The sequence below is a fragment of the Rhinopithecus roxellana genome, chromosome 19 (assembly GCF_007565055.1).
Source record: "Rhinopithecus roxellana isolate Shanxi Qingling chromosome 19, ASM756505v1, whole genome shotgun sequence".
Classification (NCBI taxonomy): Eukaryota; Metazoa; Chordata; class Mammalia; order Primates; family Cercopithecidae; genus Rhinopithecus; species Rhinopithecus roxellana.
In genome coordinates, this window is record NC_044567.1 from 31,932,940 (window position 1) to 31,994,004 (window position 61,065).

The 61,065-nt window shown below is 53.3% G+C and overlaps 1 protein-coding gene and 1 pseudogene across 1 annotated transcript; both read right to left on the reverse strand.

The window, feature by feature from the left end:
- Positions 1-25,841: 25,841 nt before the first annotated feature.
- Positions 25,842-37,150, reverse strand: ENPP7 (ectonucleotide pyrophosphatase/phosphodiesterase 7). The gene is made up of 6 exons (XM_010373806.2): positions 36,679-37,150; positions 34,125-34,270; positions 32,226-32,852; positions 30,640-30,859; positions 29,854-29,976; positions 25,842-26,262 (listed from the first exon to the last, which is right to left on the reverse strand). Exons 1-5 carry the CDS (start codon positions 37,148-37,150, stop codon positions 29,870-29,872), a joined length of 1,572 nt encoding a protein of 523 aa, XP_010372108.1. The 3' UTR covers positions 25,842-26,262; positions 29,854-29,869.
- Positions 37,151-52,437: 15,287 nt separating this feature from the next.
- Positions 52,438-52,533, reverse strand: LOC115895075 (annotated as a pseudogene).
- Positions 52,534-61,065: the final 8,532 nt, after the last annotated feature.

Below are 61,065 nucleotides of genomic sequence, written 5' to 3' on the forward strand. Positions count from 1 at the left end.
GAGACTCACATAAAAAAAGAAAGGGGCGGGGAGAATCAAGAAACAATCTAAACAGACACATCACAAAAGGAGACATACAATGTCCAGAATGCACCTCAAAAGGTGCTCAACAATACTGCTCATTAGGGAAATGGAAATGTAGATTAAAACACATCCACAAGAAGAGATGAAATTGGAAAGACTGACAATGCCAAATGCTGGTGAGGATGGGGGATGCCGGAACTCTCATACTCTGCTGGTGGGAGTGCAAAAATGGTTTCGGGAGTTTGGCAGGTACCAGATGGCCCAGAAATCTCCCTTGGTGTTCACCAAGAGAATTGGGAAGATGTTCATGCAAAGACTTGCACACGAAGCTCATCGCAGCTTCAGTCATACCATAGCTAAAACATGGATGCAGTCGGCTGGGTATGGTGGCTCTCGCCTGTGGTCCCAGCACTTTGGGAGGCTGAGGCGGATGGATCATGGGGTCGGGAGATTGAGACCATCCTGGCCAACATGGTGAAACCCCATCTCTACTAAAATTACAAAAATTAGCTGGGCGTGGTGGCGGGCGCCTGTAGTCCCAGCTACTCGGGAGGCTGAGGCAGGAGAATCGCTTGAACCCGAGAGGCAGAGGTTGCAGTGAGCCAAGATCAAGCCACTGTACTCCAGCCTGGCAACAGAGTGAGACTCTGTCTCAAAAAACAACAAAGCAAAAACAAAAACAAAAACAAAAGCCATGGACACAGTCCAAATGTCCATCGTCTGGGAAACAGAGAAACAGGCTGTGGCACGTTCATATCTGGACTACCACTCTGCAACAAAAAGGAAGTGATCAACATGGAACAATTGCAAAGCAGTGTTCAGAGTGGGAGACACAGACACAAAGGGCCACTATGGTGTGCTTCCATTTCCATGAAGTTTCGGGCAGGAGCTCCCAAGACAGCGTCGGGGGATGTAGACCTAGAATCTGCCTTCACCATTCTGGGGATTATCTTTGCTGCTCTCCTGGGATATCCATAAACAGAATACCTCATTGCTATAAAAAACACTGTAGGCTGGGTGCAGTGGCTCATGCCTGTAATCCCAGCACTCTGGCAGGCCGAGGTGGGAACATCACTTCAGGCCAGGAGTTCAAGACCAGCTTGGGTAACATAGCAAGACCCTATTTCTACAAAAAAGTAAAAAAATTAACCAGGCGCATGGCGCACACCTGTAGTCCCAGCTACTCAGGAGGCTGAGGTGAGAGGATTGCTAGAGCCTGGGAGTTTGAGGCTGTTGTGAGCGATGGTCCCGCTACTGCACTCTAACCTGGGTGACTGAGCAAGACCCTGTCTCTTTTTTTTTGTTTTGTTTTTTGAGACGGAGTATCGGCGTGATCTCGGCTCACTGCAAGCTCCGCCTCCCAGGTTCATGCCACTCTCCTGCCTCCTGCGCCCACCACCATGCCCGACTAATTTTTTTGTATTTTTGGTAGAGATGGGGTTTCACTGTGGTAGCCAGGATGGTCTCGATCTCCTGACCTCGTGATCCACCTACCTCAGCCTCCTAAAGTGCTGGGATTACAGGCGTGAGCCACTGCGCCCAGCTGACCCTGTCTCTTAACAAAAAAAAGAAAAAAAGTAAAACATTCCATAGATAATACATGAAAATTTAGATAGAATAAAGATCACCCAGAAAGAAGCAATATTAGTGTTTTATATAATTGTTCTTTTTGCTTTTTTACATAGGTGATACATGCATATCATCTTTATAATTTCTTCCATCGGCATCCGCACACTAGGAGCATTTCCCATATAAATACACTTCCTTGTAAACATAATTTTTCCTGCTTGTACAATTTTCACTGGATACTCATCATGATTGAGCATTTATGTGCCAAGGACTGGGACAGCCACTTTACAAAGATGATATCATTTAATCTTTGCCTTCCATTAGTAAGCAGGTACAATTATTATTATTATTATTTGAGATGGAGTTTTGCTCTTGTTGCCCAGGTTGGAGTGCAATGGCCTGATCTCAGCTCACCACAATCTCAACTTCCTGGGTTCAAGCAATTCTCCTGCCTCAGCCTCCCAAGTAGCTGGGATTACAGGCATGCGCCACTATGCCCAGCTAAATTTGTTTTATATTTTTAGTAGAGACAGGGTTTCTCCATGTTGGTCAGGATGGTCTCGAACTTCTGACCTCAGGTGATCTGCACCCCTCGGCCTCCCAAAGTGCTGGGATTACAGACGTGAGCCACTGTGCCCGGCCGCAGGTACAATTATTAAAAAATAATTTTAGAAATGAAGTCCTCCTGTTTTTGAGACAGAGTCTGGCTCTGTCACCCAGACTGGAGTGCAGTAGCGCAATCTTGGCTCACTGCAACCTCTTTCCCCCAAGGCCTAAGCAATCCTCCCACCTCAGCCTTCCTAGTAGCTGGGACTACAGTCGTGTGCCACCATGCCCAGCTAATTTTTTGTATTTTTTTGTATTTTTTTAATAGAGACAGGGTTTCTCAATGTTTCCCAGGCTGGTCTCAAACTCCTGGGCTCAAGCAGTCCTCCCGCGTTGGCCTCCCAAAGTATTGGGATCCTGGGCAGGAGCCCCTGCGCCTGGCCTAGCAATAAAGTCTTAAAGAGATTAAATCACCTGCTGTATTAGTTTCCTGTTGCTGCTGGAACAAATGACCATAAAGTTAGTGACTTAAGACAAAGCCGGGCTCGGTGGCTCACACCTGTAATCCCAGTACTTTGGGAGGCTGAGGCGGGCGGATCACGAGGTCAGGAGTTCAAGACCAACCTGACCAACATGGTGAAACTCTGTCTCCACTAAAAATACAAAAACTAGCCGGGCATGGTGGTGCGCACCTGTAGTCCCAGCTACTCAGGAAGCTGAGGCAGGAGAATCGCTTGAACCGGGGAGGTGGAGGTTACAGTGAGCCGAGGTCTCTCCCCTGCACTCCAGCCTGGGTGACAGAGCAAGACTCCATCTCAAAAAAAAAAAAAAAAAAGCAAGACAAATGTATTCTCTGACACTTTTTGAGGTCAGAAGTCTGACCCAGGTCTCATGAGGATGAAGCTGAGATGCTGACCAAGTTGGTTCTTTCTGGAGGCTCCAGAGGGAATCCGTTTCCCTGCCTTTTCCAGTTCTTTAAGGAATTCCACATTTCTTTGCTCGTGGCGGCCCCTTCTTTCACCTTCAGAGCCAGCAGTCATGTTCTGTTGATCTCTCCTCTGACTCTGACGCTCCTGCCTCCCTGGGATAAGGCCTCTGTGGTTCCATGGGGCCCAGTGTTGTAGGTGCCACCTTGCTTTCCGCAGAGGCTGGCTACTGCCATCACCAGCAGCAGTGGGTGTCGGTGGCACAGTATTCATTGGGGAATTCTACTGCACATTTTTGTCTTAGAGAGGGAACAAGAAAAAAGTGATTCCAGCCCACAGTGAGACTGAGTACCGGGGGTGGGCGCTCAGGCTTAGGGTTCAGGGGGAGCTGTGCTGCCCTCTGGTGCAATCTAGCCCATAGATATCCTTGGTTCTGCTTGCACTGTCTGTTTGGAATATGATTTACTAACATACAACTCACCATTGTACAGTGTAAAATTCAATCGTTTTTAGTATCTTCATAAGCTTGTGCAACCATCATCACAATCCATTTTAGAACACTTCCATCATCCCCCAAAGAAAATCCCATACTTTCTCTCCCTTCCCGCTGTTCCTGGCAACCCTCAGTCTGCTTTCTGTCTCGGCAGATTCGCCTGTTCTGGACATTTCATATAAATGGAATCTCAAAGTATGTGGCCTTTTAAAAACTTTTTGTTTTTATTTTTATTTTATGTAGAGTTGAGGTCTTCCTATGTTGTCCATGCTGGTCTCAAATTCCTGAGCTCAAGAGATTTTCCCGCCTTGGCCTCCTAAAGTGCTGGGATTCTGGGCCCTGAGCTACTGTGGCCAGCCAGTATGTGGCCTTTGGTGACTGGCTTTTTGCACTGAGCACGATGTTTTCCAGGTGCACATGTGCAGTGGCCTCCATCGATACTTCAGCTTTTTTATGGCTGAATAAAAAATCCACCCACCTCAGCCTCCCAAAGTTTGGGATTGCAGACGTGAGCCACGGCGCCTGTATGGCATGTGGACACGTCGCGTGTATCCATTCATCTTCCAGTGGACAACTGAGCTGCTTTCCACTTTTGAGCTCTTATGAATAATGCTGCCAGGAGCATTTGTGTGTGAGGTTTTGTTGGTGTACACCCAGGAGTGGGATTGCTGGTGCCTATGGGAAATCTGTGCTTAACTTTTTAGGAACTCCCAAACCGTCTCCACCATTTTCTCTTGTCACCAGCAATGCACGAGGGGCCCAGTTTCTCCACATCCTTGACAATGTTTGTGATTTTCTGCTTTTTTGGTTCTAGCCACCCTAGTGGGTGTGAAGCAGTATCTCATGGTGATTTTGATTTGCATTTCCCTAATCTTCACATGTGCTTTCTCATTGGAACTGAAATGTAAGAAATGGGATATTTTACCTAAAAAGTTCAGATTTCTGTCATCTCTTGAAAAACGTGAATGTTCAGACTGATCTCCCCGCATGGGCACTGGCCTGCTTCCTTGTTTTCCTACTTCTGTCTCTCATTCTAAATGTTGGCGCCCACCTGGCCCTGGCCTCCCAGCGGGTGCCCCACGTTCAATGGGATGGGGTTGGCCAGGCACTGCCTGCTGTTGCGAACTCGGTCCCTTTGGGAGCCATGCACTGCCGTCTGCGCCAATGGTTTCTCTCTTATGGGTCCCTGGGGGTGGGGACGTGAGTCCAAGAGTAACTGCGAGTCTCGTCTGCAAAAACCTGCCCAGAGCCAGGGCTTTTCTGCTGGGCATCCTCGAAGCCTCTGGGGAGAGGCCAGGCCAGCGGCTGGCAGCAAGCAATGGAAATGGGGTGAACAAGCGCTTGGGGGCTGGGATGAAGCCAGAGCCTCCAGAGGCTGGCACTCTGGGTTTAGATTCAAAATTTGCCATTGAGTTGGGAGGGGTTGGAGTAGAAAATTCCACGTGGGAAGACCATCAGGACAAAGACAACTCTGGAGGGAGTGGAACCTGGCAGGGACCTGTGTTTGGTTGGCAGCTGTGTGACAATGTTACTACATTGTTATGGTATCAAAGGACTTGTTGCCTTGTAGACATACATTAAGATTTTTTTTTTTTTTTTTTTTTTTTTTTTTTTGAGACAGAGTCTTGCTCTGTCACCCAGGATGGAGTGCAGTGGCATGATCTCAGCTCACTGCAACCTCCGCCTCCCAGGTTCAAGCAATTCTCCTGCTTCAGCCTCCCAAGTAGCTGGGATTACAGGCGTGTGCCACCATGCCTGGCTAATTTTTGTATTTTTAGTAGAGACGGGGTTTCACTGTGTTCCCCAGGCTGGTCTTGAATTCCTGAGCTTAGGCAATCCACTCACCTCAGCCTCCCAAAGTGGTAGGATTACAGGTGTAAGCCACTGTGCCCAGCCAATATATTTTTTTAAGAGATGGAGTCTCGTTCTGTTACCCAGGTTGCAGTGCAGTGGTGATCATAGTTCACTGCAACCTCAAAGTCTTGGGCTCGAGCGATCTTCCTGCCTCAGCTTCCTTAATAGCTGGGACTACAGGCTTTTTGTCTGTTTTTGTTTTGTTTTGTTTTGTTTTTGAGACAGGATCTTGCCCTGTCACCCAGGCTGGAGTGCAGTGGTGCAATCTCAGTGTACTGCAACCTCCGCCTACAGGGTTCAAGCGATTGATTCTCCTGCCTCAGCCTCATGAGTAGGGATTACAGGCACATACCACCACGCTTGGCTAACTTTTGTGTTTTTTTTTTTTTTTTTAGTAGAGAGAGAGTTTCACCATGTTGGCCAGGCTGGTCTCAAACTCTTGACCTCAAGTAATCTGCTTGCCTTGGCCTCCCAAAGTGCTGGGATTATAGGCGTGAGCCACCATGCCTGGCCTACAGGCTAATTATTATTATTTTTGGTAGAGACAGGGTGTCACTATGTTGCCCAGGCCTGTCTTGAACCCTCAGCCTGGAGCCATCCTCCCACCTGGGCCTCCCAAGTGGTTGGGATTACAGGCATGAGCCACTGTGCCTGGCCAATGAGCACGTAATTTTTCTATAACACTGTCACCCCTCTCCTGTCCTGTCTGTTCCTCTGGTGTCCGGGTTTCCGTAGAGCTTGGGGGCTCTGTCTGGGTTGGTCATGGATGTTTGGAGAGTGAGAATGGAGAGAGGGTCTCTCAGCCTTCTCAGCCGCCTCGGGTGGGGACAAGCCTGCCCACATCTCGGCTTCCCCTTTTCTGAAAAGAGGAGATGCTCCTGGCCTGGCCCTCCAAGGGTTACATCGACGGGCTGGCCTCCAGCTGAAAGATGCGACGGGGTAACAAAGTGCCAGGTGGTCCTCACCTTTCTGGTGCTTGTTCTCAAGTCTGGAGACACGGATGGGTTTCACTTAGGGAATAGAAACCACCACATCCACGGGCTCCAGCAGGGGCCCAGGAGCGCCCTGGGAAGAGTGGGACCGGCCTGGAGGAGGTCGCCCGCTGGTGTGAGCATCTCTCCTGCTTCCCTGTTTCTCCCTGGATCAAAGCAGCGGAGCCACGACGATCTGACCAACAAGACCCAAAGTCCACCCAAACAAAGGCACATGCCAGCACTTTACCCACCACATCCAGGCCACATGGGTTATCCACACTGCTGCCCGGGGGGCTGAGGTGTCCGCCCAGGAGCACAGCTGTGGACGCCCTGTTATCTCCAGCCTCTTGGGCACTGACTTAGCAGTTATGAAGTCAACAGCTGGAAAGACGGTGTGCGTTTTGTGCTGACGCAGCTGGGCCTCTGCGAGGCTTGCCTGGACTTGCCCTCCCCACTGTGGTCGTGGCAGGGAACCTCCCCTGACTACTGGAAGCTGCCCAGGGCTCCCCAGAGCCCCTTTCTCCCGTCTTTGTCAATGCAAAGTTGTGTGACCCCAGACGCAGTTACAGCCAGGACAAGGCCTGCTCCTGGATGAGGCCTTCAGCCAGGCAAGCAGGAGTTCCTTTTGATCTCACCATTTCTCCAATTCAAGCATTTAGAAATGTCTCCAGCCCTGGCCGGGTGTGGTGGCTCACGCCTGTAATCCCAGCACTCTGGGAGGCTGAGGTGGGTGGATCACCTGAGGTCAGGAGTTCAGGACCAGCCTGGCCAATATGGTGAAACCCCGTCTCTACTAAAAATACAAAAAATTAGCCGGGCGTGATTGCAAATGACTGTAATCCCAGCTACTCGGGAGGCTGAGTCAGGAGAATTGTTTGAACCCGGGAGGCAGAGGTTGCAGTGAGCTGAGATTACATCATTGCACTCCAGCCTGAGCAACAAGAGGGAGGCTCCATCTCAAAAAAAAAAAAAAAAAAAAAAAAAAAGAAGAAAGATCTCTAGCCCTGAAGCTGGTGGCCAAGTGCCAGGAAGGGGGCGGTGAGACTGAGAGGTACGGGCTGGGGAGGGGTGTGGAGTCCTCCTCAGGCCCAAGTGAGAGGGACCAGTTTGCTAGCGGGGAGGAGATTCACCATTCCTGGGTCTAGTCTTGTGTCTTCCTTCTATACTGTGTTTTACATGTGTATAAAAGTAATATATGCTCTTGGTAAAGTATTCATATTTTATGATGTAAACATTTATATATATATATATATATTTTATGTATTGTTTTTATATATAAGATATACAGGCTTATGATAAAAAATATAGCCTGTCTTTTTAATTTTTAAAAATATATTGTGTTTTCCCTATATATAAAAGTGACATATGCTCATGATAAAAAAAAAGTTTACAAAGTTGAGATGTAACTTACGTATAGTAAAGAGTACAGCTCTTAAGGAAATAGCTCAATATATTTTTTCCTCCCTCCCTCCCTCCCTTCCTTCCTGCCTTCTTTCCTTCCCTCCATCCCTTCCTTCCTTCCTTCCTTCCTTCCTTCCTTCCTTCCTTCCTTCCTTCCTTCCTTCCTTCCTTCCTTCCTTTCTTTCTTTCTTTCTTTCTTTCTTTCTTTCTTTCTTTCTTTCTTTCTTTCTCTTTCCTTCCTTCCTTCCTTCCTTCCTTCCTTCCTTCCTTCCTTCCTTCCTTTCTTTTTTCTTTTCTTTTCTTTTTCTTTTTCTTTTCTTTCTTTTCTTTCTTTTCTTTCTCAGAGTTTTGCTTTGTTGCCCAGGCTTTGCAGTGGTGCAGTCATACCTCACTGCAGCCTCCACCTCCTAGGTTCAAGCGATTCTTTGACCTCAGCCTCCTGTGTAGCTGGAACTACAGGTGTGCACCACCACATCTAATTGTTTCTTTTCTTTTTCATTTTTGTAGAGATGGGCTTCACTTTGTTGCCCAGGCTCGTCTCCAACTCTTGGCCTCCAGCGATCCTCCCGCCTTGGCCTCCCAAAGTGCTGGGATGACAGGCATGAGCCCTCACACCTGCCCTAACATTTTGATGGATGAAACCACATTGCCCTTCCAGAAGCTTCTGCCCGTGCCGAGGCACATTGACATGAGGTGAGAGGCCTGTTGTTTCCATTTCTTATCAGTAGCTTTTATCAAGCTTTAAAGATGCCACAAGATGAAAACCACAACTCCATATGATTTATCTTCTTTCATTATGATTGAGGCTAACATCTTGGCCATTTGTATACTTCTTTTGAGAGTTGTCTGAATATATTATCTAAATCATTTATCCATTGTATTAGGTTACTCATCTTTTTCTGTTATATTTGTAAGCACTTGTTGTATATTAAAGACGCTAAGACCATGTATTTGGAAGGCATGAGAAGGAAATAATTTTTTTGCTTTTTGAGACAGAGTCTCACTCTGTTGCCCAGGCTGTAATGCAGTGGCATGATCATGACTCAGTTTAAGCGCTCCTCCCACTTGTAGTTTGAGTCTCTGGGACTACAGATGTGTGCCACCACACCTGGCTAATTTTTGTACTTTTGTAGAGATGGAGTCTTGCTATGTTGCCTAGGCTGATCTGAAACTCTTGGGCTCAAACAATTCACCTGCCTTGGCCTCCCAAAGTGTTGGAATTGCAAGTGTGAGCCACTGCGCCCAGCTGGAAATCATTTTTTTTTTTTTTTTTTTTGAGATGGAGTCTCCCCCCTGTCACCCAGGCTGGAGTGCAGTGGCTTGATCTTGACTCATTGCAACGTCTGCTTCCTGGGCTCAAGTGTTCCTCCCACCTCAGCCTCCCCAGTAGCTGAGACTGCAGGTGGGCGCCACCATACCTGGCTGATTTTTGTATTTTTTTAGTAGAGACAGGGTTTCACTATGTTGGCCAGGCTAGTCTCAAACTCCTGACCTCAAGTTATGTCCCTGTCTCAGCCTCCCAAAGTGCTGGGATTACAGGCATGAGCCACCTTGCCTAGCCTGGAAATCATTTTATACCTACAGCAAAACATTGGTGATTCTACTGTCCATGTGAAAACTCAAATATCAACCAAGCTTTTCTTTTGCTCCTATATCTCAGTCATGCAATAACCAACTTAGATGTTCAAATTTAGTTTTAGTAAATGCTTTAGAAAAAAGTAAACCTGGAATGGGAAGGCGCCATCATTTCTCTACCTTGTGCCTGTGACCTCCTTCACTTTACCACCCCTCTTTAGGCTTTCAAATCCCGCCTGAGCTCCATGAAGTCCACAGTGACTTGAGTTGGCGTGAGTGGAAACCTCTGCCTCCACAGCGCAATGTCACTGACTACTGGAAATTTGGCGAATGCATTAGTGCACAGCAGAGGTGGCACGGGGAGTGGTCAATGTATGTCAGAGTCTCCCCTGGCGAATGGTGGTGAGCTGAGATGAGGTTGTGTCTGCATTTGGGAGGTGGGGGAGAGCTTGGCCGATGAGGAGGTGTGGGGGTGGCACGGTATGGGAACTTGGTTGAGGAGAAGGAATAGGCGAGGGGGAGGTGGATCAGGAGGATTCCTGATACAATGTAAAGACCCAGCTACTGGAGCAGGGTGCATTTGCTGACTCTGCTAATGTTGGTTCCTACCCATGTTTGTTGGCTCCAAAGTTTATTTGATGACAGTATCGGGGCCTGCTGAGAACTAAAGAGAAAGGTCGTTGGTGACGGGGCTCCCAGGATGGGGCCTGGGGGATGATGGGAAACAGCTTCTATCCTTTCCTTCTCCAGTGTGTTTGATGTCCTTATTCTAGGCTGGGCTGGCCTGATCTTGGGCGTCAGTTGCAGCTTTTTGAGCACTTTGTTTGGGGCTGAGGCTCTCGAGAACATTTTCTTTGGGCACTTTGGCTGTCCTTTCTCCTGCATGGAGAGGCTTCCCCCATCTGCTTCCAGGTGGCTTTGCAATTGAAACTCAAGGATGGTGAAGCCCTTCTTCCCCACAGCCGTGCTGCGGCCGCTTCATTGCCTTTCCACATCCTTGCAATTAAGCCTTTGGCTTTGTTTGTGCCTCAACATCCTCTTTCTCATTCCACTGTGAAATGTTATAAGATACTCTGAGGGAAGTATTTTCACTTCAAGATCACCACAGGTGGCAACCTGAACCTCTGGGCTCCTTGGTGTGGCTGAGCAGATGGGACGAAGTACCCTGGGCACACCCAGCCTGCTCACCCCTTGGCGAACCTGGTGAAACCCCCATCTCTACTAAAAATACAAAAATTAGCCGGGTGTGGTGGCATGTGCCTGTAATCCCAGCTACTCAGGAGGCTGAGGCAGGAGAATCACTTGAACCCGGGAGATGGAGGTTGCAGTGAGCTGAGATGGTATCACTGCACTCCAGCCTGGGCGACAAGGGCAAAACTCCGTCTCAAAAAACAAAAAACACACAAACAAAACAAAACAAACAAACAAACAAAAAAAACAGGGTGTTCAGGCCACCCTGGGCTGGTCGACACAGGATAGGCGGCTTCCTCACCAGCCTCTCATTCCTGCCACAGATCCCGGCACTCCCTCGCGTCACTCAGCGCTGAGACCAGAGGTTGACCACTGTTTGTTACTGTGTTGATGCTGTTGCTTTTCTTTTTTTTTTTTTTTTTTTTTTGAGACGGAGTCTCGCTCTGTCGCCCAGGCTGGAGTGCAGTGGCCGGCTCTCAGCTCACTGCAAGCCCCGCCTCCCGGGTTTACACCATTCTCCTGCCTCAGCCTCCCGAGTAGCTGGGACTACAGGCGCTCGCCACCTCGCCCGGCTCGTTTTTTTTTTTTTTTTTTGTATTTTTTAGTAGAGACGGGGTTTCACCGTGTTAGCCAGGATGGTCTCGATCTCCTGACCTCGTGATCCGCCCGTCTCGGCCTCCCAAAGTGCTGGGATTACAGGCGTGAGCCACCGCGCCCGGCCGCTGTTGCTTTTCTTATAGTTAAGAAGAAAACAAAGTATTTCCACTGCCTGTGTCTCTATCAAAAGTGAGAAATAAAAAGAGGTGGAGGGTCTCTGGGTTTCAGGGAAGGGGCTTTCCTGCATACTGAGCATGCACACAGGAAGGCGTGGGCCAAAATCACTGGTGTCCCGGCCGGGCGCGGTGGCTCACGCCTGTCATCCCAGCACTTTGGGAGGCCGAGATGGGTGAATCACCTGAGGTCAGGAGTTCGAGACCAGCCTGGCCAACATGGTGGAACCCCATCTCTACTAAAAATACAAAAATTAGTCAGGTGTGGTGGCAGGCACCTGTAATACCAGATACTCAGGAGGCTGAGGCAGAAGAATCGCTTGAACCCAGGAGGCAGAGGTTGCAGTGAGCCGAGATGGCACCATTGCACTCTAGCCTGTGCCCCAAGCGTGAAACTCTGTCTCAAAAAAACAAAAATAAAAACACAAAACAAAATCAATGGCGTCCACAGCGGCTGGGAGAGGTGAGGACGGGTCCTCCGCGGAGCCTGCGGAGACAGCACGGCCTCTCTGGATTGGACTTCTGGCCTCCACACCTGCAAGGGAACACAGCTGGGTTGCTCAATGGCCCCAGTCTGTGGTGCTTTCTCAAAGCAGCTGCAGGAGACCAATCCAGCGGGTTGCCTGATCATCAATGTGGATGAGCAGGAAGCAAGGACCCGTCGCCTTGGCACACTGTCGACACTTACTGTGGTTTGAATGTGTCTCTCCAAAATTCAGGTTGAAACTTGGTCCTCAATGCAACAGTACTGGGAGGTGAGGAGGCCGTAATGGCTCTGCCCTCCGGGGTGGGATTAGAGCCTTATGTATTATTTTATTTTGAGATAAGATTTTTTATTTCTTTTTTTTTTTTTTTTTTTTTTTTTTTTTGAGACGGAGTCTCGCTGTGTCACCCAGGCTGGAGTGCAGTGGCCGGATCTCAGCTCACTGCAAGCTCTGCCTCCCAGGTTCCCGCCATTCTCCCGCCTCAGCCTCCCGAGTAGCTGGGACTACAGGCGCCCGCCAGGTCGCCCGGCTAGTTTTTTGTATTTTTAGTAGAGACGGGGTTTCACCATGTTAGCCAGGATGGTCTCGATCTCCTGACCTCGTGATCCGCCCGTCTCGGCCTCCCAAAGTGCTGGGATTACAGGCTTGAGCCACCGCGCCCGGCCGAGATGAGATTTTTAATTAATTAATTTTTTTGAGACAGAGTCTCACTCTGTCACCCAGGCTGGAGGGCAGTGGCGCGATCTCAGCTCACTGCAACCTCCACCTGCCATGTTCAAGCAATTCTCCTGCCTCAGCTTCTCAAGTAGCTGGGATTACAGGTGCCCACCACCACACCCAGCTAATTTTTTTGTACTTTTAGTAGAGACGGAGGTTTCACCATGTTGGCTAGACTGGTCTCAAACTCCTGACCTCAAGTGATCTGCCCACCTTGGCCTCCCAAAGTGCTGGGAGGTGTGAGCCACCACACATGGCCTTAAGATGGGATTTTGCTGTGTTTCCCAGGCTGGAGTTAAATGGCTCACTGCAACCTCCGCCTCCTGGGTTCAAGTGATCCTCCCTCCTCAGCCTCCCGAGTAGCTGGGACCACAGGTGTGCGCCACCACACCTGGCTAATTTTTAAATTTTTTTGTAGAGACAGGGTTTAGCCATGTTGCCCAGGCTAGTGTTGAATTCCTGCGTTCAAGCGATGTGTCTGCCTCAGCCTCCCAAAGTGCTGGGATTACAGGCGTGAGCCCCTGCGCCTGGCAGGATTAGAGTCCTACTATAAACGGGCTTCCCTTCCTCCATGTGAGGACACAGCACTTTTCTCCTCCGGAGGATGCGGCAACGAGGTGCCACGTGGGAAGCGGAGATTCTTGATCTTGGACTTCCCAGCTTCAGAACTTCGAGAAATAAATCTCTATGACTTATAAATCTCACAGTCTGCAGTGTTTTGTGATAGCAGCAGGAACAGATGAAAAATACAGAACGCTTTTCTCTTGTGTTCACCATTGCCTTTAGGTCACTGTAGCAGGATGGGGCCCCACTCAGCCGACGGAATAGCAGAGGTCCTCGCCCGCCCTACAGTGCGAACACCACGTGGAGCTCCTCACCTGAACAAAGAGGAAACTGGGCACGGAGGGAGTGAATGATTTGCCCCAGGTCTCGTGTACAATCAATGGCAAAGCTGGATGTGAAAACCAATAACTAAAAAGAAAGAGTCAGCGCTGGGTGACGATGATTAATGGGTCTCATTCTGGGTGGGCGGTGGCAGGGCCCCAGCCTCAAGTATTGTCTTCAAAAACAATCATTGGATCCAAATAGCATCTGATTGTTGTTGGAACTTTTGGTTCTTTTCCTATACTTACTGGCCGTTGGAATTTCTTTGCAGAATTGGCTCTTTCAGTTTCATATGAGAGGAGCAAACCTCTTTTGAAAATGATATAAATGGAAAACATTAATTTTTTTTTATCCATTATTATTTTTTGAGACAGGCTGGAGTGCAGTGGTGCCATCATGGCTCACAGCAGCCTTGAACTCCCAGGCTCAAGCAGTTCTCCTACTTCAGCCTCCCAAGTAGCTGGGACCACAGGTGCCCACCATCACGCCTGGCTAATTAAAAAAATTTTTTTTGTAGAGATGGGGTTTCTCTACATTGTCTAGGCTGGTCTTGAACTCCTGGACTCAAGTGATGCTCCCTGCTTGGCCTCCCAAAGTGCTGGGATTACAGGTGTGAGCCACTGCACTCAGCCAAAACCATTTCCGTTAATTTTTTTTTTTTTTTTTTTTTTTTTTTGAGACAAAGTCTCCCTCTGTCACCCAGGCTGGAGTGCAGTGGCATGATCTCACCTCACTGCAACCTCCACCTTCTAGGTTCAAACGTTTCTCGTGCCTCAGCGTCCTGAGTAACTGGAATTGCAGCCATCCGCCACCATGCTCGACTACTTTTTATGTATTTTTAGTAGAGATGGGGTTTTGCCATGTTGGTCAGGTTGGTCTCAAACTCCTGGACTCAAGCGATCCTCCCTCCTCAGCCTCCCAAAGTTCTAGGATATAGGTGTGCGCCACTGCACCCAGCCAAAACCATTCATTCTTTAATAAAGTCGTAAGAACAACCGTGTTAAGAACTGAATGAACAAGAGGCAACCTTGTGACAGCTGCAGCATTTTGGGGGTGGGCTCTCCTGTGGGCAGGTGCAGCCTGAAAGACATGACCCGTCCTGGACGGACACACCCAGGTTAAACAGTTACACATTTCAGGGAGCTGCCCCTAAGCCGTGCGTGTAGCTAACATTTTCTTTTTTCGTGTAGCTAACATTTTCTTTTTTCTTTTCTTGTCTTATTTTTTTTTTGAGATGGGCTCTCGCTCTGTCGCCCAGGCTGGAGTGCAGTGGCGCAATCTCGGCTCATTGCAACCTCTGCCTCCCGGGTTCAAGCGATTCTCCTGCCTCAGCCTCCCCAGTAGCTGGGACTACAGGTGCCTGCCACCACGCCCGGCTAATTTTTGTATTTTTAGTAGAGACAGGGTTTCGCCGTATTGGCCAGGCTGGTCTCGAACTCCTGAACTCAGATGATCCACCCACCTCGGCCTCCTAAAATGTTGGGATTATAGGCATGAGCCACCGCGCCCAGCCTGGTAACGTTTTCATTGACGACACTGGACTCGCAGAGGGGTTTCAGAGGGGTTTCTCTGCAGGATGGTTTGTTGAAAAGGTTAGTTCTTGCCTTTTGCTCTCTAGAATGTTTCTCCCGAGAGCTGGTGATTAAAAAACCCACTTCCCTGATTCATTCCAGACGTTGGAAATACATTCAACCTGTGTGTTTTATTAAAAGGGACAGCTGGGGAGGTGTTTGTTAAGATGTGCTCTGCTTCCGACACCAAAAGCAATCTGATGACGTTTGAATCGGATGACGGAGAAAGAGTCATTTTCCATGTCGAGTCACCAGCGTTGATTCACAAAGTTTGCTTGACGGCCCACAGCTGGGGCCGAGAAACCCGAAGGGAAGTTTGCTGGGTCTCTCTGTGGTACCCTTGGCCACCTTGCCTGTGCTTCTCCGACCGAGGAGTCCGGACTCCTGCTGGCCTCCGGTGGGAGCTGATGGATGTCAGGTGAGGACAGGCCAGGTCCCCCTGCGGCTCGCTTCACCCAGCCCTTCCCTCTGAGTCTCCCAACAGAAGCTTTTATTAACCACCCCGAGGATGGGACAGCTGTGTGGAAGCCACTGCGCAAACCCTGTCTGAAACATGGCCATTGTCTGCCTTCTGCTTTTTTTTTTTTTAAGATGTGGCCCCAGAATCTGTTTTCTTTTAGTTGTGGTAAGACACACATAACAAGGCCGGGCACAGTGGCTCCTGCCTGTAATCCCAGCACTTTGGGAGGCCGAGACTGGTGGATCACCTGAGGTCAGGAGTTTGAGACCAGACTAGCCAACATGGTGAAACCCCGTCTCTACTAAAAATACAAATATTAGCTGCGCCTGGTGGTGCGAGCCTGTAATCCCAGCTACTCGAGAGGCTGAGGCAGGAGAATCATTTGAACCCAGGAGGTGAAGGTTGCAGTGAGCTGAGACTACCCCATTGCACTGCAGCCTGGGTGAGAGAGCGAGGCTCTGTCTCAAAAAAAAAAAATGCACATAACATTTACTATTTTAGCCATTTAACAGTGGCACTTAGTACATTTACAGTGTTATGCAACCATCACCACTATCTAGCTCCAAAGCATCTTTATTATACCAAAGAGAAATCCATTAGGCAGTCACTTCCCACCCTCCCTCCCTCAGCCCCTGGCAACCTCCCATCTCCTTTTTGTCTATGGAGCTACCTATTCTGGATATTTCCTATAAGTGGAATCGTGTAATATGTGGCCTTTTATGTCTGAATTATTTCACTGAGCATAATGTTTTTCATGGTCCATTCATATTAGAGTATCAGTACTTCATTCCTTTTTTTATTGAGACAGTGTGTCACTCTGCCACCCAGGTGTGAGTGCAGTGGTGCAATCATAGTTTACTGCAGCCTTGACCTCCTGGGCTCAAGAGATCCTCACACCTCAGCCTCCCAAGTAGCTGGAACTATAGGTGTGCAACACCACGCCTGGCTAATTGTTTTTTCTTTTTGTAGAAACAGGGTCTTGCTATGCTGCCCAGGCTGGTCTCGAGCTCCTGGGCTCAAGCAGTCATCCCACCTGCGCCTTTCAAAGTGCTGGGATTACAGGAATAAGCCACCATGCCCAGCTAAGTAGTTTGTTCCTTTTCATGGCCAAATAATATTCCATTATATAGATAGACCACATTGTGTTTGCCCATTCATCTTTGATGGACATTTGTTTTATTTCTACACTTTGGTGAGTGTGAATGATGCTGCTTGTTACCTCTGTATACAAGTTTTTGTTTGAACACCTGCTTTCAGTTATTTTGGGTGTATACCCATGAGTGGAATTGCTGAATCATATGTGTACACAGGAAATTTTAAATTTAAATTATGATTCAAATATGGATATTTCCAGATATGGTTTAATTCTAAAAGAGTTTACTTGATGAGCATTTTACAAGACATCAGTTACTATTTTTAAGAGTTTGAAGCTGGGCACAGTAGCACACGCCTGTCATCCCTGCACTTTGGGAGGCCAAGGTAGGTGGATCATCTGAGGTCAGGAGTTCAAGACCAGCCTGATCAACATAGTGAAACACCATGTGTACTAAAAATACAAAAATTAGCCAGGCATGATGGTGTGTACCTGTAGTTCCAGCTACTCGGGAGGCTGAGGCAGGAGGATCACTTGAACCTGGGAGGTGGAGGTTGCAGTGAGCCAAGATCGTGCCACTGCACTCCAGCCTGGGCAACAAGAGTGAAACTCCGTCTCAAAAAAAAAAAGTTTGAATAAATTTTTCAAATAATTTCAATAATTCGATAAATTATTCCATGTGTAACTTACTGAGGAATTGTCAGAATTCCCACAGCAGCTGCATCGTTTTACACTCCTGCCTGCCATCTCTGAAGGCTGCAACATTTCCGCCTCCTCACCAACACTTATTATTATTATTATTATTTTTAAATAAAAAGTTCTAGCCATCTGAGGGGGTGTGCAGTGGCATCTCGCTGTGGTATTAGTTTACTTTTCTCTAATGACGGGTGGTGGGGGTGTCATCTTTCCTGGGCTGTTGGGTGTTTGCACCACCTCCCTTGCTTGTGATCAGCTGTGGACAGTGGACAGGTCACTCTACTCCCCTAAACCTTAGTTTCTTCTTCTGTCCAAAAAGGAACTGGCCTAGGGTCATGGCCTCCAAGTGTCTTCACCCACATGGCCTGGAAAAGAATTTTAAAAAATAATGGCTCCTGACACCTTTTAAGATTGACAGCTACCATTTTTTCACCATGAAGTTTACATGGTTGCAAAGTATGTGATTTCCAGCATACTGTAAATTTTGGCATTCAAAAAAATAAAACTGCTGTTCACTCTATAGAAGCCAAAGCTGACATTTTATCCCACTTCCAGTATCACTGAAGAAGTCACAGTTCCTCAGCTGAAACCAAGAATCAGTCCCCAAATTATAAAACCTTAACTACTTCCTGTGCACCTGGACTCTACAGTAACAAGAATTTTAGCTCTGACCTTTGCTTTTCCCAGCCAGTGTCCTAGCTTTTAGGATTGGTGTAATCACGTGAGGAAGCTGCCGCTGACCACCAGAGGCAGAGTAGTGTAAATTTACTGACCTTGATTCTCTTGGGATTTTTTTTTCCCCTCTATATACTTGTTGGATTTTTATATTTGGTGAGCCAGTCCTTCTGAAGTCTGACTCCTTTGAAAGAAAGCTTTTTTTTTTTCTAAGTGCAATCTGCCTCCAGTTTTCCTTAGGCAATCCTTTTAAGTATATCCAAGGAACTAGAAATAAGGTAGCAATGTGACCCAATAAAAGGGGAGGTTCTTTTTGATTCTTTTCTCCTTTACCTCTGGGTTCTGTTTCATTTCTTCTACAAAACTTTATTTTAATAAAAAATATTTTTATGTTTGAAAGTAATTCACTGATCACCCAAGCGTATGTCTGCAACAAGAACAGGCACATCAATTATTCAAACTTTAAAAAATATTAACCTATGTCTTAAAAATGCTCATCAAGTAAATTCTTTTTTTTTTTTTTTTTTTTTTTTTTTTTTTTTTTTTGAGACGGAATCTCCCTCTGTCACCCGGGCTGGAGTGCAGTGGCCGGATCTCAGCTCACTGCAAGCTCCGCCTTCCGGGTTTACGCCATTCTCCTGCCTCAGCCTCTCGAGTAGCTGGGACTACAGGCGCCCGCCACCTCGCCCGGCTAGTTTTTTTTTTTTTTTTTTTTTTTTAGTAGAGACGGGGTTTCACCTTGTTAGCCAGGATGGTCTCGATCTCCTGACCTCGTGATCCGCCCATCTTGGCCTCCCAAAGTGCTGGGATTACAGGCTTGAGCCACCGCGCCCGGCCATCAAGTAAATTCTTTTGGAATTAGACCAGGTCTAGAAATAACAATATTTGAACCATAATTTAGATTTAAAATATTTTGTTTCCTGTGACTCTAAGGCTGTCAGTATTTTAAAAATTTATTCTGCATTGAATATTGAATTATTAAATTGATCAAACCAGCATAAATATGCTAAAATTGCAGTATATGTTTATTATATACATAAAAGTTAAATTTTTGTTGGACTACATCTCTTAGTGAGATGGATGGGACTGTATTTTTTCCCAGTGGTTCAGGTGTCACTGGGTAAATATTATTTATTGTCTGGGACAGAGCCCAGAATCAATTCCAAACCTGTTTTTATTTTTATGGGCTTGGGCCGTGAGAAAACTCATTTATGTAAAATGATCCGTGGTGATGGACAGTTCTCTTAGGGTTATGTCTCTCCACTGTTTGAACCTCTTCAGACTTTGAAGCCAAAAGTCACACAGTGATGTCACCAAAACCGAAGCCGAAAACATAGCCTGATTGGGTTCTCCAGTAGCGGGGAGAGACAGGGGCCTTCGGGGGTTGCTTTCCCGGCTCCGCGGGTGCGCGAGTGGCTCGGGTCCCTGCCCCGCCCCAGGGGTGCCCCATCCCTCCTGCAGCCCCGCGGGATGGCAGGGCGACCTCTTCCAGGGCGCGGTCCGGGCTAGGGGCGGAGCCATCCCGGGGGTGGGGGTCCCGAGGCTCAGTGCCTCGCGCGCCCTTGCGGGACCGCACCCCCGGCGGCCCAGGCGCGGGCACCCCTGACCTGGGCGGGTTGCGCGTTGGCTGCGCCGCGCCCTGGGGTACTGTACCCAGTCGCTCCCTGAGGCGGGGGGCGCGCAAGGCCGGGCGAGGGGCGGAGGGCCCGGGGGTCTGCGCTGACCGTTCCGTCGCAGGGTGCGGGGCCGGAGCCCACGGCGCTCCCAGAGGTCGTCGGGCCCCCAGGGTGCCCCGCAGGGCCCGGCCGCAGAGAGGGCAAAGATGTGGCGGCTGGCGAGGGGGAGGGGGCGGCACTAGCCTGCTGCGCGTGCGCCGACCCGGGTGCGACCCCCGCCGCCCGCCCTACCCGCTACGGCCCACCCCGAAGGCCTGTTCCCATCGCTTGTCCGCCCGCGTCGGGGTCCCGAGTGGGTGTGTGGGGTGCATGCGTCATGTAGCGTGTACAGGGCTGCAGCGTGTGCGGTGTGGGTGAAGGGTGTTGTTCGGGCGCGTGTGGGGGTGTGGCTGGTTGTGGCATGAGGTGGTGCACACGGTGCCAGGTGTGTGCAGTGTGTGCGTGTGTGTTTTGTGTCTATGGGTGGGGGGATGGGGTGGCAAGCGCGTGAGTGTGCCTGTGTGTCGGTGTGTAGCGTGCGTGGATGCCCGTCGCAGCTGTGTAGTGTGTGTGGAGCGTGTGCGGGGTGTCCGTGTCCCGGTCCCGCCTGAGCCCCAGCTCTCGGCTTCTTGGACTGTGGTGGTGGCGGCTGTGGCGCGGGATCCGAGGATCGCAGCGCCGCGCGTCACCATGGCAACAGATGCTCCTGCAGCCCCCGCGCCGCTGCGGTGGGGAGGGGCCCTGCGCACCTCGGACGGCGGCCGTGGGGGAGGGGAGGCTGCTCGTCCCAAAGAAGCCCGCGGAGGAACTGGGCTGCCCCGGCAAGCACCCCGGGGAATCCTCCCTGGCCTTGACAGCTCTCCTGGTGGGGCGCCGGGGCAGGGGTCGGGACGCGGTACCTGCTGCTTGCCTGGGGAGCCCGGGGACCTCACTCAGGTCCTCTGCAGGCCTGGAGCTGGGGACAGAGTAATTCCTGCTGTTTCTTTCCCTTGAGAGGCCCCGCGCCAGGTGTTTGCAGCTCCTAGGTCGGAAGCTCCAGGCGTGGTTATTCGCCGTTAGGATCGGCTTGTGGGAGATGAACGCGCCCCTTCCAAAGATGGGGAGCCCAGGCCTTAAGGAGTCCAGGACGGCATCGCGAGTAGACTTGTCGGTTACGTGAACCTACAGATGCTCCTGTTCCGACCCGGGACACAAGGAAAGGCTGATAGTGAACCAAGGAAGTCCCTGCCTTTGACAGGCTGGACGTCAGCGCAGAGGAGAGAATCTGGGCCGGTGCTCCCTGCACTCTGGAAAGAAAGAGCTTGTTTGCATAAGCAAGCAGCCCCTCTCTGGGAAGGGGATGCCAGGCCCCATTGGGATGGAGCCTGGAGGCGCCTGTGCTCCCCTACCTCCTCTGCCCAGTGCCTGGCCCAGGAGTGGTGCTGCCTTTTCATCTGTTTAACCTGAGGAGGATGGGCGAGACCAGCTTTCACTCCCTCACGCATTCATTTATCCATAACCTTTATCAGGTGCAGCGATTCTGGAGTGTGGGGTCCAGGCCAGCAGCAGCGAAATCACCCGGGCTCTGGTCAGAAATGCAGACTCTCAGGCCCACCCCAGACCTGCAGGTTCAGGAGTGTGGGAGTGGATGCGCGTGGCCCGCCCTGCGCCAGATCTCAAGGCGATTCTGAGGCTTGTTCAGATTTGGAAACCACTGATCCAGGGTGGTCTTTGTGCTAGGGATGGGACTACTGATCCCTTCCCTCAAGGGATCCCCCCCTGCCCCGAAAAACCTGGCCCTGAGGGTTTCAGTTCTCCTCTCCTACCACTTGGGGGTCCATCTAGGACTTCAGCAAGCAATTATCCTTGACCACTATCTCAAGGCTGCGTCTGAGCTTGACTGAAGCTTTTTCAGAGAAGAAGGAGGAGGAGGAGGAGAAGGAGGAGCTGGAGGAACAGAAGGGAGTTCTCAATTGTCACTGCTTCAAAAGGTGCCTGAGGAAGTGAGGAAGTGAGGAAGGCTTCCAGGAGTGTTAGGAGCCCAAGAGCGCTGCCTCCTGGTGACAGTATACAGAGCTGACTCTACTGGGGAGGGACCTCCTAACCAAGCTGGCTTCTTTTCTTTTCTTTTTTCTTTCCTTTCCTTTCCTTTCCTTTCCTTTCCTTTCCTTTCCTTTCCTTTCCTTTCCTTTCCTTTCCTTTCCTTTCCTTTCCTTTCCTTTCCTTTCCTTTCCTTTCCTTTCCTTTCCTTTTCTTTTCTTTCTTTTCTTTCTCTCTTCTCTTCTGTTTTGTTTCTTTTTATTTTTTATTTTTTGAGACAGAGTTTCGCTCGTCACCCAGGCTGGAGTGCAGTGGCGTGATCTTGGCTCGCTGCAACCTCTGCCTCCCGGGTTCAAGTAATTCTCCTGCTGTAGCCTCCCGAGTAGCTGGGATTACAGGTGCTCACCACCATACCCAGCTAATCTTTGTATTTTTAATAGAGACAAAGTTTCACCATGTTGGCCAGGCTGGTCTCGAACTCCTGACCTCTGGTAATCCACCTTTCATCATGTTGGCCACGCTGGTCTTGAACTCCTGACCTCTGGTGATCCACCTGCCTTGGCCTTCCAAAGTGCTGGGATTGCAGGAGTGAGACACCATGCCTGTCCCCAAGCTGGTGTTCTGTGTCCCAGTGTTGTGACCTGTCTTGCAAGAACCACCCCAGTCAGTACCCGGATATTGTGTTTGTTACTGCTAGCACCTGGACTGGCTAAATTCAGAGAAGGATCTGGGTTGACAGGTTTGTGTGGATGATGTATCTGTGTGACTTGTCCCCAGTCAGCTCCAAGTGGCTCCAGTATGCAGTGCATGGCTTTGTGTCACCTGTGGTTTTCTTCCAAGTCTATTTCAGTTGGGCTGATGGTAAAATGAGCTTCACACAGTCAGTTGCAAGGTCGGTGTTGAGCAGTCCTGACTTGGTCATCCGATAGCCAGGAAGTGTGCAGGGCACCTGGGAAACCCCGTGCATTCGGCAGGGAAGACTGGGGGGAATCTTCGGATGCTGCCCATGGGAGGCCAGTGCTACCCTCCAGAAGCTTCTTGGGCTGGCCACATGGTTGGTGGGCAGAGGAGGCAGGCCAGAGCTTGATGACCCCCAGCAGGTTTGCTGTTGGCCAACCTCTTGTATGTAATTTGTCATGTTTCCCAGCCACCTTAATTATTACTTAGTCAACATTTCTCTTTAAATCAACTCATTCTTTGTTACTTAATATGATTTTTTTTCTTGAGACAGTGTCTTGCTGTGTTGCCCAGGCTGGAGTACAGTGGTACAATCTCGGCTGACTGCAACCTCCAATGCTCAAGCGGTCCTCCCACCTCAGCCTCCTGAGTAGCTGGGACTACAGGCATGCACTACCACACTTGGCTAATTTTAAAACTTTGTAGAGACGAGGTCTCACTATATTGCCCAGGCTGGTCTCGAACTCCTGGGCTCATGTGATCTTCCTGCCTCTGCCTCTCACAGTGCTGGAATTACAGACATGTGCCATTGTGCCTGGCTAATTTAATTTTTTAAAAGACGTTTTTGGCTGGGTACAGTAGCTCACTGCCTGTAATCCCAGCCCTTTGGGAGGCCAAAGTGGGTGGATCACTTGAGGTCAGGATTTGGTGACCAGTGTGAAACCTAATCTCTACTAAAAATACAAATATTAGCCGGGCATGCTGATAATCACAGGTGGCAGGCACCTGTAGTCCTAGCTACTTGGGAGGCTAAGGCAGGAGGATCACCTAAGCCTGGAAAGTGGAGATTGCAGTGAGCTGAGATCGCACCACTGCACTTCAGTCTGAGTGACGGAGTGAGACTGTCTCAAAAAAAAAAAAAAAAAAGAAAAAAGAAAAAAAGACTTTTTTTAAGGAACATCAAGAGATCCCTTAAGTTAGGCTGGGCGTGGTGGCTCATGCCTGTAATCCCAACACTTTGGGAGGCCAGAGTGGGCGGGGCAGATCAGCTGAGATCAGGAGTTTGAGACAAGCCTGAACAACGTGGTGAAACCCCATCTCTATTAAAAATACAAACATTAGCCTGGCGTAGTGGCACATGACATGCCTGTAATCCCAGCTACTCGGGAGGCTGAGGCAGGAGAATTGCTTGAACCCGGAGGCAGAGGTTGCAGCAAGCCGAGATTGTGCCTTTACACTCCAGCCTGGGTAACAAGAGCGAAATTATCTCAAAAAAAAAAAAAAAAAAAAAAAATCGCTTAAGTTAATTTTAAAAAGGAAAAAGAAAAAACAGATGTCAATGAAAAATAAGTAGCACTCATGAAAAATTGAAGGTGATTATAGAAACAAACACAAGGCCGATCAAGCTGTGGCAACCGTCCATCCTACGCTGTTGCTTGGCTGCCGGAGCTCTGAGCCTGGTGCCTCTCTTCATGCCACAGAAGACCCCTGTTAGGGGCGGGGTTCATGGGCCAGAAACGTTCTGCTGGAGAAGCAAGAGGGCTTGGAGGTGGGACTTTCTCACGGTTTCATACAAGGCAATTGCCGCCCTGTCTCTTCCTAATACCCAGGCCTTCCATGCACCAGGCCCTATTCACAGCTGTTTGTGAATATTAACTCGTGGTATCACTGAGACCACCCTATGGGACAGGTCCTGCCACTGGTCCTGGATTTACAGAGCAGGACAGGCCCAGAGAGGTTAGCAACTTGCCCAGGGCCACAGAGCAGGTGTTGGAGAGGGGGAGCTGGATTTGAACTGGGACTGCTGCTCAGGGCGGCACCCCCGACATTTGATACCCAGGGCTGCACGGATAGGAAAATCAGCCCCCTATGCATGCAGCCAGGCCTCAGCCCCCCTGCTCCTGACCCCCGATGCTCCCTCTGCGAATGCTCGGCCAGCCACCAGGACTCTCGGTGCCTTTGTGACACCAGACATCTGGAGTAATGGAATACTGAATGTGAGACAGACTTGGTTATTTTCCTCTCTCCTCTCTCTCTCTCCTCTCTGTTTCTTTTCTTCTTCTGTGGATGAAGCAATTCTCACAGCTCCTGTTGGCCCAACCCCTGCCACGCTGACGAACAGGGCTGAGCAAATGTGGTGGTGCTGGTCGGGGGGCTCAGAGGAAGGCAGGGCTTCTCTTGGAGACTGGGCAGTGGCAATGCCGGCACCCGTGAGTGCTCACCACTCCGAGGACGTGGATGTGGACTCTACCTGGTCTCCTCTGGCCTGGGGGGCAGGCTCAGGCCGGCTGAGACTGGAATTGGGCCCGTCCAGGGAGGGTCCCCCATCTCTGACCCCGGCCCAGCCACAAAGCCAGAGCTTGTGCAGGTGGGTGGCTGGCCTGGGTGTCATGGGGTGTGGCTGCAGGCACTGGCATGGGGACCGGGGCAGTCCTTCCAGGAAGAGCAATTGGATTGTGGGCCAGGGGGCCCACAGGCCAGACCAAAGTCCAGGCTCTTCAGGCTTCAGCCCCAGGCAGCCGGTCAGGCTTCTGCGGAGAGCAGGCTGGGATGGGCCCCGGAGATTCCATGGAGCTAAAGCCACAAGCAGAGGCAGGAGACCCCGGGTGGGGGTGGGGGCTGGGGGCCATGGGCTTTGGAGGCAGGGAAATAGGCAGATCTGACAAACTCAGACTTTAAAGCCTGTGTCTCCCAGTGTCCCAGCTCGTTCACTCTGCAGAGTGGCACTGACAAACCCAGCACCTCCCAGGGCAGGATTTTAATCCTCCCAGGGGCTGCCATTCTTGAGCACCTGCTTGGGGCCAGCCTCTGTGCCAACCTCCCCACAGTGTGCCCGCCTCACTCTCAGGTACCCCAGGGAGGTGGGCATGATCCTCATTATCCCACTTTTTCAGATGAGGAAGCTGAGGCTGAGGAGGGTCAACTGCTTTGCCAATGCCACAGCATTTGGTGGGGGGCCAGGGGTGGAACATGAGTTGATCTGACTCCAAAGCCTGTGCTCTTAACCGAAGGGTCTCTCGGCTGCTGGCCATGGCCACCCCCGTCCCGTGTCAGAGCCAATCCGCGCGACTTTCTTTGCGGTGTTTCCGCCTTGTTTAACGTGGTTTCTTGCTGAGCACTGTGGCTTACAGATGCTGCTTCCCTTGTCGTTCCAAAAAGCCTCCTCATGCCTTCCCCCCTTCCTTTTAGGAAACTCACCCCTTTTCCAGGACTGGCCAGCCGTCCAACCAGGGCCCACCCTAACGAGAATGGAGGGGTCCCTGGGGCTTGTGAAGCCTGGCAAGGAGTTAGAAATTTATCCCGCGCTGGGGCCAATGGTGGGACCGTCGGGAAACCAGCAGGCTTTAGGGAAACGGCTCCCCTGGGCTGACTGTCGCGGCTTGGCCTTTATTCCCATGGGTGCTTTGTGCCGGGGCAGGCCCCTCCCAGCTGACCGAGGCCGGGTCTGCGGGTCCCCGCGCCCGCGGAGCTCCCGCGCGCCCCCGCGTGGCCGCAGACGGCAGCACCGCTTCGGGAGCGGGGTTTGCAGCAGGAGGGGCCCGAGTGGGAGGGGCAGGGGCAGGGGCCGGGGGCCGGTTATGGGACCGGCGCGCCGGGGCCCCTGAACCTGGGCTGCGGGGCTGATTACCAGCACCGTAACAGCCAGGCAGGGGCTGGTGCTGCCGGGGACAGTGGCATGCAGCCTCTGGCCTGGGATAAGCTGGGGAGGCAGGGTCCGTCGGCCACCAGCGGAGCATCGCAGCGAGACAGCCGGCTCGGGGCCTGCGGGCAGCTCCCCGAGGTTTCCTGGAAGAGCAAGCAGCACGCGTTGGCCTGGGAGGAGAGGATGGGGCAGGCTGAGGGCAGGTCTGGTGGGACAGGTGAAGCAGAGGTGCGGTTGGACTGGGAGGGACGGATCGTGGGAAACAGGCTGGGGGGCTTGCGGGGGCGGTGGGGCGGCAGGCAGTGGAAGCGGGCAGCGCTGCCAGACTGCGCAGAGAAGGGCCTGTGTGGGGATTCCTGGGAGCGCACAGGTGCGCTGCGGGTGTGGACATGGGGGTGGTGTGAGGATGGGAGGCTTCAGACCCTTCTCCCAGGGCTGGGAGGCGGGAGGTGAGCACTGTCCCAGGCCTGGCTGGCAGTGTGCGGATCCCAGGAGGCGGAAGAGCTTCCCCTAGTCTTCTGTCTGCTTTTCTGGCTGGAGAAGGAGGACTCTGTAAAGTCAGGGCAAGGACTGCGTCCGTTCCACAATGTGCCTTTAACTGACCACATGTACTTTCAACACTACCTTTAAAGAAAAGAAACGGGCCCAGGAACTGGACCCAGTGGCTCATGCCTGTAATCCCAGCTCTTTGGGAGGCCAAGGCCGGAGGATCGCTTGAGACCAGGAGTTCGAGACCAGCCTGGGCAACATAGCTTGCTTTTTAAAAAAAGAATTAAAAATTTAAAAATTAATTGGGCATGGTGGTGCACACCTGTAGTCTCAGCTACTCAGGAGGCTGAGGTGGGAGGATTGCTTGAGCCCAGGAGGTCGAGGCTGCAGTGAGCCGTGATTGCACCACTGCACCCCATCCTGGGCCACACAGTGAGAATCTGTGTAAAAGAAAAGAAGCTGGCCACAGAAAACAGCCTAGTTCCAAATGGAATTTACCAGGCTGTGATGAAAACTTCGGACCCCCAGCTCTTAGCCACCTGCTCAGCCCAGCAGATGCTGCTTGCGAAAGATGATTCTGCAGGCTTCTTCCCTACTTTGTGTTCAGTGACCTCACTTTGGTAGCTCAAAATGGGCCACGGTGGGAGTATTGATGCCGCAGAAATGGGTACGGGCCAACATCAGGGCTTTTTGAGGGGGATCTGGAGAGCTGGTTTGCTGGGACACCACTGTGGCTGTCCCTCTGGGGAAAAGCCCTGTGAGAATGTGCAGAGTCACGTGGTCTTCGATGTTCCGTGCTTCAATTTCCTTGTGTGTGAGTCTGAATAATGACGTTTTCTGAGTCCCTCTCTTGGTTAATGTGGAGAACAAATGGTTGTGGACTCTGGTGCCATGGAAACCTTATCATGTCCCTGCCTAGTGCTGGAAGACTTGCTTCAAGGACCCAAGCCCCTGAGCACAGAGAGGCAGGCATTGTGGCTGAAAGTACTCGGGACCAGGACCTTAAAACTGGCATTGACACACCACTGGCCACTCTTTGGCACCCTTGGACCAGTCAGCTAACGCCTCTGGGCTCCAGCATCTTCATCTGCAGGAGAGGTTTGGGCTGAACGGTCCTTTGTTCCCCTTCTGGATGTGACATTTGGCATGCATGGTCCTCTCCACCACATACATCTCCACATTCCTACTTCTCTAAACCCTAAACCTTCTCCTTTCTCTTTCATTTATTTATTTTTGTAGAGACAGGGTCTCACTCTTGCCCATGCTGGAGTGCAGTGGCGAAAACAAGGCTCACTGCAGCCTCCACCTCCCAGGCTCCAGTGATCCTCCCACCTCAGTCTCCCCCCGAGTAGCTGGGAATTCAGGCACACAGCACCATGCCTAACTAATTAAAAAAAAAAATTTCCTACAGAAACAGGGTCTAACTATATTGCCCAGGCTGGTCTTGAACTCCTGGGCTCAAGCGATCCTCCTGCCTCGGCCTCTGGAAGTACTGGGATTCCAGGTGGAAACCACTTTGCCCGGCCTCATTCCCCTCTTGATTCATGAAAAGCTCTTGGCTTTTCCTGTCTCACCAGCCCCGCCTTCTCAGTGAGTGGTGTGGTCACCATCTCTTCTCAGTCCACTCCTTCTGGCTGGGGGCTTTCATTGAGTCCCATAGCTTGTGTTGACAAGTCTCCAATTTAAATTGCCAGACTAAACTGCATCCCTGGGTATGGACTCATCTGCACAACCTGTGCCCAGGAACAGCTGCACATGGCCGCATCACCAGCCTTGAGACTGATCACAGCCGAAACAAGTCTCAGCCTCCCCGACTCCTGTCCCCAACATTTTAGCATGTCAGCAAGTGGCTCAAGACCCAAGCATTGGACCCATCCTTCATTTTTCTACTTTCTTCACCCTCCCACATAATCTGTCCACAAACCTCGAATGTCGTGCCTCTTAAAGGTATTTGGAATCTGTGCACATTGCAGCTTCTCCACCCCTGCCACTGGAATGTCCTGCTGGGCCCTGCAGCAACCTCCAAACTGGCCACTTCCTGCTCCCGTTTCTGTCCCTGGCCCAGCAGTGAGACCCACTTATTTAATCGTCAACCTCAGACCCTGTGTGACCTCAGCTTGGGGCTCCCCGCTGTGTATCCAGCAACCTCCTGCCTTGGGGCTGTGGTCAGCTCCTGTTAGAGCCTCGCTCTGTGCCAGCCTTCAAGCACACTGGCCTTCTGTCTCATCCAAAACACGCCGAACCTGTCCCACCGTGGGGCCTGTCCCTGGCTCTTGCCCCTGCCTGGAATCTCTTTCCTAGAGCCTGGCATGTCTGGCTTCTTGTCATTCTGGTCTCTCTCTAAATCCACCTTCTCAGAGAGGCCATTCCACGCTGGGCAAATGAAAAGGTAGTGCCTGCCTCGTCGCTGCCTGTGGCTGTCTCTTCTCCGCCATCACCAGCATCTGAGCACTCTGCCCATGGATTCATTTGCTTTTGTATCCTCTGCTTTCTTGTGCCTTTAAATGACAGGTTCCAGACTCTAGGGCCTGGACTGTCTTGTTCGCTGCATATCCTGAGCCCACCAGAGCCTGGCATGGAGCTGGCTCCCGTTGCATATTTTTGGGATGAATGAATGACTTTCTTCTGCTTGGCCTAGGAGGCTGTGGCTGCGCAGACAGACAAGGGAGCACTGTCCTCAGAGGCTCCCGGGGAGTTCCAGGAACACAGCCCCAGAGCTCTCCTCCCAAACACACCCCACGCATGTCCTCGGAGGTGGGCTTCCAGAGAGTTCCAGGAATATAGCCCTGGAGCTGTCCTCCCAAACACACCCCACGCGTGTCCTAGGAGGCTCCCAGAGAGTTCCAGGAACACAGCCCCGGAGCTCTCCTCCCAAACGCACCCCACACGATGGTTTCTGAGCTATCCCAGTGGAGCCCAGAGATGGCAAAAAGGAGGGGAGGCAGCAGCTCTGGCCAGAGGCTGAGGGAGTTCTGGCTTTTGGGGGAGGGTGGGAATTCTGGCCACTGGTCCGGGTGGTCTGCTCTGGAAAGATCTCGAAGCCCAGAACAGAGAGGCTGGAAGGGTCGGCCTCGGGATCCAGGGGTGATCGGTCGCCTCTCTGTGGCAGCCAGGTTAGTGGGAGTCACCCACTGGGCGGGGCCTGGCAGCTCAGGTCTGGCTGCCTAGGACTGTAGCCGGACGTCAGGGTGGAGGGTCAGGGAGCGTGGGGCCACCCTCCCGCCTCTGCCTTCTGGGTCTCTGACCTTGAGCCATGGGGCGTTATGCGACCTCAGACAGAAGAATCATGGTCCCCAGCAGTCCCATCACAATGAGGGGCCCGCTGCTGGGCAGGAGAGCAGATCTTCCGTTGAGCAGGAGAGCAGCATCTAAGGAAAGCCAGAGGACCCATGGGGGAGAGAGGAATGGCTCCTCACCCCAGCTCCTCCACAGTAGACTCGGGGTCCTCTGGTGGTCCCCACGAGCCCCCCACTTCCTCTTTCACCGCCGCCTTGGTCCCATGGCCCTTGTCCACCACGGCCCTTCACAGCCCTGCTCAGGAGGGCCCACCCCTCTCCAGCCAGGCCCCCACCAGGGTCGCCACCTTGTCAGTTTCCAGGTGACCTTTGTCCCCAGGATGGGTCAGGTTCAGGTGGGGAGGTGTGTGTGTGTGTGTGGGAGGTTGATACAGGAAGATTCCAGAAAGGAGGCCCTCAGGTTGCTGTGGTGGGGAGTGGGGAGTGGGGATCCAGCAGCCAGGAGGTGGGCTTTGCACAGCAGGCCCACCTGGGCCACCCTTGCTCCCTCCGTCCCCTTCTTGAGCAAGGCTGCCCACTCCTCCCACTCGCCCTCTTGTGCCGCCCGAGATGCATGAGGTGCTCCTGAGAGGTCATGTGTTGTGGGAATGTGAGGGATTCCGGTGTTCCCCAAAGCCAGGGGAGGCAGCCCCACTCGGGGTTCGAGGCGTATCCTGGTCACAGGCATGCAGGCACCCACATGTGCACACCTGTGCACACCTGAGCAGGCTGGGATTTGGGGCACCCTGCCCTCACCTTTGTGCAGCATAGGCAGCAGGGTGGCCGGGTGCCCATCGTTGGCCTCGGGCACGATGCCCAGCAGCTGGCACATGAGCTCGTACACGTGGACGCTCTCAAAGGGCTCCACCTCCAGGCCAGCCTTGAAGCTGGGGCCCACAGCGCGGAAGATGGTCTTCATGTCCATGTCTTTGTTGTCAAAGCCGTGCTCCCCATTGTTGAACTGGACATTAATTCTCTGCCGGGGAGCGGTAAAGGGTCCTGGGTCCTTGCTGGGAGCAAGACACCCTCTCCACCTACCCTATCCACCCTACGAACGCCCTCTTAGGAAGGAGCACCAATATGGGGGCTGAAGGGGTTCCAAGACTCAGTTTCCCTGAATTCTCAGCGTCCAGAGATCAGTCACCCTGAAGAGTGAAGTTCAGGGAAGGTCCGGTTAAATGAACGGAGACCAGACCCTGAGTAAATGGGAGTGGAGCGAGCGGCTCCAGGCTGCGGGCCCTGCCTCCTGGGTGGTGTTGAACACTGGCTCCCATCGGTCACTTCCTTTCCGGGGATGTCTGCTCCCTAATCTGTGCTTTGCTTCTGGCTCAGACACCTGTGCTGTCTGCTGAGGGGAGGTTGGGCTCCTGACTCTTTCCTGCCTCTTCCCTGTCACCCTTGGGGCTGGACTTCTACACTTTACCCTGGACACGCAGGTCACACACACACGCCTATCACACAGTGCTCGGACATGACCGGTACAGATGTGCACACACACTCCCACTGCCTAGTGCCTGAATGTGGGGGGCACACACAGATGTGCACAGACACACTACTGCATCATGAAGGGTGTGTCCCTTCAGTGCTGACGCTCCTCAAACTGGGGGCCAGCTAGAAATAGGGAGTGCCTCTATAGAGATGGAAGGAGAGGCCAGACGCGGTGGCTCACCCCTGTAATTTCAGCACTTTGGGAGGCCAAGGCAGGAGGATCGCTTCAGCTCAGGAGTTTGAGACCAGCCTGGGCAAAACCCTGTCTCTACAAAAAATACAAAAATCAGCTGGACGTGGTGGCTCACACTTGTAATCCCAGAACTTTGGGAGGCTGAGGTGGGTGGATCACCTGAGGCCAGGAGTTTGAGACCAGCCTGGCCAACATGGTGAATCCCTGTCTCTACTAAAAACACAAAAAATTAGGCATGGTGGCAGGCGTCTGTAATCCCAGCTACTCAGGGGGCTGAGGTAGGAGAATCGCTTGAACCCGGGAGGTGGAGGTTGCAGTGAGCTGAGATCGTACCACTGCACTCCAGCCTGGACGACAAGAGTGAAACTCTGTCTCAAACGAAACAAAACAAAACAAAACACACACAAAAATTAGCCAGGCGTGGTGGCATGCACCTGTGGTCTCAGCTACTCAGGAGGCTGAGGTGGAAGGATCGCTTGAGCCTGGGAGTTTAAGGCTGCAGTAAGCTGAGATCCTGCCATTGCACTCCAGCCTGGGCAACAGAGCAAGACCCTATCTCAAAACAAAACAAAACAAAACAAAAAACCAAACAAACAAAAAAAGGAGACCCGGAGCCCAGGGAGGGAGCCCCCAGAGGTGGTGCCTCCAGCAGGCAACTCACCCCGTGGATGACGTAGCCAAGGTCGCTGTACATCAGCAGGGGTGTGACCCTGGGGTTGTTGGCGTAATGGAAGGCCTCGGGGAACGCCTCCTTCTTGTAGACGTGGAGCTTGGGGTGGGCATCCTTGAGCGCATTGTACACCTTCTCCAGCCTCCCTTCTTTAGGGAGCAGCATCCCATTTGGTCCATAGTCCAGGAGCTCAAACTTGATGTCCTGGAAGGTGAAGTTGGGGAACTTGTGGAATTCGACCAGGTCGCCAGCCTGCTTGTTCACAGTCGTCATGCCATGGTCGGATGTGACGATCAGGTTGAGGTGGTCTGTGAGGTGGTTGCGAGCAATGCTCTCCCGCAGGTAGCCCACGGTCCGATCCACCTGCTGCACCATCTCCCTCCTCTCCGGGGACTCGGGGCCGTACTTGTGGCCTGTGGAGTCTGGCTCCCCGAAGTAGAGTGTGACCAGATCCAGGTCCTCCTCTGTGAACCACGCCATCACCGTGTCGATGTTTGCTCTCCACTCCGTCTCATTTTTGTAGTTGTGCGCGATGCCTTCCTTCCGGCTCCGTGTCACAGCCACCCCTTGGTAGGTGACGTTCCCACCCGGGTAGAAGAAGGAGCCAGTCCTCAGACCCTGCCAGACAAGGCCGTGTGAAGGACAGGACTCCTCAGTGGGCGCCCCTCATCCCGTGCCTGTGAACACATTTGTCCACCACCTGCCTGCTTCTCTGTTCCACCCACCCATCCCTGCTCCTAGCTGCAGCTACAGGGCCTTTAATTTCTAAAACATCCCTGATCTCATGTTCTATGGGGGGTAAAACCTGATTTTATAGAGGCAACGACAGGTGCCCCCTGGACTTGAGCACTAAACGAGACATCAGTGTAAAAATGTTCTTAGATACGCAATGTCTGCCTCATCAATGGGCTATGATGCCTGCCTCGAGGCCGCGCTGCCCAGAAAGCATCTCCTTCTGAACTGAAGTCTGGCCTGCCCTGCTGGGCTCTGGTCCGGGCATGAGTCTGTCTGTCCACCTGTGTCCCGTCCACTTCCCCCTCCAGCCTTCTGCCTGGCTGCCTGGCTGCCCCTAACTCGACTGCTGCTTTATTTAGAATTTGTCTGTCCCCCCAGCCCTCTGTCCACCCCACCTGCCCATCGACTCCCCCCGGATATTCTTTCATTGGATCAAGCACCTTGAGATGCCAGGGTCTCTACCTTGGCTTCCTGCTTGCAAACCTGTGTCTATGGATCCTTCTGGAGCAAGGGAACTCCGGCTAGAGTGGATACCTTGGCTCTGGGGTGGGCATGGGCTCTGCCATTTATTCCAGCCTCATCTTGGAAACCTCCACTGACTTTGTTTACTGGAAGCCTCGCCTCTGGGCCAGGAAGACCCCAGAGCATTGCAAACTGGGTGGGGGATGGTCTTGGGTCAATACTGTAACCCACCTCTCATTTTATCTTTGACCCTTTAGAATTTAGCTGTTCAGCTCTCACAGGGATGTGGGAAAGGGAGAAAGTCGTGTAATTGTTAAATGCTTTCTTGTTGAGTCACAATGATCTTCCCTGTCTGACCCTCACCCCTAATGCTGCAGGGCCCAAGGGTGCAGTTCTCCCTCTGACTAGGGGGACAGAGAATCCCTCTTGCTCCCAGGGCCCCCCAGGGAGGACCGGGCAGGGCTGTGTCCATGGGCGGAGCCGGACATAGCTCACTGCTTAGTCCTCACCAGCACCCACCACCTGCCCATTCTGGGGCCCTACTTCACACTCTTCTGTGCCAGGGTAGGCCAGGAGCCCCAAGACCCTGGAGTGGGGAAGGGACCTGCCATGGATCTCACATGGTTCCAAGCCTCGCCTGGGCCTAGGTGCCCCCGTGCTCTGCAATGTCAGTATGGGTGGGGGTGACATTACCTGCCTCTGGGCCGTGATCCAGATAGGCACGCTGCCGTTGTCCCACCACCTCTGGATGCCCAGCGTGGTGTAGTAGGGCAGCTTCACCTTGCTGGTGGTGTTGTAGTACATGTTGTGAACCACCCCGTGGTTCTCGATATATTTGCCTGAGGGAGGAAGAGGCGCAGAGGGTGGCAGGATGGACTGGGGTCACAGCGAAGGCCGGACCCAGGGCTGGAAGAGGCGAAGTCACAGCAGCCTAGGTTTCCCTGTGTGCTGGATGGGGAGTGGGCCTGGGGCAGGGCTGGGAGGAGCAGACTTCTTCCTGCACTTCCCCCGTGGGAGCCAAGGTTCGAGGTCACGTCCGAGACAAATAGACACGTGTTATTTGAGCTATTGTACCAATTGCACTTCCACTTTCAGTTTGTCCTGCAGCTGGACAGGCACATAGGCACGAATGCATGTGCAGGGATCCTGGTGGCAGATTTGTTTGCTTTAGCAAAAGATTGCGGATTGGCCGGGCGCGGTGGCTCAAGCCTGTAATCCCAGCACTTTGGGAGGCCGAGACCGGCGGATCACGAGGTCAGGAGATCGAGACCATCCTGGCTAACATGGTGAAACCCCGTCTCCACAAAAAAATACAAAAAACTAGCCAGGCGAGGTGGCAGGCGCCTGTAGTCCCAGCTACTCGGGAGGCTGAGGCAGAAGAATGGCATAAACCCGGGAGGCGGAGCTTGCGGTGAGCTGAGATCTGGCCACTGCACTCCAGCCTGGGTGACAGAGCAAGACTCCACCTCAAAAAAAAAAAAAAAAAAAAAAAAAAAAAAAAAAAAAAAAGATTGCGGGTGACCTCCATGGCCATCAGGAAGGAACTCTTTAAATAAATGACGGCCCAGCCATCAGATGAGATCCTAGGCAGGAATTTCAGTGAACCACATGGAGCTCCAGGAGATTTTTTGAATTTATTTTTGTACAGGAAACACGTGCACATGGTACTAAGCCCAAAAGGTGCAAACGGAGAGATGAAGTGGAGAAGGTCCCTCCGTCCTCATCCGCGATACAGAGAAAGAGGTGGCGCACGGGCAGGAGAACCGCACACCTCTGTTTGCGGTTAGAAGGGGCCGAGGTTGCAGAAAGGCTGGTGTGGGGATGAGCTGCCTGTGTTGGGGTGAATGCTGTCCCACCATGTTCATGCTCACTTGGAACCTTAGAATGTGTCCTTATTTGGAAATAGGGTCTTTGCAGTGTGATTAGCTAGGGTAAGGGGATGTATACTGGAGAAGTGTGGACCCTAAATTCAGCGACTGGTGTCCTTGTGAGAAGAGGAAAGTTTGAATAGAGACACACACAGGGGAGAGATCCCGGGAAGGCGTAGGGAGAGGTCGGAGTGATGCTGCCACCAGCCCAGGAATGCCAAGGATTGTGGAGGCCCCGGGAGCCAGAAGAGGTGAGGAGGGAGCCTCTTCTGCTAGAGCCTTCGGGGCAGGTGCAGCCCTGCAACGCCCTGGTTTTGGCCTTCTGGCCTCTGGAAGCATGCGGATCCGTTTTTGTGGGTTTAAGCCAGTCTGCAGTTCTTTGTTGCAGGGGCTCTGGGACACCCACGCAGGGTCTTTGGAGGATGACCCAGGTTTGGGAGGTGGGCAAGCCCCTAGGGAGGGCCGGGGTGTTTGCTTTTCAACTCTCCAACACCTTTTATGCGGTACTTGGCTTTTTATTATTTTAATATTGTTTATTTTTTTGACACAGGGTCGTGCTCTGTCACCTAGGCTGGAGTGCAGTGGCGTGATCACAGCTCACTGCAACCTCTACCTCCTGGACTCCAGCAATCCTCCTGTCTCAGCCTCCTTTTTTTTTTTTTTTTTTGAGATGCAGTCTTGCTTTGTCACCCAGGCTGGAGTTCAGTGGTGCGATCTCAGCTCACTGCAACCTCCACCTCCTGGGTTCATGCAATTCTCCTGCCTCAGCCTCCTGAGTAGCTGGGATTACAAGCATGTGCCACCATGCCCGGCTAATGTTTGTATTTTTAGTAGAGATGGGGTTTTGCCATGTTGGCCAGGCTGGTCTCGAACTCCCAACCTCCAGTGATCTGCCTGCCTCATCCTCTCAAAGTGCTGGGATTACAGGCGTGGGCCACTGCATCTGGCCCCATATTTGGCTTTTTAAAAACCTATCTATGTATTGTCTACATAGATCTGCCTGGGCAGATCTGTCAGGGAGGTGTTGGGTGGGAAATGGAAAAGATGGAAGGGAGAGGGAGAGGCTGACACAGCCAGCTGGAGGGGCAGGCAGGGGAGGGGAGCCGTGGGAGTCATCAGGGAGCCCGCCACGCTACCCTCCTCCTGAAGCCTTCTGGGGTTGCTGCCCTGGCTGCGGCCACCGCTTTAAGGACCTCCCTGGTCATTTTTCTTTGTCCTGGATCTGTTGCTACCAACGGTGAGGATTCCTAATGGTCCTCTTGGCTGTGTCCTGTGCATGGACAGGGGAGGTCTGGGCTTTATCCTGTACGACAGGGCTCTATGCCACCTGGTTTCTCAGGCCCTCCCACCCCCAGGCCCCATCCTGGGGCAGTACTCACCGGTGACCAGGGTGAAGTGGCAGGGACTGGTCATGGTGACAAAGGGGGGGGTCATGTAGCGTGCCTTCACCCCGTCCCGGGCCATGGCATCCAGGTTGGGGGTGTCCACGTCCTGGTCATAGTTCCAGCGGAAGCCGTCGAAGGACACGAGGAGCAGCTTGTTCCGGGAGCCCTGACTTCCTACCGGTGCCCCGGCCCCGGGAGCCAGGAGCGTGGCCAGAGCCACAGTGAGGAGGATGGCTGGGCCTCTCATGCTGGGCCTTCCAGATGGACAGGCACACCAGGTGCATAGGACTGGCTCCTGCTGAGGAGGGCAAAGTCCCGGGGTCACCTGGGCTGATCTCATCCCGTGCGTCTTTAGAATGTGGCTGTGCACATCCCTGGGTCGTACCTCGGGAGTGGGCTCCCCAGCCGGGTTGGTGCCAACCCTGATCCCAGCCTCATGTGCGTGGGGTGGCATCAACTTGAGCATCTGCCTTTATTGCCAGCCGCACCCTTGGGGCTCCAGGCTCCTCCCCTCCCTCCCCGGAGTGGGGACAGTGACCCAGGGCTCAGAGCACAGCAGGAGCCCATTCCACCAGGAAAGTCGTGTCCTCTCCCTCCCCCGCAGCAACCGGTGGTCCCTCTGCCCCAGCTCACCCTCACCCCAGGGGACCCAGGTGAGGGTGGGGTGGAACCCCCCTCCAGGCCTTTAGCGGTGCATGGGCCTCAGGTCTGCCTGGGGCGAAGGCCTGTGGGGCAGGCTTCCCATGGGCAGGGCCAGGACCAAGCCTGGGTCACAGCATGGCCTTTTCCGGGGGGAACCCGAGGCTGGGTGCCTCTTCTTCTCCTCTTGCTCCTGTTAAGGGGCTCCTGGAGCTTGGTGAGCAGACCCGAAACCCGATGGTTCCAGAGCAGCATCCTACATGCCTTCCTTCTTGGGGTGCTTCCTTCTTGGGAATTTCCGAGGGGCCTGGGGCTCGGGCGTTCTTGTTTGATGGGCTTTTTGACAAGGGGTCAGAAGAGGGGGACTCCCTTGTTACCATGGGCACATGAGAGGTGGGAGAGGAACCCCTGGATTCAGCGTGCAGTTCTCCCTCCCTCCCTCTCCACCATCTCTCCTTCCCTTTCTCTTATTCTCACTCTCTCTCTGTCTTTCTCCCTCTTTCCTTCTCTGTATGTCTCGGTCTCAGCACCTATTAAGCACGTTCTGTGTGTCAGGCATGGTTCTAGGTTCTGGGGACACAGAAGTGAATGAGACAGACAATGATCTTGGTGTCCTCCATTCGAGTTGGGGACACAGAAAATAAAATGAACAAAGAAGAAAAAAAAGATAGTTTCCCAAAAGAAAGGAAGGCAGGAAGCCATGATGGAGAGGCTGGTGGGGTAGGTGGGGCGGCACGCAGTGGTGGCTGGTTGGGTTTCACTGAGAGGATGGTGGAGGTCAGTGACTCTGGGGGACCATGACCATAAGCCAGGGGAGTGGGCATGGGGCAGGGGCGGCAGGGCCGGTCCCGTGGGGCAGGTGACAGTGATTCTCATGCCAGGCAGTGGAAGCCAGGGGTGGGTTTTAAGCAAGAGAGTGACATGAACTGATCTAATGCTAAAAAAGCACCCTCCATTTGTGGGTGAAAGTTGGACCAGAATGAGGGCAGAGTGAACACTGGGTGCTCCCCGGAGAGGTGACTGCCTGTGTCTGAACAAGAGCTATTGGTGGCCCGGACCAGGGTGGTGGCTGTGGGATGGGGCTGGGTTTGAGGTGGATCCTGGAGGTTTTGCTGAGAGGTGGTGCACTGGATTGCATGGTGGGAGGTGGTGCACTGGATTGCATGGTGGGAAGACGGAAGGGTGTGGCTGGGGATATTGTCACAATTTCAATCTGGAGCCACACACCTGCCGACAGTGGCCCCGGCCTTCCTTAAGACCTTTGCCTGGCTGCGGCAAGCAGACGCCGTCTCAAAGCGATGGTCATGGCACTCAGATGACACTGCAGACGCTGTCCACAGCCTCCCCAGGCCAGCCAGCCTTTCTTGACTTAGGTGGGCAGGGACCACTGGTACGGATCCCCGGCCGTCCCTGCCTGGACTGGAATACACTCTGAAGGAGGACTCCGTGCCAGTGACCTTCCTTCTTCACGCTTCTGTGCACCAAAGGCTGAAAACCAGGATAGAGTGACTGCCTGGTGCCTACAACCACTGCGTGGGGTGCCTGCTCTGCAGGGCTGGGGCTCAGGGTGCCCAGAGGTTGCAGCTCCTCCCTGGGGAGCACAGACCTTGGGGAGGGTAAGAATCCCTGTGTGTCAGGGACACAGGTTGCGATACACGCACGGGGGAGTGCAGGCGGCTTCAGGAGAGGAGATCGGGCTTTGCTGGCACCAGCGTTGGGGGAGGCCCACAGGATGCATGGAGCCAGGAGAGAGGGCAGGAAGGCTTCAGGCAGAGGGACCAGGCATGGAGGAAGGGAGGCACCTGGGCTCCCGAGGGGGTCGACCAGGAGCCTGTAGGCCATGGCGGAGTCTGGATTTTCCGCTGTGGGAGAGCTGGTTAGTTGTCCCCTAATAATCTGTTCTCCCCCTTTCCATGATAAGATGGCTGCTAAGAAGAAAGACTACATTTCCCAGCATTCCTTGCAGCAAGGCATGGCCACGTGACCACATTATGGCCAATGGGGCAAAAGGAGAATGTCCTGTACATTCTCCAGAAGCTAGCTTTGCTTCTCTTCTTTTTTGATTTTTCCTCTATCTGATGCCTCCGGCTGGTAAGCCACCCTGAGCCGCCTGATGAGGGGCTCCCTGGGGATGGCCGGGGTGCGCAGAACGGGCCTGGTCCCCAGCGTCCCGTGTAGTAGCTCAGCTGCAGGCTGCATTCTCCCAGGGAGAATAGAACACACTCTACCTCGTGGCCGTTTCCATTATTTTGGTTTCCTGTCACTCTCAGCGGGACCCAGTTCAAGCTGATAATAGAATTCCAGGCCTGGAGGGCATTGCTAGGTTTAAGCAAGAGCTGGCTGTGGGGTGGGGTTCGAGAGGGCCGCCAGGGAGGCAGGGCCTGAGTGAGGAGCCGAGGCAGTGGTCCAGGGGCCTGGCCAGGCCCCTGATGGGGTGCATTTGGGGTGTGCTTGGGGCCGGCGCAGATCTTGGTGGCTTGCAGGTCTGGGTCCATGGTTCTGCAGGTTCTCTTGTCGGTCCCCGGGGTTGTACAAATTCCTGGTCCTGTTCAGCCTCTTACTGCCTGGGCCTGGTCTGGAGATGGCATGAAAAGTCTGCTCCTGCTCCTCTCAGGACATCCCAGCCATGCTGGGGTAACTCTTCCTCTGGTTTTTGGTTCTGTACCTCAATCCCGCTTTGCTGGGGAGCTCCTTGGGTCACCCCACATAGGTTTCCGTTTTCTCCCCAATCTCATAGAGCACTGGGATGGAATGGGTGTGTGGTGGTTGATTTTGGGTGGAATGGGTGTGCGGTGGTTGATTTTGGGTGGAATGGGTGTGCGGTGGTTGATTTTGGGTGGAATGGGTGTGCGGTGGTTGATTTTGGGTGGAATGGGTATGCGGTGGTTGATTTTGGGTGGAATGGGTGTGCGGTGGTTGATTTTGGGTGGAATGGGTGTGCGGTGGTTGATTTTGGGTGGAATGGGTGTGCGCTGGTTGAATTTGGGTGGAATGGGTGTGCGGTGGTTGATTTTGGGTGGAATGGGTGTGCGGTGGTTGATTTTGGGTGGAATGGGTGTGCCGTGGTTGATTTTGGATGGAATGGGTGTGCAGTGGTTGATTGTAGCTCACGGCTACAGGACATTTCCCACAGTCCAGGCACTGGGAAATAGCCACGATCTCACTGAAGATTGGAGGTAGTTCTTGAGGCAGGAATTAGTATAATCCTCAGTTTACGGGTGGGGAACTGAGGCAGAGAGAGGTTAAAGTCACTTGGTGACTGAGAAGCTGAGCTGGAACCCAAGTGTTCTGGCTCCCGACCGCCGGCATTCAGCTTCAACTGCTTCAAGAGGCAGCAATTTACAAGCCTTTGTTCACTTGGGATCCTATTGTCAGGTTTTGGGGCTACTGACAACATTTTGTTTAAAAAATGGTGCAGTCCAGCCTGATCAACGTGTTGAAAACCCATCTCTACTAAAAATACAAAAATTAACTGGGAGTGCTAGTGTGCACCTGTAATCCCAGCTACTTGGGAGGCTGAGGCATGGGGATTGCTTGAATCTGGGAGGTGGAGGTTGCAGTGAGCCGAGATCACACTACTGCACTCTAGCCTGGGCAACAGAGTGAGACTCTGTCTCAAAAAACAGAACAAAACAAAAATAGTGCAGCTGAGTATCTTGACACCACTGACTTTTCCTTTTCTTTCTTGGTTTTTTAACCTTTGCCTTCTTTCCTTGGGATACAGTGCTTAGAGAAAGGTTATTGGACAAAGCATAGAAAAGCTACTTGGTTTGTATGATCAGATGGCTGTCAGGTGACAGACCCTCTTCTCGACCTAACTCTACTCCACTAAGCCTTTGAGGCACTGACCTTGGGCTCTTTCCTCGGCTTGTTTAGTTCAGGTTTAGCAAGAGTCCTACTGGGTCAGTTTAGTGAAAATCCTATGTGATCACCCTCAATATTTGATCAAATTCCTCATCCTCCACTCTCGATATCTTGTTATCCTGGCCTGCTTTCACCAAGATTCCTGCTGAGTTGGCTGAGCAAGCATCCCCTCTCCTCAATGTCTCCTCTTAGTCATTTTCCACCCACCCGGCACCCTTGCTACTGGACTGCGCATCCTGCTTGTCCTTGGTAGAGTGAGACTGAGCCCAATCTCGCTCTCACACAGCAAAACCCCATTGTGGTAGCCCCCCTGGAATAAGGTTTTCCTACCTGTCTTTAGCAAGACAAGAGTCATGAATACTTTTTTCTTATATTTTAAAAATTATTATTATTATTATTATTATTTTGAGATGGAGTCTCACTCTTTTGCCTGGGCTGGAGTGCAGTGGCGTGATCTCAGCTCACTGCCACCGTGCCTGGCTAACTGTTGTATTTTTAGTAGAGATGGGGGTTTCACCATCTTGGCCAGGCTGGTCTTGAACTCCTGACCTCATGATCCACCCACCTTGGCCTCCCAAAGTGCTAGGATTACAGGCATGAGCCATATTATAGTAATATGGCTCCCAGCCATATTGTTATTTTTAATAGAGATGGGGTCTTGCTACATTTCTCAGGCTGGTCTTGAACTCCTGGACTCAAGCGATCCTCCCATCTCAGCCTCCCACAGTGTTGGGATTACAGGTGGGAGCCATGACTCCTGGCCAAATGTTTTTTCTTTAACATAAGAAAGGTTGAAGCAGTTGATAGTACCAGCAGCCATGAGTTAATGTAAATATCCCCTCTGCTCCACCCCGTACTACCTTTATTGGGGTTTATCTTTTTGTTCCTTTTTGATAGTGTCATAGGCGTGTAATGATATCTTAAAGTATCAAGCCAGAGAAACTGGGAGATTTTCCATGTCATGATTTCTTATCTCTAACCCCCCATGTGAGGACTTTTATTATCCTTGACCACTGATTAAGTGGCTTCTTCAGCACTGAATTTTGTGTGTGTGTGTGTGTGTGTGTGTGTGTGTGTATGAGACAGGGTCTTGCTCTGTTGCTTAGGCTGGAGTGGAGTGGCATGATCATGGCTCGCTGTAGCCTCTATCTCCTGGGCTGAAAAGATTCTCCTACTTCAGCCTCCCACATAGCTGGGACTACAGGTGCACACCACCACACCTAGTTAATTTTTTAATTTTTAGTAGAGACAGGGTCTCCTTATGTTGCCCAGGCCGGTCTTGAACTCCTGGGCTCATGTGATCCTCCCACCTTGGCCCCCCAAAGTGCTGGGATTACAAGCATGAGCCACTGTGCACAGCCCAGCATTAACTCTTATGGTTTAATTAGTTCCTTATGTATGTCGCAATGCATATTTTTTCCTTTTTTTTCTTTCTTATTTATTTATTGAAAAATAGAGACGGGGTCTCTCTATATTGTCCAGGCTGGTCTTGAACTCCTGGGCTCAAGTGATCCTCCCACCATTGCCTCCCAAAGTGCTGGGAGTACAGGTGTGAGCCCGGCTACAATGCATATTCTTTTGAATCTATACTTTTGGAATTTTTTTTTGATGAACATTTGTCCTTTATATTTGTCACCTGAAGCTTCCCCATCCACTTCATGCTGAGCATGTGGAGCCTGTGGCCACAACGCACATTCTTCTGAATGTATACTTTGGAATATATATATATATATATTTTTTTTTTTTAGACAGAGTTTCCCGTTTGTCACCCAGGCCCCACGCTGGAGTGCAGTGGTGCGATCTCCATTCACTGCAACCTCTGCCTCCCGCGTTCAAGTGATTCTCCTGCCTCAGCCTCCCAAGTAGCTGGGACTGTAGGCTTGTGCCAGCACACCCGGCTAATTTTTATATTTTTGGTAGAGATGAGGTTTCACCATGTTGGCCAGGATGGTCTCGAACTCCTGACCTCAGGTCATCCACCTTCCTCGGCCTTCCAAAGTGCTGGGATTCCAAGTGTGAGCCACTGCACCAGGCTTGGAATATGTGTGTGTGTGTGTGTGTGTGTGTATACATATATATATATATATATTTTTTTTTTTTTTTTTTTGAGACGGAGTCTCACTCGTCACCTAGGCTGGAGTGCAGTAGTGCAATCTTGGCTCACTACAAGCTCCGCCTCCTGGGTTCACGCCATTCTCCTGCCTCAGCCTCCCGAGTAGCTGGGACTACAGGCACCTACCACCATGCCGGGCTAATTTTTTGTATTTTTTTGTTTTTTTAGTAGAGACGGGGCTTCACTATGTTAGCCAGGATTGTCTCGATCTCCTGACCTCGTAATCAGCCCACCTTGGCCTCCCAAAGTGCTGGGATTCCAGGCGTGAGCCACCGTGCCCGACCTGGAATATGTATTTTTTGATAAACATTTGCCCTTTATATTTGTCACTTGAAATTTCCCTATCCTCTTCATGCTGAGCCTTCAGGTAGGTGGTGAGGCCAGGCTCTCTGAAGCAGGCCCTGCCATATTGCTCATCGTGGTTATCACCAGAGCCTGGGAGAGCGTCCAGCACAACATAGGTGCTTAATGCTTCTTTGTTGCATGAGTTAATAAATTTAGAGGACAAATGCATGCAAATATCTACCATACTTTCTGTTTTGACAAAACTTTTTATTTTACCACAGTTTTAGGTTTGTGGAAAAATTGTGAAGACAATACAGAATTCCCATGTCCCCTGCACCCAGTTTCCCCTGTTATTAATATTGACTATTAGTGTGGTACTTTGCACAATTAAGGAGCCAGCATTGATAAGTTATTATTGTTATTATTTATGTTTTTGAGACAGAATTTCGCTCGTTGCCCAGGCTTGAGTGCAATGGCACAATATCCGCTCACTGCAACCTCTGCCTCCAGGGTTCAAGTGACTCTCCTGCCTCAGCCTCCCAAGTAGCTGGGATTACAGGTGTGTGCCACCACGCCCGGCTAATTTTTTTTTTGTTTTTAGTAGAGATGGGGTTTCGCCATGTTGCGCAGGATGGTCTTGAACTCCTGACCTCAGGTGATCCACCCGCCTCAGCCTCCCAAAGTGCTGGGATTACAGGCATGAGCCACCATGCCCAACTGATAAGTTATTATTATTATTTGAAACAGGGTCTCGCTCTGTTGTCCAGCCTGGAGTGCGGTGGCACGATCTTTGCTTGCTGCAGCCTCAACCTCCTGGACAACGAACGCATGATATTCGGTCCTTGGGTCTCCTCAGACTCCTCTTGGCTGTGACAGTTTCTCAGCTGTTCCTTGTTTTTGATGACCCTGATGGTTTTGAGGAGGGCTGGTCAGGTGTTTTGTAGAATGTCCCTCAATTAGGATTTGTCTGTTTTCCTTATTGCCAGGCTGGGGTTACGGAGTTTTGGGAGGAGGTTTGCAGAAATAAAGAGTCGTTCCTGGCCAGGCGCAGTGAATCACGCCTGTAATTCCAGCATTTTGGGAAGCTGTGGAGGGTGGATCGCCTGAGGTCAGGAGTTTGAGACCAGCCTGGCCAACATGGTGAAACCCCATCTCTACTAAAAATACAAAAATTAGCCAGGCATGGTGGCACGCAGCTATTTGGGAGGCTGAGGAGAATCGCTTGAACCGAGGAGGTGGAGGTTGCAGTGAGCTGAGATCATGCCATTGCACTCCAGCCTGGGCGACGAGTGAAACTCCATCTCAAAAAAAAAAAGGCCGGGCGCGGTGGCTCAAGCCTGTAATCCCAGCACTTTGGGAGGCCGAGACGGGCGGATCACGAGGTCAGGAGATCGAGACCATCCTGGCTAACACGGTGAAACCCCGTCTCTACTAAAAATACAAAAACTAGCCGGGCGAGGTGGCGGGCGCCTGTAGTCCCCAGCTACTCGGGAGGCTGAGGCAGGAGAATGGCGTAAACCCGGGAGGCGGAGCTTGCAGTGAGCTGAGATCTGGCCACTGCACTCCAGTCCGGGCGACAGAGTGAGACTCCGCCTCAAAAAAAAAAAAAAAAAAAAAAAAAAAAAAAAACAGGAGGCATTCCCATCAGGTCACATTAAGGTGCATGCTATCAACAGGGCTTATCACTGGTGACGTGGCCTGGGTCACGCAGCCGAGGAGTCACGGGTATCTCCCTGGAGGTTGCTGTCTTTCCTGCCCTCCACCCACTTCATACCCTGTTCTTTGGAAGGAAGGCCATTCATGCCACTCATGCTCACGGGGTGAGGGGTCACGCTCCACCTCCTGGACAATGGAGTGACTGCACAGACTACTTGGAATTCTGCATGGGGGATTTGCCCGCCCATCCCATTTATGTATTTATTCAATGACTTATTTACGTCAGTATGGACTGATAACTATTGTATACTTTGAGTGGTAATCCTGTATTTCTCTATTTTGCAGCTCCAGTTGTTCCACCTTTGGCCACTGGGCAGTCTTTCAGTTGGCTCCTGGTCTCTTTCACATTTCCCTGCAGTGTGTGCAAATGCGTGTGTGTACAAGTGCGTGTGTCTGTGTGCAAGTGTGTGTGTGTGTATGCATGCATGTTTGTGCATGTGCGTGCGTGCATATATGTGTGTGAATACACGTGTGTATGTGTGTACAAGTGGGTGTGTGCACGTGTGTGCATGTGTGGATGTATGTGTTCTGAGCACTACAAGATGCTCCAGGCTTATCTTATGTATTTCCTCTGCCTTAGAGTCCAGCATTTCTCAAGAAGCCCTGGCTTGTTTTATTGCAGATGTTATTAGAGATCAAGATCTGGGAGGTGTGTGGGCTCCTTGTTACCTGGGTCGGGGCAAAGCATTTGTAAGGTCGTCATTCCGGCGTCCTTGAAGTGGAGGACTCCCCACCTAAGGCAGACGGATGTGAACTTAGATAGGGTGATGGCCGCTGTGGGTGCAGTGGTTATGGGCAAACCAGGGTCTGCAGGGGAGAGGGCTTGTCCTTATGGACATACAGGAAAGTGTTTATTCACTGCTTTTCTTGCTTAGGGGGCTCTGGGTGCTCAGCAGGACTTGATCCCAGAGGCCTCCTTGGCCTGGGGACTGGGTGGATTTGACACTTGCACAGGTAGAGATTGCCCCATGCAGATGAGCCATTTAGGGGGCTCGGGCCCTAGGGACCCGGCCTCTGGGCCTGGGGCCGGCCTGCCCAGGCCTGCTGGTGTCTCAGCTGGTGGCTGAGGGCCATAAGGCAGGCATTGTCCTTCACAAGGTCAGCTTTGCCGCGAACTTCCTGTTCTCGTTAATAACCTGATACAAGGAATTCTATTGCAATTGTTTATGTGTCTCTCCTACAAGGCTGTGAGCAACATTGTATCCCCAGCTCCTGGTCTGATGCCTGGCACACAGTAGGTGTTTAATAAATGATTCTTCAGTGCATAAATGAAAGAAAACATGGGTGAAATTAGCATGGTCAGGACCATTGCAACTGCCTTCTGACCGGTCTCCTTGCTTCTCCTTAGTCTCCAGGTGGCAGTTGGAGTGATACAGTAATGGGAATCACTCTCTTCCTTCTCTGGCCAGGGTGCAGCCACGGACCGGTGCGTCCAGGGAGCCCTCGATGCCCTGGTGAGGGGTGTGGGCTCGGAAGCTGGGCCCTTACACCTGTGGGTGGTTGCCACTGTTGGAGTAGTGGAGGCATCGAGCCCCTCCCCTGATTTTCCACCATGACTAGTGGTGACAATGTTGGGTCTCAGTGGGTCCTTCCTGCCTCCAGTCTGGTGCCCTTTTGTGGGGATCATTACTGGCTTTTGGGGACACTGAAGGAGGAATGGCCTGGTTGCCATTCGGCTGGAGTGGAACCCCCCCATGAGGACATGCAATGAGTCTTCCCCAGCAGGCAGATGCCAGATGCAGCGGTGACCACACCCACCGTCTGGGAGGATTCCAGGTGAGCCCCCTGGCGTGGGGGCTGGGGTGGGCTCTCCATCCTCCTATCCCTGGGACAAACGTGTGGGGGACAGCAGGGGCCACCAGGAGCCACAGGAGACAGGCTCAGGCTCACCAGGTGTACTCTGGGACTGGCTGGGCCCCAGGAGGGCTGTGATCTTTCATGGTCACGATGTTAGGAGAGAGACAAGGACCAAAGATGATGGATTCCTTTCCAAAGGGCCATGGCCATCCAGTGAGGCCGAGCTGGGAGGAGCTGAGAAAGGCAGCCTCCCTCCTTTCTCCCTGTCTCCACCATCAGCATCAGCTCTGTTGCCCAAGGCGGTCGCCCTCTGCAGGGGCCGGGGCTTGTAAGGCAGCACCCCCTCGCCCCCACCTGGTGGTGGTTGCTCTCCGATTCCTGGGGCCTGCCCAACCTTCACTGTAGCAGGATTTTATGAGCGGCCTCGCCACTTTATCAATTGCTGTTGCCTTTTATTACTTCTCAGGGGCTTTATCTCAGCAGCCGCCTTGCCTCCTGGCTAAATGAGGATTAATTTTTTAACAGGATTATGTGCTGTGGGTTAGCTGTACTCTCTGGGGATGGCCAGGCGCTCCCCTCCCTCTTAGCCCCTCCCTCCCCCCAGGCCTCCCTCACTGGTTTGCTGGGAGCAGGGGCTCCATGTGGGGGCCCCAGGAGCTGGGGGCTGCATCATTCCAGGCTCTGGGATGGGGGTGGGATGATGAGGACTCTGGGTGGTGGAGCCGTCCTTGGGCAGGGCCTGCCCTGCAGGGTGAAGTTCCTTTAGAGGTTTCGGCCACTTCTTTTTTTTTTTTTTTTTTTTTTGACGGAGTCTTGCTCTGTTGCCCAGGCTGGAGTGCAGTGTCGCAATCTCGGCTCACTGCAACCTCCGCCTCCTGGGTTCACACCATTCTCCTGCCTCAGCCTCCCGAGTAGCTGGGACTACAGGCGCCCGCCACCACACCTGGCTAATTTTTTGTATGTTTAGTAGAAATGGGGTTTCACCGTGTTAGCCAGGATGGTCTCAATCTCCCGACCTTGTGATCCGCCTGCCTCGGCCTCCCAAAGTGCTGGGATTATAGGCGTGATTGGCCACTTCTTGAAGGACACCAGACTTGGCCACCGAGGAGCTGCAAGTGGGGAGACATGGAGGAGGAGCAGGGGGACATGGGGAGAGAGAGGATGGGTGCTGCCTTGCCAAGCCCGCCTGCCCCAGTATTTCAGAGCAGCACAGCCTCAACATGGCCAGCATCAGACTTTCTTGGTCCTTCTCCTGGAACACAATTTCAATTTTCACCATAGCTTGATAAAGGTGAGCCTGTTCTCACCCCTCCTGTGTCTGTCGCCTGGAGGACAAAACCCAGGATCCCACCTCCAGCTCTCTGTGCCAAACCAGAGGGAGGCCTCCTTCTTTGCCCATCAGGAAACCCTCTGCGTCAGTCCAGGGTGGGCCTCCAGATACCAGTCTGGGGGGCTTCTCCCTGTTGCCCCAGGCAGAGCTGAGGCCCGTGTGGGCTTCCCTTGTGATTCTTCCATTGGGCCTCCTGTCCCCTCTGGAGTTAGGAATTTGTGGGTGTGCTTACCCACCCATTGTGAGCCCCTGAAAGGGAAACATTGATACTGCGTTTATATCTAGGCGTGTGAGAGGTGCCAGGCCTGTTTCTGGAAGGAGTGATGAATGGATGGATGAATGAATAAATGAAGGGATGAATGCATAGGGAGGAAGGGAAGGGGTCATTGGCTCCCTGAAGGGGCCCAGGGCTGACTTCTTTGCTGCCCACTCTTCCCCTGGCTGAGCCCAGGGCAGGCTTGCCGCTGTAGGCCTGGGATGTTTGAGCGGCAGCCTCATGGGCAGCTGGGTTGATGGGGGTGAGGTCCTGGCCAGAGGGGAAGCTGTCCCTGTTTGGGTCTGGCTTCTCCTCCCGAGTTCCTGCTCTGCAGGTGTGTGCAGACCTGGCTTAGCTGATATAACAAATGACCACAAACTGAGAAGCTTCAAACAGCAGTCATGCATTCTGGTGGCCTGGGCGTCCTTGGCTTGTGGCTACATCCCTCCTGCTCAGCCACCATCCTCACGAGGCCTTCTCTGTGTCTGTCCCTACAACTCACTGCAGCTTCAAACTCCTGGACTTAAATGATCCTTCTGCCTCAGCATCCCAAGAACCTGGGACTACAGATATTGCCACCATGCCTGGCTAATTAAAAAAAGTTTTGTTTTGTTTTGTAGAAATGGGGTCTTGCCATGTTGCCCAGGCTGATCTTGAACTCCTGGGCTCAAGCCATCCCTCTGCTTTGGTCTCCTAAAGTGCTGGGATTACAGGCGTGAACCACTGTCCCCTCCCCCAGCACGTAGGGCTGTCCCGGACATGAGGAGGAGCCTTCCTGCGTTCCCACTGAGGACAGACCACCTGGGAAAGCACTCGGACAGCCTTGGGGAAGATAAGCGTGGGTCCAGGAGATGCCAAGGGCAGACCCTTGGGCAGGTTTTTCAACAGTGCCTCTGCCCCGCCACCTCTGTGCCCCTGCCTGTCACCACAGGGTCTCGGAGAGGAGAGCCGTGTGGCTCAGCATGGCCAGGGGCAGCCTAGATTGTCCTGCTGCAGGGGACCACCGGGGCCCAGTGGGACAGCCCTCTCCCTCCCTCTGGGACTCCATGGCCTGTGCTGTCCACTTGCCCAAGAAGCTTCCCTCTGAAGCACTTGGGTCCGGGTCCCTCCTGATCATCCAGGGCCAGGAGCCCCCGGGAGGCCCATGGTTAGAAGGAGGGTGAGACATAAACAGTTTCCCCCTTCCCTGCCGGAGGCTCTGGCATCAGCGTGCTTTGCATGCAGCAGCCTTTTCCGTCCCCCCGCAGCGAGGGCATGATTGGGCGCCTCCCCCACCGCCTCCCAGGTGTCAGCCCCAGCCTGCTCCACGGCTCCACCCCTGTGAAGAGTCACTCAGCCCCCAGGAAAGGTGGCTGGGTCATGAGTTGGGGATATGAGGGGGGTCAGTGCCTGCTAGTTGGCTCCAGAAAACCACCTTTGCTGGACTTGGCGTTGGGGGATGGCAAGGGGGCCTCGGAGACACTCTCCTCCCTCTGCCCTGTAACCCCAGGGTACCCGCGGTCACTCAGTTCCTGACTGCCTGCTTTGGGCTGGGATCCCAGGACCCACCCTCTCCTGGCTTCTGCTGAGCCATGCCCTCTGGGGCGGGGGGGATTCCCTGCCTGGTGTCACTGCCTTGCAAGTGTCACTCAGAGCCCCCGCTGCACAGAGCCGAGCTGTGGGTTTCCTTTCCTGTGTGGACCTGCAGAGAAGCTGCCCTGTTGCTGTCCCCTCATTGCTGGGGTGTAAATCCTCTTTGTCACTATCTTCTTGGCCCTCTGCCACCAGCCGTGGACTCTGGGGACACTCGGGACACAGGCCTGGAATTTCCCCCGAGGTTCTTCCTAGGTGCGTTGGTGTAAACAAGGTCCTCTCTTACCCCAGAGGCTGAGCTCCCATGGGCAGGGGGAGAGTGGGAGCAGCTGTCTGGGGGCCAGGCTGCGGGGACAGGGTCCAGGGTTTCCTGTGGAAACGGTGAAGAAGGCCTGCCCCTGCCCTGGCTCTGGCCAGTGTCTGGTTGCCCTGGTGGGCAGGGAGTGGCGACTGCAGAACGCACAAAGGTGGTGGGTGGGGTGGGAGTGGCTGGTGCTGACTTTGCCCAAAGGCCACCTGGACACTGTGTGGCTAAAGGGCTTCTCCGTTCACCAGGAATCTTCCCACAGGATCTTTCCAGAGAGCCCGCACAGGGCCTGCTATCTCCAGAAACGTCTATTTTATGGGCACCTGGATGTCTACTGTGTCCTGATACGGAGGAGAGGACATGCTGTGGGAGATAATGTGGCTACCTTTGGCCATGTCAGGTGGATAAGAGAGGGCCAACGGGTCACTGCAGGGCCTGCTCCCCCTTACCTCCCCCATCAGGGGACAGGATCTCGTGTGTGTGTATGTGTGTGCATGTGTGTGTGTGGGTGGCGGGAACGGGTGTCCCTCTGGTGCAGTCCTTGGGTAGGAAAACATCTTGATGTTGGTCCCATGGCCATCGGTGTTGACCTCATCGTCACTGCCTGCAGTCTCTGGACAGCAACAGGCTCCACTGAGCAGGTGCCCGGTGACACCTCGTGTGTTGGAGGGTGGGGCTGAGCCTGGGCGAGCCAGGACCTGCCAAAAGATCAAGGGGAAGAGCATAGACCCCACTCCACCAGCCCCAGGGCCCCATGAAGGAATGTTCGGGCCGCCCCAGTTTGAGCCTGGAGTTGCGTCCGCGGCAGCCTCGCTTCCTTTGCTCAGCCTCGGCGGTGATAATGCCTGAATCTGTGCAGGTCTCAGGTGAGCCTTCTCCAGCTCAGCCTCTGTTACTTCACGGGACGCCTTGGTTCCCGGGCATTGATTCAGCACCTGCCGTGTGAAGGGAAACCAGAGTCCAGTCCTTGCTCCCAAGGACTCAAGGGTCTGGATGTCATGGGAAACCCATACCTCACAACGCTCCGGGATGATGAACACAGCACAGGGCCTAGGCTCACTCCAGGGAGGTGGGGCACAGGGCCTGGAGCCCGTCTAGATGAGGGAGTGCAGTGCCCTCTGTGGGCTGGAGGGACAGGGGAACTTTGGGCCAGTGAAAGCATTTTGCCAGCCAAGAACATGCTTTTTGCTGGCAGCATCTAATCTGGTTTCTGGGGAAGATAAGAGGAGGCTACATCAGCAGATGCCTGTCACCGTGGAATAAGAGCTGGCTCAGGGAATCCAGTTCCAGCTCAGAACCTGGGGCTCAAGGAACTGGTCGAGGCCGTGGCTCTGTCTCTTTTTGAACTAGAGGGACTCTGACCATGGTTGTGGACTCTCCCTAGAAAATATGCACACATAGCAATTTGCCAACCTGTCCTGGGAGCTCAAGGGAGGCCTAAGGCAGTGGGGCTGGGGGCGGGGAGCAGAGGGACAGGGCCGGGGCCAGGGGAAAGAGGAGAGGAGAGAACACGGGGGTCCTGTCCCCTTGAGGCTGCCATGCAGGGGCTGGCTGCATTCCAAGGCTGGAGGAACAGCTCTGCCTTGCAGGGAATTAGCACAGCCTGCCTGTCTGGCTGCTTCACCGTGGGTTGGTCCCTGTGCCATCAAAGATGGTGATGGGGGAGGAAGGGCGGTGATAAGGGAGGGAGGTCGTGATGTACCACCTGCCCCCAGATGGCCAGGGTGACCCTCCTCAGCGACCCTGAGCTTCGCAGGCATGTACAGGAGCCTTGGAGGGCGCATCCGTTTGCTGTTTCTGCTGTTACACATGACCAGAAACTCAGTGGTTTAAAACAATGCAAATTTACTTATTTTTTCCTCATTTTTCCCCCATGTAAGACAGGTAAAGTGCCACTGTTCTAAAGACATTTCCCATCCCACATAAGAGTGTGAAAACCCCCTCATCACACATATCAGCCACAAAATGATCAAAACAATGCCAATTTATAATTTTAGATTTCTGGGGATCAGAAGTCCCGTGGGGCCACACTGGACTGAAACCACGGTGTCATCAGGGCTGGCTTCTTTTGGAGGCTGGGCGCAGATCCGTCTCCTGGCCTTTCCTGGCTTCTGAAGACCACCGTGTTCTGGGCCTCAGTCCCAGGCTGGGGCGTCACCGTACCCTCTGCTTTCACACCACATCTGCTCTGACCTCCGCCTCTCTCTCACGGGGGCCCTTGTGATGCCATTGGGTTCACCTGCATAATCCCGGGGAGTCTCCCATCACAGGACCCTCGCTCACACTGGCAATGTCCCTTTTGCCATGAAAAGTAGCCCATTCACAGTCTTGGGATTAGGATGTGGACCTCTTAGGGGGCACCATTCTGCCCACTGCGGAGGGTGTGCTGGAGACACCAGACCTCAGGGGGGCTCTCAAATTGAGTTCATTCCCAGTACAAAGTCCAGGAGGGATGTGGTGAGGTTGTCCCGGATGCTGGAGCTCAGTGGGGGCTGGACAGGGACTCTGCTCAGGCCCCCAGCCCCAATGTGGGGGGCCCATGGCTGTGGGCGCAGGAGCCACAAGGGAGAAGTTATGGCCCCATAGACTTTCCTTCCCCAAACTCAGATCCCCTGAAACAGTGAGGTGAGGCTCAGGGGTGAAGGGCGAGCAACTTCTGCAATAGGATTTCCATGATGCCTGATCATGTCTGTAAGAGAAAGGCTATGTCTTTCTTTATTTTTGTTTCTTTATTTTTTGAGACAGAGTCTTGCTCTGTCACCCAGGCTGGAGTGCAGTGGCTTGATCATAGCTCACTGCAGCCTCAACCTCCCAGCCTCAGGCAATCCTCTCTCCCAGGCCTCCCAAGTAGCTGGGACTACAGGCATGTGTCTTGGGAGGCAAATTTTTGTACTTTTTTTAGAGATGAAGATCTCACTATGTGCCCAGGCTGATCTCGAACTCCTGGCCTCAAGCAGTCCTCCTGCCTTGATATCCCAAAGTGCTGGGATTACAGGCATGAGCCACCATGCCTGGTCTGTTTTCAAAAAAAAATTTTTTTTTGAGTCGGAGTTTCACTCTTGTTGCCCAGGCTGGAGTGCAATGGTGCGATCTTGACTCACTGCAAACTCCGCCTTCTGGGTTCAAGCGATTCTGCTTCAGCCTCCTGAGAAGCTGGGATTATAGGCTCCTGCCACCATGCCCGGCTAATTTTGCTTTTAGTTTTATTTTTATTTTTAGTAGAGATGTGGTTTTACCATGTTGGCCAGGCTGATCTTGAACTCCTGACCTCAGGTGATCTACTCACCTCGGCCTCCCAAAGTGCTGTGATTATAGGCGTGAGCCACCATGGCTGGCCTCAACATTTTTTAATGTAAGTTTTCAAATAAACCCACACATGTGATCAGTGATTACCACACTTGCTTTATCGATAATCGCCGCACTTGTTTCATGGATTGCTGTTGTCTTTCTCTTTGCTTTCCCCCTTTGGCTGAAGCATTTTCCATCCTGTAGCAAACATTCTGAAATTTTGTTCCTATGAAGCTCAAGAGGCAAGGCGCCAGGTACGGGAAACTCTGGAACACACTTGTGGCTCCCTTAGGGCAATGTTCACATTAACAGTCACTCCTTGGCACTCGCTCAGGCCCCATCCAGAATCATATTCCTCTGATTGTTTGCTTACCTCCATCAGATGAAACACACATGTTCCTAACGGGGCCCACAGTCTAAGTATTGTGGGGGTGCCTCCGGAACCTCTCTCTCTTTTTTTTTTTTTTTGAGACAGAGTCTCGCTCTGTCACCCAGGCTGGAGTGCAGTGGCCGGATCTCAGCTCACTGCAAGCTCCGCCTCCCGGGTTCACGCCATTCTCCTGCCTCAGCCTCCCAAGTAGCTGGGACTACGGGCGCCCGCCACCCCGCCCGGCTAGTTTTTTGTATTTTTAGTAGAGATGGGGTTTCACCGTGTTAGCCAGGATGGTCTCGATCTCCTGACCTCGTGATCCGCCCGCCTCGGCCTCCCAAAGTGCTGGGATTACAGGCTTGAGCCACCGCGCCCGGCCTTTTCTTATCTTTTCTTTCTTTAGAGACAGGGTCTGTCTCTGTCACCCTGGCTGGAGTGCGGTGGCACACAGCCTCGATCTCCTGGGTTCAAGCGATCCTCCCATCTAGCGTCCTGATTATCCGGGACCACCACGCCTCACTAATTTTTTTTTTTTTTGGTAGAGACGGGGTCTCGCCAGACCCAGGTCTGGCAGGTGTTTCTGATAGTCACAAAGTCCCTGCTGCTGGGGAAAGAGAAGGAAAGCCCCAGCTAAGACCCAACTAAGAGGATCCCAGAACCAAGAACGAATTGACTGTTTGGCTTTGGTAATCTCCAATGTGTCCACGAGGTGGTGCCGTCCAGCCACGAATCTCCCAGCTTTGCTCTCGGGCATCTGCCGAGGGCACCTCCAGGGCTGGGGTCTCATCGTGTTCTCCCCGCTTTATTCCAACAATCACCCCAGGCCTGGGGGAGCCCAGGGAGGACCGAGTCTCCTGGGCCCCGCGGGGCGCGCGGAGGTGAGTTTGATGGTGCTGTCCCGACCTCGACAAACATCCCAGCGAAGCAGGCTGAGCGCCCGGCTGGCTTCCTCAGGTCCCCCTCCTCCGGGTCCTTCTCTGTCCTGTTGATTTGGGTGTTTTAATGCAGGAAAGTAGGGCACTGGTTGTCACCTGCCTGTTCCTACAAGGAAAATGCATGTTTGTGTGGTTATCCGTGGCCACCTCATCAGGGCCTGCGGGCTGGCCCAGTGCAGTGGGGGTGGGGAGGGACCCCTGGGCTCCAGGATCCGTGGGGAGGGTCCGCAGGAGGGCGTCCGCCGTCCTGGGTCAATGGAAGCTGCTCTTCCCGGGGGGGGGGGGGGGGGGGGGCCCGCGGGAGGGCCGTGATGGGGGTGGGGTGAACTCCGGGCCCTGCTTGGCCCTCTGTCCTTGGGTCTCGGCTGGTCCTAAGAGGGAACGGGGAGCACGGCTGGGGTCACAGCCTCAGCCGGGGCTCCTGTCCTCCAGCCCTTCAGCATCCTCCCTGCAGGCGCTCGCCTGGGGGCTGTTCAGGGCACGTGGCGAGTAGGGGGCAGTGGGACCAGAGAGAGGGGGTGGACGTGCCCAGGGTCTGCCCTCTTGGCCTGCCATGGGAGCGTGCCCAGGCACACCTGAGGGCTGACCCTCCCCAGCAGAGAGCAGGGTGAACCCCAACGTTGCCCTCGCCTAACAGCCGGGTTTGAGGGGAGTGTAATTTATAATGAACCCACTCCTCCCCCAACACCTGCCACAGAGAGGAGCCAGCCCTTCTCCTGACACTAAAGTCACGCTCCTGACCCTGCAAGCTACAGGGTGAGGAGGACCCTGAGGGGCAGCAGTGTGGGCCATTTCATAAGCCAGGGAGAGCCACCCGTGTGTACCCTCAGGACTCAAGGTGGAGTGAGGGGCGGGGGCCGCCTGCGTCCTCCACAGGAGCTCCTCTCATTCCACCTCTGGGGGTGCACTTGCCGACTTGCCCCAGCCCTGGACCCACAGGCTGCACTGCTGTCTGCCCAGGGCCTGGTGATTGCTGTGCCCAAGGTGGGTCCCACAGGCAGGCCCTGCCCTCCCATCGCTGGCTTCTGAGCAGGGGCTTTGGGGCTACTGGACCATGGAGGCAGAGCTGGGCCTTCTGGTCCCTATGTCTTGGGGGCCTGGCGTCCTGAGGGCCAGTGCCCCCCAGCCTGCACTGGGACCCTCCACGGAAGCAACTCCTCTTTCATCTCAGGCTCTGGGGGTCCCAGGGCCAGGGAAGGGGCTGCACAGCACCTCAGGAACCCAGAAGAGCTGCCCCAGGGAGAAGGAGCTTGGGGGAGCAGAGGCCTGGACCAGCTGGGATGCTCCCATCTGCGTACCCCCTCCCCGCTAGGCCACGTGGGCAGGGAAGGAAGAGGGGACGAGGAGGGGAGGGGCCCTTGTCCTCCTGGAGCCTCTCCCTTCCTCCCCTCCCCCTCCCTCTGCTCATCTCATCGTGAGACAGCTGGCGGGGGCCTTCAGCTGCCCTGGAGTGCCCCTGCCCTGGCCAAGCTCTTGCCGCTCCCTTCTCCTGGAGGTGCCAGATGGGGTGGGCCCAAGGCAGTGGGTGTCTGGGCCCTGGCTCTGGCTCTGTCTCCTCCCGAGGGCCCTGGAGGAGCCAGGAGGAGCCAGGAGGAGGGCCTAGCAGGGCCGGGCAGATGGTGGGCCGGGAGAAGGGGCTGCCTGGGTAGACAGACCGACTGGCGAGACAGATGGTGGGCCAGGCAGGGGTCCGGAGCCCGCCCCGTCTGCTCCAGCCCCTGCTGGGACTTTTCTTACCTGCCTCGGGCTGAACTGGGATGGGCTGTGTGGGTGGCTGTGGCCCAGGCTGGACTCTGTCACACTGGGTCCTCTGTCCCTGGGGCATGACCAGCCGGGCACTTATCTGGGGTCTTGAAGCCTCCTCCTGGCAGCTGGCACGTGGCCGGAGGTCATCATGTTTCGGGGGCTCCTGAGGGTCTGGGGGCCATGCCTGAGCAGAGCCTGGGGCACATCCCGGGAACAAAGCTGCTGCTGCAGATGAGGGGCTTGGTAGGTGGATGGGCGACTGGAGCCCCCTGGAGGGGCTTCCTCGGGCCCAATGCGGAGAGGGCCCAGGATAGGAAGATGCTTAGTCACGTGTTTGCACTGCAGGTGTATCCCCAGCCCAGGCGACATCAATGGCCAGCCCCATACATGTGAGGAGGGATTGCAGGACCAGGGTCACTCAGGATGGGGCCGGGCTGCTTCTCAGAGAAGAGGACGCTGAGTTCAAGCAGGCTGCACTCCTGCTTGGAGGGAAGGTGGATGGGTGGGGTGGGAAGGTGTGGGAAGCACCCAGCCCTGGTGGGCTTGTGGGAGCCTGTGGGAGAGCTCTGCGTCTAGCTAAGGCATGGGGAGCACCTCCCGTGGCCCCGTCCTTAGACTCCTGAGGGGTGGGGCGCTGCGGGCGTATCCTGGAGGGTCTGAGGTTACCAGGAAGATTTCTCATGTTGAGTTCTAATGTTGATGCTACGAATCCAAAAAACACCTGAACAAAAAACCAATTCCAAAGAAAAACCTGTGCAGCCATCGCTGTCGATCGGCTGTGGCTTCTTTGGAGCCCAGCTTAGGTTTCTTTGGCGTTTGGTGTTTCCAGACAGGCTAGGAAGTCGCACTCCCCAGGCTCCGGAACCCCTCCTTTAAAGGGTGTCAGTCCGTTTCCTCAAGTCGCAGGAGCAGGCGCAGGGTGGGGACGTGGGGTATCACAGGGAAGTGCAGGCGGGGTGCCAGGGTCGACGTTAAGGTCCAGGTCACTCTCCAAGGAGCCCGCTGAGGGCTCAGGGCTCAGGGCTCAGGCAGCCCTCCTTCCCGCCCCACCTCTGGCTCCCTCCAGCAATGTCCTCCTCCTGCCAGTCCTGGGAGCCAGAACGCTGCCTTCAAGGCTGGGACCATCGCGAGGACAGCTGCACACACACTGTCTCCTGCTCACTTCCTGTCAGTCTCTTCCTGATTTCCTCCTTCCACTCAGTTCTCTTGTCCCCTTGGCCTCTTAGTGGCTGGGTGACCTCGGGTAAGTCCCTCACCCTCTCTGAGCTTCGGTTCCTTCAGCAGGGAAAAGGCAACAGAGAAGTGTCCACCTCATAGGGTCCTGCACCAGTTCACTGGGCCAAAGCCCTCAGAACCCTCTTCAGCTCAGAGGGAGCGCCTCCAGAATGTTCACTGTCATTATTATTATTATTATTGCTATTTTTGAGACAGGGTCTTGCTTTGTCACCCAGGCTGGAGTGCAGTGCCACGATCCCATCTCACTGCAGCCTCAACCTTCCAGCCTCATTGTTTCCTCCCACCTCAGGCTCCCCAGTAGCTGGGACCACAGGTGCACCACCACACCCACCTAATTTTTGTATTTTTTTGTAGAGACAGGATTTTGCCATGTTGCCCAGGCTGGTCTCAAGCTCATGAGCTCAAATGACCCCTGCCTCAGCCTCTCCAAGTGCTGGAATTATAGGAGTGAGCCACCACACCTGGCCATTGTTGTTTTTTTAACTTTATTTTTATTTTATTTTTATTTTTATTTTTATTTTTTGAGATGGAGTCTCGCTCTGTCCCCCTGGCTGGAGTGCAGTGGCGCAATTTTGGCTCACTGCAAGCTCCGCCTCCCGGATTCACGCCATTCTCCTGCCTCAGCCTCCCGAGTAGCTGGGACTACAGGCGCCCTCCACCGCGCCCGGCTAATTTTTTGTATTTTTAGTAAAGACGGGGTTTCACCGTGGTCTCGATCTCCTGACCTTGTGATCCGCCCGCCTCGGCCTCCCAAAGTGCTGGGATTACAGGTGTGAGCCACCGCGCCCGGCCAACTTTATTTTTAAAATTTTATTTTATCCAGGTGAAATTCCCATCATATAAAATTAGCGATTTTACAGTGAACAATTCAGTGACTTTTAGCACATATGTGGTATTGTGCAGCCACCACTGATATGGCTGGGATTTGTGTCCCCACTCAAATCTCACGTCGAACTGTAATCCTCAGGGTTGGAGGAGGGGCCTGGAGGAGGTGATTGGATCACGGAGGCCAATTTCCCCCTTGCTGTTCTCGTGATAGTGAGTGAGTTCTCATGAGACCTGGTTGTTTAAACGTGTGTAGCTCCTCCTCCCTGTCTCTCTTCCTCCTGCTCCAGCCATGTGAGACGTACCTGGTTCCTCTTCACCCTTCACCATGTCTGTAAGTTTCCTGAGGCCTCCCCAGCCATACTTCCTGTATAGCCCGCAGAACCGTGAGCCAACAAAATCTCTTTTCTTTATAAATCACCCAGTCTCAGGTGGTTGTTTATAGCAATGCAAGAACAGCCTCATACAACTACCTTTATCTAGTTCCAGAACATTCCCATCACCCCAAAGGCAACCCCGTACCCATTAGTGGTCAGTCTGCATGCCCTGGCACCCACCCATTTGCTCTCTGTCTCTGTGGATCTGCCTATCCTGGACATTCTGTATTGGTGGAATCATACAATATGCACCTTTTGCATCTGGCTTCTTCCGTGTGGTGACATGAGTCAGCCCTCGCTCCTCTGTCTAGCTGTGTGATATTCCACCGTCTGCGCTGACCACATTTTGTTGATCCTTTCTTCCTTGATGGACATTTCAGTAGTTTCCACCCTTTGGCCACCGTGAATTGCGCCACTGTGAACAGGCGAGCACAAGTTTGTATTTGAACACCTGTTTATTTTATTTTAATTACTAAAGACAGGGTCTCACTGCATTGCCAAGGCTGGCCTCAAACTCCTGGGCTCAAGTGGTCCTCCCAAGTAGGTGTGCCCCGTGGCTGTGCCACCATGCCTGGCTTCACACACCTGTTTTACGTTTTAACTTTTACCATCTGCCTCGTTTTTGTGATCCACGCGTTCTCAGAAACAACCACCACAGCTGCACTGCTTGCTTGTTACGAGGCTTGTGCCTCTTAGGCTGACTCCACCCACCTCCTACCCCCGACTCCTGCAGCACTGCAACCCTGTGCCCCTATTGTGTGTGGAGAAACAGAGGCACAGAGAGCCCAGCCACTCTGCTTTCTCCCCTGGGTGCCTCTGAGCCCCTCCCTCGGGCACATCCCGGCCCTCCCATCATAGGGCTTCCTGTCTGGCCTTCCCAGGCTGGTCCCACCTGGCATGGCTACTGTGGGCGTGGAAAGATGCTGGCCCCGTCCCTGTGGACAGCCTTGGCCTTCCTCCTCCTGTCCCCTCTCACCACCACCGTGTCCACTCCTCGTCCGCCCTGGACACCTCTCCTTCTGCTCTTGCCTTTGCTGAGATCTTGCAGGCTCTCTTGGGAACCTGCGGGTGCCCCGGCTCTGCAGGTGCCACTGGCTGCTGCTCACTTCTGCCCCAGGCCCTTGGCTTTAGAGCAGTTCCTGCCCATTGTCCCTGCAGCCTGGAGAAGCTCCGTTGAGTCTGGAAGGCCAGGAGGGAGGGCCTCGTGTTCTCCCAGGACGAGCCTGGGACACCTTGTGTGCAGAGAACTTTTTGGATTCATCCACTGAGTCTGGGCCACCTGGTGTGCGCTCCAGTCCCCGGGACACTGCTGGAGTTGTCACTGTGACAACTAGTGCTCCCACTCGACAGCGAGGACCCGAGTGGCCCAGGGGTCCGACAAGGGTCTTGCAGAGGGGCCGGCACCTGACCCGGGTCTATGTGGGTCCCAGGTCTGTGCTTGACGGGACTGAGACCTAAGGGGCTGCCTGGGGTACAAGGAGGAGGAGTTGAGGGGGAGGAGGAGGAAGAGGTTGAGGAGGAGAAGGGGGAGGTTGAGAAGGAGGGGAGGGAGGAGGGGAGACAGGAGGAAGGGGAGGAGGAAAAGGTAGAGGAGGAAGGGGAAGGAAGAGGAGGGGAGAGGAGGAGGAGGGAGAGGGTAAGAAGAGGGGGAGGGGAGGGAGGAGGAGGTGGAGGAAGAAAAGGGGGAGAGGGAGGAAGGGGAGAGAGGAAGAGGAGAGGGAGGAG

What these genes read in the sequence shown, in the direction of transcription:
- ENPP7 (XM_010373806.2), bottom strand. Translation starts at nt 37,150, where the DNA reads ATGCTCAAGTTGATGCCACCCCACGCACATGAGGCTGGGATCAGGGTT. An exon ending in TTGGCTACGTCATCCACGGG is followed by an intron (nt 30,860 to 32,225) that starts GTGAGTTGCCTG and finishes GCTCCCCGGCAG; the next exon opens with AGAATTAATGTCCAGTTCAA. An exon ending in GCTGCCTATGCTGCACAAAG is followed by an intron (nt 29,977 to 30,639) that starts GTGAGGGCAGGG and finishes GGCTTTCCTTAG; the next exon opens with ATGCTGCTCTCCTGCTCAAC.